General features: G+C 44.0%; 3 protein-coding genes across 9 annotated transcripts; 1 reads left to right on the top strand and 2 right to left on the bottom strand.

Annotated features, from left to right (window-relative positions):
• Positions 1-3,417: 3,417 nt before the first annotated feature.
• RNF175 (ring finger protein 175) lies at positions 3,418-37,275 on the top strand. The gene is given in 9 exon segments (XM_030565072.1): positions 3,418-3,693; positions 8,252-8,289; positions 12,288-12,429; positions 26,808-26,908; positions 27,624-27,731; positions 29,688-29,808; positions 30,535-30,668; positions 35,958-36,077; positions 36,943-37,275. Coding segments are annotated over 9 exon segments (987 nt in total). The 5' UTR covers positions 3,418-3,591; the 3' UTR covers positions 37,064-37,275.
• A 6,406-nt stretch (positions 37,276-43,681) lies between these two features.
• Positions 43,682-49,655, bottom strand: LOC115652021 (toll-like receptor 2 type-2). Its single transcript, XM_030563464.1, has 2 exons — positions 49,610-49,655; positions 43,682-46,448 (listed from the first exon to the last, which is right to left on the bottom strand). The coding sequence occupies exons 1-2, from the start codon at positions 49,611-49,613 to the stop codon at positions 44,089-44,091; spliced, it is 2,364 nt and encodes a 787-aa protein (XP_030419324.1). The 5' UTR covers positions 49,614-49,655; the 3' UTR covers positions 43,682-44,088.
• A 6,769-nt stretch (positions 49,656-56,424) lies between these two features.
• On the bottom strand, positions 56,425-68,672 carry LOC115652490 (toll-like receptor 2 type-2). 7 transcript variants are annotated; one of them, XM_030564535.1, is made up of 4 exons: positions 67,437-67,525; positions 63,668-63,813; positions 62,322-62,450; positions 56,425-59,957 (listed from the first exon to the last, which is right to left on the bottom strand). In XM_030564535.1, exons 3-4 carry the CDS (start codon positions 62,418-62,420, stop codon positions 57,564-57,566), a joined length of 2,493 nt encoding a protein of 830 aa, XP_030420395.1. In that variant the 5' UTR covers positions 62,421-62,450; positions 63,668-63,813; positions 67,437-67,525; the 3' UTR covers positions 56,425-57,563. The 7 variants fall into 7 exon arrangements, with proteins under 7 accessions (XP_030420395.1, XP_030420394.1, XP_030420398.1 ...); XM_030564534.1 differs by having other exon boundaries at positions 63,655-63,813; XM_030564538.1 differs by lacking the exon at positions 62,322-62,450.
• Positions 68,673-71,843: the final 3,171 nt, after the last annotated feature.

Here is a 71,843-nt window from a genome sequence, read left to right on the forward strand (position 1 = left end):
GACTGATTCAGAACCTGTTTAATGGTTACGTTATTGCTAAAGGGTGTGGTGAGATGTAAACTTGGAGAGAGGAAGGTTTCTGTGATGTCGCAAACTATACTACAGTCATACAGTATCTCAAATGCCAAGCTGCATTTCAGTGATCTGAGGTCTGAAGAACAGTGTGGAACTAGCTATTTTATGGGATGTCTACATTTCATCCTGTAGTAACATAACTGGTGATAGGAAAGCAGGGAGAGAGAAGTGTGTGTGTGTGTGTGTGTGTGTGTGTGTGCGTGCGTGCGCGCTTGGCAAGGCTGGTGGCCACTGGGCCAATGGGTGTGGGTGGGCTGGGTGGGATCTCGGGAGTCATGTCTCAGGGATCTGCCCTGCTCCCCAGCAATGCTCCAGCTCTGAGCTGTCTCCACTGCCTGGGACCTGTGGGGCCCCACCTGCCTCCCCGGGGGAAGAGCCACCTGGGACTGGTGCAGAGGCTGGGCCAGTCTCGGCCAGTCACAGGGGACAGTAGGGGGTGGGGAGAGGCTGAACTGGGTCCTGAGGGAGCTTGGCCTGGGTAGGCTGTGCTCCAGCCCGGCTGATTGCACCACTCCCAAGGGGCTGGAGTTTTCCTGCCCCAGGACCAGCTCTGGCTGCGCTGCCAGCTCAGCCTGGCAGACACAGTCACCTCCCATCAGGGCTGGCTATTGTGGCTGGGGGTTAGGGTGTGGCCAGTGATGAGCTGCCAAAATCTTAACAACCAGTTCACTATAAAAAGTTCTGATTTAAGGGTGGGGAGCTGGGGCTGGGGGGAGATATACTGGTGGGGCTGGGGGCCCCTCCAGGGCCCGGGCCAGTTGCCCCGCTTGCCCCCTCCCCTCTCCTCTGGCCAGCCCTGGAGCTTGCAGCAGGACACACACACCCCCGCCACCTTGCCAGGCCTTCAAAAAGCGGCAGCAGGACAACACTCTCAAGCTCAGCTGAGCTGCCAAGCTGATGTCAGTGGCTGAATACGCTGCAGTGGGGGGAAACGGGGCAAGGGCCAGGGGAGCCTCAGCCTCCCCAGCTGGGAAACCTGGGAGCAACAGGATGGTCCAGCCAGGGCCAGCGTTTCCATTTAGGTGGCCTAGGTAATCGTCTAGGGCGCCAGGATTATTGGGGGGGCGGCATTTTGCCGGGGGTAGGGTGGCAGGCGGCTCCGGTGGACCCGCCTGCGGACAGTCCGCTGCTCCCGAGGCTCCAGTGGACCTCCCGCAGGCACGCCTGCGGCAGCTCCAGTGGAGCCGCGGATCAGCGCGCGGGGCGGCCAAATGGCCGTGCGCCTAGGGCACTAAAAACACTAGCGCTGGTCCTGGGTCCAGCCTGCGGACTGGAGTTCTTTGCCCACCTCCTGGCCCTTTAACAACCGGTTCTCCACGGAGGTCTAATTTTAGCAACCGGTTCTTGGAGCTGTGGGAACCGGCTTCAGCTCACCACTGGATGTGGGAGGGTAGGTCTCTAGTGGGTCTGGGGGGATGCTGGGCAGTGGGGGCGTGGGGAGATCTGTGTGTGTTGGGGCACTGGGAAGTGTGGGGTGTCTGTGCGGGGCACTGTGCAGTTGTGGTGGTGAGGCAGTGAGGGGATCTGTGGGGGGGGCTCAGTTGTGGAAGGGCTGTGGGGGGGTCTTCAGCTAGGGGGTGACTGGGCAGTAAGAGGATCTGTTGGGGGGTTCTGAGTGGGTGGGGAAGTGGTCTGGGAGCGCACTGGGCACGGGGGTTTGTGGGGGTCTCTGGGTGGTGTGGCACTGGGCGTAGGGAGTCAGAGGGGTGCTGGGCAGGAGTGTGTGGAGGGGTCTCTGGGTGGTGTGGCACTGGGTGTAGGTAGTCAGAGGGGTGCTGGGCAGGGGTGTGGGGGGGGGTCTCTGGGTGGTGTGGCACTGGGCGTAGGGAGCCAGAGGGGTGCTGGGCAGGGTGTGGGGGGGTCTCTGGGTGGTGTGGCACTGGGTGTAGGTAGTCAGAGGGGTGCTGGGCAGGGTGTGGGGGAGTCTCTGGGTGGTGTGGCACTGGGCGTAGGGAACCAGAGGGGTGCTGGGCAGGAGTGTGTGGAGGGGTCTCCGGGTGGTGTGGCACTGGGTGTAGGTAGTCAGAGGGGTGCTGGGCAGGGGTGTGGGGGGGGTCTCTGGGTGGTGTGGCACTGGGCGTAGGGAGCCAGAGGGGTGCTGGGCAGGGTGTGGGGGGGTCTCTGGGTGGTGTGGCACTGGGTGTAGGTAGTCAGAGGGGTGCTGGGCAGGGTGTGGGGGAGTCTCTGGGTGGTGTGGCACTGGGCGTAGGGAACCAGAGGGGTGCTGGGCAGGAGTGTGTGGAGGGGTCTCCGGGTGGTGTGGCACTGGGTGTAGGTAGTCAGAGGGGTGCGGGGCAGGGTGTGGGGGGGTCTCTGAGTGGTGTGGCACTAGGCGTAGGGAGCCAGAGGGGTGCTGGGCAGGAGTGTGTGGAGGGGTCTCTGGGTGATGTGGCACTGGGCGTAGGGAGCCAGAGGGGTTCTGGGCAGGGGGGTAGCATGGTGCAACATGGGCCCACACCTAAGGGGAAGAAGCAGGATAGCAGCACAGGGCTGGGCTGGACAGTGCCCGTCTGGCAGCTCCCGGGTTGTAAACAGTGCCCTTGTACTGGGCTGGGTGTTTGAGTGAGGGGTGCAGGATCTGACCTGGGGTATAGCAGGGGGTGCAGTCACGTGGGCTCTGGGAGGGAGTTAGCAACTCAGCACGTTGTATAAGAGAAAGAAGCTGCAGTGATTTTATATAGACATAGAAACTGACAGAAGACACTTTTACAAAGTCAAAACGTGAGAGGCAGAGTTTGAGGGAGGGAGGGGGCGTCTGTACACTATTTCACTGCATTCAGCCTCCTGGCTGGAGCAATAACAGCCCTGCAGCACTTGTGTGAGACAGAGAGGAGCTGCGGTGTCTGAGCTTTGACAATATAGGAATTGGGAGGCCTGTGCCTTTAAGACCCAGCCCCAGGAACCCGCCCCCTGCTCCGGGGCTGACATGCAGCGTCCTGGGAGCAGAACGAAAACAGCCTCTGCAACCCCCACAACCCCCGACACCCCCAGATTTCCGAGCACAGCGGATGGCTCATCCCCAGGGGTCGCTGTTCCCCCCTCTTCCCCTCCTTAAACGGGGGGTTTGTCCCTGCACAGGGTCTGGCAGCGTTTGCCCCCCCCCCGGGCTTAACTGCGGCTACCCCCGATTTTCCCCCTTCAGCCCCCTCCCGCCGCTACCTACAGTTTGATCTCCCCTGGCCAGTAAATTTTTGCCCCCTGCTCAGATCCTGGCAGCCCCCCCGCTGCGATTTGCCCCCCTTGGTACTTTTAAACCCCCCCAAAGAGGAGGCAGCAAATCGTAAGCAGAAGTGAGGGGAGAGAGGGCAGCGGCGACAGTAAAGGTTACTGCGCATGCTCAATTCATCTGCGCATGCTCAGTGCAGCCAAAGTCTGGACTCTGGAGCGGTCACTGTTTCTGTCGTTACACCGGCACGAACAGGTAACGGCGGCGCTGGAGCAGCCGCGCCGGGGGCCCCAATCCCGCCCCCTCCGCGAAGCGATGCGGGGTGGGGGCCAGACCCCGAGCCCGCCCCCATGGAAGTCAGTGAGGACAGCTCAGAGCCAGGTTTTTCAACGGCGTCGTTGATTGTGAGGCCGGGAGGACGCTGTATACGTGGGTGTGGAGTGGCGGGGAAGGTGTGTGATTGGGAGCAGGGTTTGTATCAGCTGGGGGTGGGGGTTGTGTAGCGTAGTTGCTGTTTTAGCATGTTCGGGGGGTGGGGTCATAGCATAGGGAAGTTGTACAAATATGAGGAAGATCTTGGTTCTTAGGGGTTTGTATCAATTCACCGTAATTTCGCTGTTATTATTAATCCTACTTTATTAAACATTTCAAAGTTGTGTGAAGAGAAACTGAACTCTGCCAGAGAGATCTGACTCAGTGTCTTTTTGCTGTAGCGATTATTTGTCAGTTTCCCCTGCCTGACCTTCAGTGTAAGCCAGATCTGCAACGCGTTCTTACCTTGCGTAGCACTTACTCACCCAAATAATATTACAGGCCTTACGCTATAGCTTCTGCTTACATCTGGGCCCCAAATCACAACTCTTTTCTAAACAAAAATGAGAAGCAAGAAGCAAAAACTACAGAGTAAGAAGAAAACCCATGAATAATTCCTTATGCTCCAGGGGCATCACAAAGTAATGAGCTGAGTGAGGGAGATTTTAACAACTGCAGGTTACAGGTTTGATCCTGAAAGCCTTTATTAACATGTAGAAAGATTTGCCAAATCAAGCCTGTTCTTTCCACTAGTATCTTCTATCCCAAAGTTCTTTACAAAACAATAATTAATTAATGGGATACTAAATGTCTCATTTAAGCACATACACCCAGGGGAGAGACTTAAAATGTGCTCAGAACAAATCCCAAATATAGAAATTTCCCTTCCTCCTGCTTGAGGGAACACTTAGTTTTGGGGTTTGTTTTCTGGCTCTCCCCCAAAGAGTATGTACATACATATGTACACACACTGTAAAAACTTTGCAGAGGCCCTTAGAACAGTGGTATTAGGTTTCCATACATAACTGTTATATTAATAAGTATTATTAATTTGTATCTTCATAGCATCCAAAGGCCCCAGTCAGGAGCAAGGCTCGTTTGTGCTGGGTGCTGTACAGGTGGATAAGAATACATAGTGCCTGCCCCAAGGGCCTTGCAGTCTAATTTAAGACAAGATACACAATAAACAGGTGCTGAAAAATAGGAACAAAATTATATAGTGTAAACTTAGACCAGTATGATAATTATCGCAGGAGGTGCAGATAGCCATGTCTTTATTGAAGAGTATGATAAAGAGAAAAAGCAAACCTGTTAGTCACCCAAACAAGAGATGAATTCAGGAAATAAGAATTGTACACTACAGTATCTACTTGTCTACACCCATATTTCCAGTCTGTATATTTTGCCACAGTGTAATTAGCTGGTCAAAAAACAAGCATGGGATTTACCTGTGGTTGTGTTTCATAGTCATGTAAAATTACAGATTGGAAAGACCTTTTAGGTAATCTAATCCATCCCTCTGTCAACAAAGAATTTTTTCCTGCAGTCTGTTTTCCAGTGCTGTACATTTTTAAAATGGAGGATATTGGTTTACACTTCATTAGGGAGCACTTTTCACCTGACAGACACTCTGAACTTGTTTTTTGCTGTGTAAATAAATTCTAGTCTTTGCCATCAGCAGCTTTTGAAAGATAATCTATATAGTAAGGATTTTACATACAGAGCAGATATTTTTGGTTTTCTGTCTCTCATTCTTCATTACTAAGGAAATATGCATGAAAAGAGGTGAATTTGACTGTAATTCCAGTGGCAGAGCTCTTTATACAATGTTATGCTGAGTGTGCTTTCTATATTGATATTAAAGTCTACAGCCATCTAAAAACAGACAAGTTTTTTTTTTTTTTTTAAATCTTGACCTACTGGCTTGGGTTAAAAGTGTCCCAAAATTACTCCCAAATTTCCTCCGCCCCTTCCACCTGTTCATGCACATATACATACAGCGAGCATGGTTCAATACCATCAAATGGGTTACTGTTTTTCAAGCACTTTTCTTTCTAAATAGATCAGTCCAACAGACAGAAGGTGTAAGTATTTGTGATCTTGAGGAAAATGACCTGGTGACTCCTGATTACATTACCAACCTTTTGGTAGAGTGACAGCAAAACCAAGACTGACTAGTATTACAGGAAATGTTTTAACATGGTCTAAAAGTTATCAATTCTGCAAGATGATTAGATACATTAGTAGCTAGGTAATGACATTCTAGAAGTGAATACAGTGCAGTGCCATTTCCAGTTCTTCAGCATAACTGTGGCCTTTTTAACTTGTTTTCAGCTGATTTCTAGAGAGAACTTTGCAAATGTGCAGTTTCAGAATTAAGTAATTTTATAAAGTCACATTAGTGTGTGCACATGCGCATGCATGCACACAGAGTAAATAAAGTTTGTGTTTTGTAACCCTTGCTGATTAGACTCAGGATCAATGTCTCAGCTGTCCACAGGAGTACTTTTCTAGGGTGACCAGACATCCTGATAAAATTGGGACTGTCCCAGTATTGAATTCTGTCCCACATCCTGACCGATGTACGATTGGGATGCCATTTGTCCTGATATTGTAGGGTTGCCAGGCCTCTGGTTGGCATGGGGTTGGCAGGCTCCCTACCCAGCCGGCTCCACAGAACTCCCCAGAAGTGGTGACAGCCTTCTGGGTCCTAGGTGCAGGGACAGCCGGGAGGGCTCTGCATGCTGGCCCCACCACAAGCGCCAGCTCTACAGCTCCTATTGGCCGGGAACAATGGCTAATGGGAGCTGTGGAGGCGACTCCTGCAGGCGAGGTAGCACACAGGGCCGCATAGCCACATCTCTGCCTAGGACCCTAGGAGGGAAATGTTGCCACTTCCGGGGAGCCGCCTGAGGTAAGCGCCACCCGGAACCTGCACCCCCTTCCGCACATCAAGTCCCTGCCCCAACCCTGAGCTCCCTCCTGCACCCAAACTCCTTCCAGGAGTCAGCACCCCAAACCCCTCTCCCATGCTCCTACTCACTGCCCCAGCCCTGAAAACCCCCCCTTGCGGTGGGGGCTGGAGCCAGGGCCATGCAACCCTGGCTTGCGGTGGAAGCCAGAGCCAGGACTGTGTGCCCCCGACCCGCAGCTTGCGGCTGGGGCTGGAGCTGGGCCATGTGTCCCCGTGGCTTGTAGAGGAGGCTGGAGCCAGGCCATGTGCCTCCCTTGCAGCTTCTTAGGGCTATGCACCTCCCTCCCCCATGGTTCAGGTGGGGACTGTGGCTTCCCCTCTCCCACGTGTCCTAATATTTTACTCTTGCGATCTGGTCACCCTAAGTACTTCCCCTTCCACACCTCTCCTTACTACAATGAAGCTCCAGCCATAGAGAAGAGAGCAGGAATTGCTTGATATTCCCTCCTGCAAACAAATGATGGTTAGGGGATGGGATGGGGCAGACAGTGGGAAGAGCTTTGGTTCCATGGCAGTTAGATGCCCAAGGGGATTGAGAGTTCCAATTCCTGCTGTGGGTTGGTGCAGCTATATGACACCCCTTTATTCAGGGTAGATAAAAAAGTTACAGGCTAGCCCTAGATACTCCCTTGTGCTGGCATTTTGCTTTAAGTCCTATGTTAGGATTCTTATAGCAAACAGCACCCTAGAAATACCTCTAAATAAATAAAATGATTGTAAAATGTATGCACATGAGTAATCCCACTGTAGTCAATATGTTCTCAGGATTTGATCCAAATGTATTAACAGGATTATATATAAAATAAAACTGGTTGGAAAATGGCAAGAATGTTTTGTGAAAATTTTCAAAAAATAATTTTCTGGAATTTTTTTGCAAAAATTTTTAAACTTGTGGGTTTTAATGGAAAATCAGAAAAATAGAAATCTATTTTTAGTATTTCCCCTTCCTCTGTCTTTCCCTTCTCTATATCCCCCTTTTTTCCACTTGCCACTGAAAAAGGGGAGTGCATTTTCAGTTTTTATTTTAAAAAGAAATTTTTCATTTATTCTGATTTTTAAAATTTGAAACATTTTGAAGAAAAACAAATTTTCATGTACACATTTCATCTTCATAACTAACCTACTTTAAGTTTTAAAAAGTTTTGAATTAAATATTTCAACCAGTTTTAATATGCAATATCTAGACACTTTGTTCTCTAGGCTTGATCCATCAGCCCTTATTTATGTGAACGATACTATGGCTGTATGGGACTTCAATAGGACAAATCATACCAGCAGCAACTGCAGAATTAGGCTTTATATTTGTAAGTCTATACTTTGCTTTAAACTCAACCTGATAATTTTTTTACTCTATTGCTATATTTTATCCCTAAGGATTTAAGGAGAAAGTTAAAGGACATTATGTTTTATCATAATTTCAGCATCTTAATGTGCCATACTAGAACAAGCACAACAAAAATTCCAACTGATATAAATTTTGGTTTTGGTCTTTCATTCAGTTTTGGGACCTTGATCCTGCTCACACTGATATTAATGGCAGAAATCCCCACCTATTTCTGGGGGAATGAGATGGAGTCCATAGTTTACTTGAGGGAAACTGTGGCATATGTATCTGAGTTAAATATGTCTTACCATTGGTACAGGGGGAAGGGGACTTTGAGAAGGAAACCCTCCTGATTATTGTACATTATCAAGCTATAATATTAGTTTTGTGTCTGTTTCAGGGAGATGCATTAAGATTATCAACAGAGGAACAATGGAAGTAAGTGAGTTTGCATATTAGCAGTAGATTTTATACATTGGTTTTCATTATAGCAGTTCTAGAAATTGGCAGAGCTGTTATCCCAAATGTTTGTTTTTAGATTTAGAAAATCTAGTATTTTTTCCTTAATTTTCTGTATTAAGCATAAAGATCACTTACATTTCCTCTAAGGTTTATTCATGGCAGAAAAGTTAGAAAATACTGCTCAAGAACTTTTTATTCTACACATTAAATCAACTCGACAGCAAAACAAAATAATTAACATCTCTATTACTAGTTAAAGTATAGTATTCTACTTGATAAGTTAAAGATGATCTATGTAATAAATTTAGTGCTTCCTATCTCTTTCCACAAGTCAAATAAAATGTAAGGAAAATGTCTCAATTTTTTTTTAATTGGTTAAAAAAAAAAGGGTAAACAACCCAGCAGGGCTAATATACAGAGAGTGGGATCATGTTGACCATTTCACCTTTTTCCCCTCCATCACAGTAGATTTTAATTTTCCTCATATATAAGCTGTATGCATCCCCACTCCAGCTATTTTTAGAAGGCCATCATTCCAGCATGCTCCAGATGAAACAGAATGAGCATCTTCCTCTGACATTACATCATGTAAATTATCCAGCAGGCGGCACTCTGAGAGCAGCGCACTTTATTTCTGGGAGGAAGATGCTAAGTGCATCACATTCACTGGCCACTTAAAAATATTTATAGCAAGTGTAGTGTCAATAAAATAGCAGAAGTGATTCTTTTATTGTAACATGAAATGTATTTGTTTCTGACACTCAGAACATACACACAAACAGTCTCCCCATCTGCAATTCAAAGTGTGGTCTGACCATGAGTCATTCAGCTAAATTCTGCAATGCTGTTTGACAAGTACTTCTCATATCTCTTCTATAGCTCTCATATCATCTTTGTTAAAGTGATATACTGCATTCTATATTGAAGTCTAGAACAGTGTTTTGATTTTGGGGATTGCCAGAAAAATCTTTCAGGTAGGTTTATATAATATTTATCTATAGGTTTATATATTTTATTTATGATTAGATAGCCTTTTTACTTTGTGGAAAACAGTGTTATTAAGGGATATATTTCAAATGTGCATTTGGGGGTATTGTGTAGAATAAGCTTAACAGGGACACTTTGATAAAGCTGCATTTCTGAGAAGGAAGAAGAGACTAAGATGGGTAGCTATACTGCATTCATCTGTGATGTTGGCACAGGCCAGATAGTCATTGCTTTTTGAACAGAAGAGTCAGTGTGACAAGGGGAGAAGTGGTACATCCTGATCCTTTCCCTCCCAACCGCTACTTCTGTAGAGGCAGCTAGCATCTCTTTTCTGAGAAGCAGAGCCACAACATTTAAGATCTGGATCCAAACTTCCTCAACATTCAAAGTATTGTTGGATCCAGGGCTTTGATCTGACACATTACAGAGAAGTACTAGCAGTGAAGAGTAGATTTCCATCCAATTCAGGGTTCAAATCTGGATCCAGATGAGGCTAGAGCTGGGGTTCAAGCTGCAGATCAAAGCAGGGCTAGAGGTCAGGTTCAGTCTTGACAACCCCAAAATTTCACAAAATGTTGGTCCCAAATTTATGGTAGGATCATTTTTTAGTTGTCAAGATTTCCATCTTTGGGATTTAATCATGAGAGTGACTGGTTTGGGATCCAAAACAGAAAATAGGTCCTTTCTTCCTCCCAGGCTCTGTGATTCAGCCCTTAGCATTTGTTATACAGCACTTTCTGACTTCACAAATTTTTACAAGCATTAACTAGTTAACCCTCACAGTGACCTTGTAAGGAAGATAAATAACTGAGCTCATCCTCATTTTACAGACAGGGAAACAGGCAGAGAATTTAAGGCTTCTTCCAGTTTTGTTTCTGACCTGGAACCAAAATGCCAGCGTCAGTTCAGATGTGACAACTGGAATTCTACCCTCTTGCAAAAATTGAAAGAGAATTTGTCTCTGTGGCTTCAGTTGTGACCTCTCTGTGTTTAGAATGGGGTCAACAAAAATTAGAGAGGAGAAGGACCTATTAGAGCATCTAGTCTATCGCCATGCCAGTACAGGATGGTTTTTCTCTTGTTTTAGTCAGTCTAGTTCTAAATGACGCAAGCACTGGAGCTTCTACCATTTGCCTAGGAAGAATTTAATTAATATTAGTGTCATGAAGTTTTTCCTGGTAATCATGCTAAATTTTCTATTTTTTTATTTTCTCCCACTATACCCCCAGGTACCATTTCTCTCCCTCTCTGATGTGCATAAGGGACAAGTTGATTATTATGACATTTCCTCTTCTCCCCTTGCCTCCATTAGCCATCGCATAGGTAAACTGAACAGCATTTGGCTTGTACTTAAAGTCAGTCCAACCCCCTAATAATTTGTGTTCCTTTTCTCTGAATGCCTTTCAATTTGTCAGTATTTTTCTGTTATTGAGGCACCCAGTTAGAAACCTGTATTCCAGGCAGGGCTGCAGTTATACAGATGGTGTAATTCCCTTCCAGCTCTGTGATTTGATAGTTTCATATACAGTAACTCCTCACTTAAAGTCATCCCGGTTAATGTTGTTCTGTTGTTACAGTGCTGATCAATTAGGGAACATGCTCATTTAAAGTTGTGCAATGCTCCCTTCTAACATTGTTTGGCAGCTGCCTGCTTTGTTGACTGCTTGCAGGAAGAGCAGCTCGTTGCAGCTAGCTGGTGGGGGCTTGGAACCAGAGTGGACCAGCAGCCCCCTACTCCCCTAAGTTCCCTGTGCAGCAACTGCCCAGCAGGCTAGCAATTGCAGCTGTCCCTCCCCGCATTGCCATGTGCTGCTCCTGCCCTTTGCCTTGGAGCTGCTCCCCGAGACTCCTGCTTGCTGTGCAGGTGGGAGGGGAGGAAGATGGGAGTTAACGTCAGGGTGTCCCCCCTGCTCCTGCACCCTGCTTACCCCATCTTCCATAGAGCAGGGGGACACCCGACAGGGCTCAGGATGGAGAGAGCTTGCTAGCAGCAAGCTGAGCCAATTAACAAGGCAGTGTACTTAAAGCAGGGGCGGCTCCAGGCACCAGCGCAGCAAGCGCGTGCCTGGGGTGGCAAGCTGCGGGGGGCAGCCTGCCGGTCGCTGTGAGGGCGGCAGTTAGGCAGCGTTTCTACGGGAGGTCAGCAGCGTTTCTACGGGAGGTCCCTCGGTTTCGGCAGCGGGTATGACGAAGGCACGGGATCGGCAGATCGCCCGCAGAACCACCGCCGAATCCGCGGGACCGGCGGACCTCGCACAGAAACGCTGCTGAAGGCCGTCTGACTGCTGTGCTTGGGACAGCAAAAAAACAGAGCCACCCCTGACTTAAAGGGGAAATGCTCATATCTCTCTCTCACACACACACAGGGTGTGTGTCTTTGTCTGTAATGCTCTCTCCCCTCCCTCCATTCCTGCTGCCTTATAGAGTGTGAGAGTTAACGCTTGAGGGCTCAGCCAATTGCTAGTTCATCATTTAGCAGTAAGGCATTCCCTGGGAAATATCTCACCCTCTGACTCGTCCACCTCAACCAAGCTTCAGAGTCATCATCACTGTGTACCAGCATTAAATTGTTTGTTTAAAACTTATACTCTGTGTGTGTAATATATATATATATTTCACCAGACAAAAGACTATATTGTACAATATATATTATACAATATAGTCTTTTATGTGGTGAAAAAAAAATTCCCTGGAACCTAACCCCTCATTTACATTAATCCTTATGGGGAAATTGGATTTGCTTAATATCTTTTTTTGTTTAAAGTCGCATTTTTCAGGAACATAACTACAACGGTAAGTGAGGAGTTACTGTATAGTGACCAAAACTGCAATGGCATATTGCATTGCAAACTAACACCTAATTTACTAGCTCACAATCTTCTTCAGGTCTGTCTGGGCATTTCCAGCTATCCTCCTCCCAGCTTCTCATTGTCAAAAAAAAGTATGGACTGCTGTGTACATTTTAATTGTATGCATTCTCTTTTCAGACTTCAGCATCAGAAGATGCATGCACAGCACCATGGCCACGAATCCATGCATATGGAGATGGTTCTTATTGTCATTGCAACCTTGGTAGTGGCACAGATTGTACTGGTTCAATAGCAGCAAAGGCACTGCAGGTCATACAATGTAAGTAACCAGTCAAAAGATTGCTGTTTTAGAGCCATAGCATCTCAAAACATCAGTTCTTTCTCATGCAAAGATTTAAAATATATACAGGAGCGGCGAAAGGGTTTCTGGCGCCCCAGGCAGAATTGAGGGGGTGGCATTTTGTGCGCTCCCCACAGGGTGTGTGGGAGCTTCTGGTTCCACTCCCATCACGCTGCTGAAGAAGGACCCTCTGCTGAAATGCCACAGGCAACAGCAGCAGTCATTGAGTTGCTCAGTTGCCTGCTGCCGTTTTCCATGGCACATCAACAGAAGGTCCTTCTTCGGCAGCACGATGGGAGCAGAACCAGAAGCTCCTGTGCGCCCCGTGGGGAATGCACAAAATGCTGCCCCCTGAATCCTGGCGCCCTAGCCAACTGCCTAATGGAAGTGCTGGCCCTGAATATAGAGAGAGAGAGAGAGAGAGAGAGAGAGAGAGAGACCTATCGCATAGGGCTGGAAGGGACCTTGAAAGGTCAGCAAGTCCAGCCCCCTCCCTTCACTAGCAGGACCAAGTAGTGATTTTACCCTGGATCCCTATGTGGTCCCCTTAAGGACTGAACTCACAACCCTAGGTTTAGCAGGCCAATGCTCAGACCACTGAGCTATTCCTCCCCCCACTCAAGACTTCTCTTGACGACTTAAGTTCAGAATGACACTGCTGTGAATGGATGGAGAAAATGAGGCATCATTCTTGTTCTCAAGAAGAGTAGCTTTTACCATTCCATGAGGAAAAAAGCAACTCTAATTTGATTTCCTCTATATACGAATTGGTCCTGAACTCAGTCCTTGGTAGGTTAAAAAAAAAACAAAACAGGAAAAAAATTAGAACCCAGCCCTCGGAAACTCAGACGTCTGATTGGGAATCTGGGAGTTGGCTATGAATTTCTCACAGGGGTATGTCACATCTCTTTCTCTTCCCTTTCCACAGTCACCATCCACACCTAACTGAAGGGATGATGTAGAGAAGGATCCAAAGAGAGTCTGAAGCTTTGATTGAGCAAGGTGCTTCTGCAATGACTAACTTTGAAGGAAGTATCAGAGGGGTAGCCGTGTTAGTCTGGATCTGTAAAAGCAGCAAAGAGTCCTGTGGCACCTTATAGACTAACAGACATTTTGGAGCATGAGCTTTCGTGGGTGAATACCCACTTCGTCAGATGCACTTCTGAAGGAAGGATGGTCCAGTGATTAGGGCACTAGCCTGGGACTCAGGATACCTGGGCTCCACCACAGATTGCTGTGTGTCCTTGGGCAATTCGCTTAGGTCCAGATCCCCAATCAGTGGAAGTTAGGAGCCTAAATATCTTTGAGGATCTGGACCTCAGGCTCTCTATGCTTCAGTTCCCCAACTGTGAAAATAGACACAATACCCTACCTCCTGAGGGTATGTGAGTGTAACTGCATTAAAGATTGTGAATTGCTCACATACTATGGAAATGGGGGCCCTATAAGTAGGGTGACCGGATAGCAAGTGTGAATAATCAGGACAGGGGTTAGGGGGGTAATAGGAGCCTATATAAAAAAAAGTACCAGATATTGGGACTGTCCCTATAAAATCGAGATATCTGGTCACCCTATCTATAAGTACCTGAGACAGAACTTTAAGCATGTGCGCAAGTCCACTGAAGTCAATAAGTCTCTTGTAAGTAGCTCTTTCCCACTGGGAATTTGTCCTTGGAAATGAATGATCCAGGCCAAAGCCCTTGTTAGTTTGTATACTGATATCTTGAGTTTTGGTGCCAAGAAGTTAGTGCACATTGACATCAGTAACCACTTCCTCAATCTTCCTTGACCGCTTTCCAACAACTTACCCGTCTTGGAGAGATTTTAAATTTAGTATGTTGAAAATCCCCTAGTTTTCCCTCTCTTCTTGTATTGGTTGAGGGAGGATAGAGTCACAGTTTAATATGATTTACCGTCATTGTGTTTTGACAGAAAAATATAGAAAGAGGCTGATTCACCACTGCCTTACTTCAACCTCATGCTGGAATTATTTTGTTGATTTCAGTGGAATTACAATGGCAAAAACTGGAATAGTAAAGTGGTGATTAGTCCCTAAAAGTACACCTTACAAAAATAAGGAACTGTAATAAAAAACTTTTAATAATGGAAGGGGCTGTCAAAATGAAAAGCCTTTAATGGGATTGCAAAGATTGAGTGATGAATTTGGCTCCATGTCCACAACTCTGAGCATTCATACCAATATTGTCTGTTGAAATCAGTTTCTCAGAGGTAGAGAAACTGCTGTCCCACCACCAGTACAAACACAGAGCTGAGCACTAAATATATACAGAGTTGTTGAGCTTTTATAATGGCCCCTCTTGGAATGAGCATATCTCTGATAGTGCTAAGAAACATACATTTTGCGTTATCCTTTCATTACTCTCCCTTACAATACTCTAAAGCTAGTCATTGGTGCTGGATCACTCTGTCAGTGTCCAAAACTTCCAGTAGTATACTAGCTCTTGTCCTATGCCATGTGTTGCTTACTAGGATCTACTTTTTGAAACTTTAGCCTCAACCAGTAGTTAATCACATTTAAAACTCTATCTGGTTGGTAGGTGATTATTTTAGTGGCCCTAATACTCATTCATATGATCTATCTAATATTCACCTTATAGAGGACCCACTTCAGCTACAAGCATTAAATCAGGTTTTAGTGAGGGGGGGTGTTTTTTTAAATGTACAACAACAGAGGAGGGCAAACTAAGGCCCATGGGCTGGATCCACACCATCAGGGCTTTGGATCTGGTCCACAGGATTGCCAGTGCCGTGGCGGAGCGGGAATGTGGCAGGCTTCCTGCCTGCCCTGGCCCCATGCCACTCCCAGAAGCAGCTGGCACCACATCCCTGTGGCCCCTGGGGAAAGTGTGGGGCATAGGGCTCCGCGCTCTGCCCTTGCTTGCAGGCACTGCCCCCGCAGCTCCTATTGGCTGGAAATGGGGAACCGTGGCCAATGGGAGCTTCAGGGGAGGTAGAATCATAGAATATGATAGGTACCCACAAGTGAGCGCTGTGCGTGGAGCCCTCTGTCTCCCTCCCCTCCCCTCCCCCAGAGGCTGCAGGGACGTGGTGCCGGCCGCTTCTGGAAGCAGGGCTAGGGCAGGCAAGGAACCTGCTTTAGCCCCGCTGCGCACCACTGTCACTCCGGAGCCGCTCAAGGTAAGTGGTGTTGGGCTGGAGACCGCACCCTGAACCCCTCCAGCATCCCACACCCCAACCCCCTGCACCTCTCCTGCACCCTCAACCCCCTGTCCTGAGCTCTCCAGCACTGCCACACCCCTCCTTCACCCCAATCCCCTGCCACACCCCTCCTATACCCCAACCCTTTGCCCTGAGCCCCTTCCTGCACACAGCACCCCACACTCCCTCCCTCACCTCAACCCCAACCCTATTTAAGTGATGAATCATAGTCCTGTGGCAATGACCAGATCTTCAAATCCAGTAATAACGGAAATGCAGTGAAAAGAAGCAGAATCTCCGTCTATATAAACCGTCATACCAGAAGTTGAAGCTAATTTTGGACTTGGTTGTGGCAGTTCTACTTTATGCTCTGCTTAGCTGAGAAAATAATTTAGTTTCACAGCCGTGCTCATCTATTTTTACAAGGCTGTTAATGTTAATTGTACTGTCTCAAACAGCAGATAGTGCAGAGCATTAATTCCACATTAGATAACTTCAGAGAATTTTTCATTAATATATCTTGTACCTTTGAAAAAGAATAGCTCTACACCCCTATGGCAAGTCCGGGCACATTTAAATTGGCCTCCTCAGTGGCACAGTTGCTAACTTTCATATGATAAATAAACACCCTGACTTTCACGATAAACCAAAAATCAAACTAATCCCATTTCAAAACAAGCCAATCCCTAAGAACCCCAACCCTCTATGTGACTAGATCCCCCCAGCATGCAGTCTGAGACTATGGTGGACCCACTGTGCACCTCTGACTCTCTCCCCCCTTGCCCCTGCTTGCTGGGAGCCGATTTAAAAAAAAGGCACATCAAACTACAAGAAGCTACAAGCCAAACAGGCGACAAGTCAAAAACTAGCCAACAAGCAACTCACAAGCCAAGTAAGCCAAAACCAAGCCCAATTTCTGCATTTTTTCCCCCACGGGGTGGGCATGTCTGATCACTGGCCACATAAACATCCTGTTTAGGATATTTCTGTGAATCACTGGGAATCTGTGAGCTAACTTGAACATAACATTTTAAAATGCTTGTGTATTAGACAACTACAGAAAGAAACAAGAGATGTCATTCACACCACTGGTAAACCCTTTTAGTCTTATCACCTTAAAGAAGTCACTTCCTCTTTATAACTTTGCAAGAATATTGAAATCCATTAAATCACTCCCTCCTATTGATATCACTGTATTGTCACCAAATTAGTGAGATTTAACTAAATCCTAATTTTAAAAAAGCCCAAAACCAATACGTTAAAAAGAGAAAACTGTTCTCTACTCTTGTTGCTCGTGTACAGTATTTCTCTTGCTTGCTACCCAGTTTTTTATCATCCAGCTTGTATCTGAGTAGTTTACTCATACTTTGTATGTGTCAGATTCTATGTACAGATGTGAGAGAATTAAATATTTTTGTTTCTGATGCTGCTGACAAAATGCTAACCTCTTAAGGAGGAGGTCAGATAAAGAAGCAAGCCATACAACCCTCCCCAGTAGAATAACTGTATAGTTGAGGCTTGGAATTTTAGTCTGCTGACAAAAAGCAGGTGGTTGTAATCTGGGGAAGGGAGAGTGGAATGGAAACTGCTTCTTCTGTGTTCCCTTCTCATAGGAGATTAGGGAACCAGATTATCATCACATGTGGTTTGGTCTGGCATAACCATTTGGCACCACAGTGCCTCTGGTACAAAGGCACTCTTATTCCTAATGGTATGAAGGCACTCTGTTGGAAGGCTGTCCTAAGTCTTCTTAGTCCCTTCAAGGTGCTTCCAAATGCTTTCTGTCTCCTTTATTCTGAGCTGGATGTTTATGTCCTCTGTGGGATGCCTGTTTGACTGACTCATTAATGAGCTTTTTGCATGAACGTAGTAGGTAGGAGTCAGACAAAGGGGGAGGGGGGGCAAGGATTGACAACCTACCAGTTGTTTGGTAAACTTGGGAGGAAATAGGCTACAGGAAGCATAAAAGGGGAAAAAACCCAAATACTTACTGAATTCAAGGGACATTGTTACAGCCTGCAGCTTCTAAAATGCATTCTGTAGTTTTATTCAGAATTTTGAGGGCCAGCAACTGAAAGAGGGGCATGCTGGGAAAGGTTCCTGTGTCAAAGGAGTGAGAGCATTTGTTGTAACAAACCAGCCAAAATTCAGCTGTGGATAATTCTGATGTGAGGGAAGAAATTGCCAGCCACCAGATGGTCAGATGTAAAATAGTCTGGGTGTGAGCCTGGGAAAAAAAAATGTGGTTTTGCTGATGTTGGAATAAATCTTAGTAGTCCTCTCTGCAGTACTTCTTGTAGATGCTAATTGGCCAAAAGAATTAGCTTCCAAATTATGGAGGTGCAGATTGAAGGAAACTATAAGAGTTTATTATCAGAGGGGTAGCTGTGTTAGTCTGGATCTGTAAAAAGCAACAAGGAGTCCTGTGGCACCTTACAGACTAACAGATGTATTGGAGCATAAGCTTTTGTGGGTGAATACCCACTTCGTCAGATGCATAAGAGTTTATGAAATCCTGATTAGTTTTCTTGACAAATTAAATTTGTTGTCCAAGATTTTTAAAAGTTGAGTAATGATTCTGGACCCTTCAATTTTTTTCATATCCAAGCTGAAAAATATCTTAAGAGCCTGATTTTCAGAAAGTGATCAGTTCAATGTGCAAGTAGCAGGCCTGTTTCTCCATTCCATTACACTAGTTTTACACTGACTTGACTCCACTGAAGTCAATGTCAAACTGTTGTGACAGAATGGAGAGTTAAATCTGGAATCTTCAGCTGAAAAAAGAATATAGTAAGAAAACTTGTCAAATGATTTGACCCTCTGTCTTTTCCCAAGGGAAAATCTGACTAACAGAGATTGAACTTCTTATCATAAAGTTTGCTTATTTTTGGAAGCTGTCCACTGATTAATATATATCAGCTGCGTAGAGAAAAACGCTTTCTTCTGGCATAATACAAAGTTTTAAAATATGTAAGACAGAAAAGGGAATATTTGTCTTCAAATCATTTCAGATGCTTCTGATCATAGATGACTATATAAATATAAGTTGTCTATTCTACTAGTCATAAATCCTCTGTGGCAAGATTGCCATGTAATGAGTACTTTGGAATATAGTTGACAAATGAAGTAGTATATTTAACAAATAATTGATTTCTACCAATAAGTAATGAGTCTAAACTTGAAAATATTGTCATTTTGGTTTGGTTAATATAGAAATCTCTGCCAATTTCAGGCATACAGTTGAATGTAAGCATATTACATTAAAATTTAAATGCCACATAGCTGAGTTAATACTGCTTTCATGCACATTTTAAATATTTGAATATGTCTGCATCAAAAGAAACTAGACATTTAGAAAAGCCCATTAGCTTCTGTTGCCAAATTAACAAGTTCTCATGAGATCGTTCTATCACAATAAATCTAATTTTGAACAGTTATTTTCTTTATATATGCATTTTTCACCACTTGCTTTAAGATGGAAGGAGAAGCACGATAATGCTTTTTTTGCTGAATTTGTTTGTGATACAAGTTCTTGTTTACTCTTAACAGAAAAAAATGATAATTTGAGACAGAGTACAAATATAATCTTAAAAAAAATCATTGTGTGTTTGTGTAAATTGTTGTTCCATCTGTATAATTAGAAAATGGGAATGCTGTCTAGGACGCCAGTGCTGACTTCACTTCCAGGTCTTTTTGTGCTCATTTAAAGTACAATAAAGAGAAAAACATTTTACTTTTTGGCAGCTGTCTGATTTGTCAGGAAATTCCTCTTGCTATGATATGTGGATGAGGAAAATTTGGAATAATATGATCCAGATGCTAGAGTTGCCATTTACCAACAATGCAGATGTGTTGTTATATGAAGTTGTCCAGATGGTGACCCTCCAGCATTATTAATATATTGCAGATACTGGGCCTTATAACTTTACGACATGATTTCATATTTTTATACTCTAATTTACTTGATTGAACTTTCCTACATTTCATATGTGGCAATTACTATTAAAATTAACAGTTTGATTTGTGTAGAACACAAAGAAGAGTATCTTTAATAGCTTTGAAGAGAGGAGTTCTTTTTAGACTGAATTTTGGTGACGATATTACATTAAAATACTATATTCTAATTAATCTCCTTATAGAATTAGCAAAGAAAATCTCAAAGTACAATATTAAAATTGGTTAAGACATGAGTGTTTATAACTAACCAATTAGATAACCATGATTAGCGTTGAACAAATCTGTGAAAGTTGCTGCTCCTATGTAACTGACGCTCTGATAATTTAAGAGGCTGAAATGTAATTCTAGGTTCAACTTTCAGCAGTCAAAAAATAACATTTTACCATGTTAGAACTTTAGGATCATGTTCTTCCTGGCCCTTACACAGGTACACAGTGGGAAGGGGCGGCAGCAAGAAGCCTCTTCCAACTGGAATTGCTTAGATGAGGGCCAGTCAGAATTCCAGTCCCTGCAGTCAAAGAAAGTCAAGGACTGCTCCCCCATCTCTCGTGAGGGTGAACAGTGCCCTACATTGGGCAGGAAGGGGTGGGCAGAATGCAGTGTGAAGGCACAGCCGTAACTCATGCCAGCCACTAAAGAGGAGAAGGTGCTGAACTCCACAGAGGAGTGCATGTTACAGTGTGTATGCCTGCTCCCCGTGCACATTGGGAAGCATTCTGTAGTCCTTTTTGCCTTCTTTTGAAGTGTCAGGTATTGGCTACCGCAGATCCCATGCCAATTCTACACTACATTGTGTGACATACAGAGGTTGCATTCACCCTGTCTGGTGTTCATAGAATCACCCAGTGCACTAAAAAAAACACCTCAATGAGAGCATGGCTCCCAGTGCTTGGGCACTGTTTACACTGGTGCTTTACAGTGCTGCAAGTTGCTGCGCTCAGGGGGGTGTTTTTTCACTCCCCTGAGTGAGAAAGTTGCAGCACTGTTAATTGCCAGTGGAGATAAGCCCTCAAATGACCCACCAGAGGCAACTGGTAGTGCATGGGATGGGAGGAGCAATATTATTTTGATAGGTGAATAGCAGATTTTCCCACACCTTGTAGTAGGCCTTGATTTCTGCAAGTGCAGGGCTTAGGCGCAGCTGGATCAATGTCTGATCCAGAATTGCTGTGTTCCTATCTTTTACATCTATTTATTCTAAATGACCTAATCTTTTATCAAGCCCTTGATAATGAAATACTGCTTTTTACAAAATATTGCTTCATATTACATTTTTTTTTTTAGGGGAAAGTTTGTATTTCCCTTTAAAAAAGTCCCTAATTTTTCTTGGTAACAGAGGAAAGGCTCATTTCTGCCTCCATCGGAATCTATGGCAAAACACCAATAGATGGCAGCTGGAATAATATTGGGCACTACATGATTTCATTTTAGGTTTAAGAGATGTGATTCCTATCCTTCCCTTTCCTCTCCCCAATAAGGAAATTGTGACCCTGTTCTAGATAACATTGGGAGGGTTGTTTTTTAATTTATCCACATTCTAAATGCATCTCGTCACAGTTTCTTTTATTCTCAGCAACCTTATTATAAAGCCTACCAATACAGGATTAGGAGCTGAAACTCTTAAACTTTACAAACACACATTAAAGTCATTATAGCTTTATCTCTATCACCATCAGGTTTTCCTAGTGCCAAATTCATGGTCAATGAATAGGAGTCCAGGAGGGTGCCAATATCAGAGGGCTGACTATTCAGCGGATTTAAAATGTTTGCATATTGTAAAGGATCTGGAATAGATATTTGTTTACCACAGGCAAATTAAAAAGCAGAGATGAGCAAGTATAAATTATTAAGTTTGCCAATATTAATTGAGAAAAAAATGAAAAAGTTTAATCCATTTTGTTTGTGCTGTTGAGGGAGATTTTTAGAAAGTCATTGTCAGTGTTTTATGGCTGGTTTATTTGGGACTGAATTCAATGCCATGACCCTCAGTAGAGGCTTTTAAGAGTGACTCTCAATCTTATCGGCCAAATTCTTATTGATGTAAAAGACGGTTACTTACCTTGTAACTGTTGTTCTTCGAGATGTGTTGCTCATATCCATTCCAGTTAGGTGTGCGCGTGCCGCGTTCACGTTCGTCGGAGATTTTTACTCTAGCAACACTCGGTGGGCCGGCAGGGCGCCCCCTGGAGTGCCGCCGCTATGGTGCCGGATATATACCCCTGACAGCCCCTCCGCTCCTCAGTTCCTTCTTGCCAGCTACTCCTATAGTGGGGAAGGAGGGTGGGTGTGGAATGGATATGAGCAACACATCTCGAAGAACAATAGTTACAAAGGTGAGTAACCGTCTTTTCTTCTTCGAGTGCTTGCTCATATCCATTCCAGTTAGGTGATTCCTAAGCCTTACCTAGGCGGTGGGGTCGGAGCGAGACGTTGCGGAATGTAAGATCGCTGAGCCAAAGGCAGCATCGTCTCTAGACTGCTCAACCAGTGCATAGTGGGATGCAAAAGTGTGGACTGAAGACCAGGTAGCAGGGCGACATATTTCCTGGATAGGAACCTGGGCCAGGAAAGCGGTGGACGAGGCATGAGCTCGAGTAGAGTGGGCAGTGAGACGGCCGATCGGGACATGGGCCAAGTCATAGCACGTCCGGATACAGGACGTCACCCATGATGATAGCCTCTGGGAAGAAATAGGCATGCCTTTCATACGCTCCGCGACCGCTATAAATAGCTGAGGCAAGCGTCTGAACGGTTTGGTTCTCTGAATGTAAAAGGCAAGAGCCCAGAGGACATCCAGGGTATGCAGCTGTTGTTCCCGGCATGATGCGTGCAGCTTCGGGAAGAAGACCGGTAGAAAAATGTCTTCATTGATGTGAAAGGCGGAGACCACCTTGGGGAGGAAAGCCAGGTGTGGTCGCAGCTGTACCTTGTCCTTGTGGAAGATCGTGTACGGGGGGTCCACCATCAGGGCACGAAGCTCCGATACTTGTCTGGGCGATGTTATAGCAACTAGGAAGGCCGTCTTCCAGGACAGGTACAGCAGCGAACAAGTGGCTAACGGCTCAAAGGGAGGGGCCATAAGCCTAGCCAGAACAAGGTTGAGATCCCAGGTAGGAGAAGGGCGCTTAACCGGAGGATAGAGTCACTCCAAGCCCTTAAGGAACCTGGAAACTACCGGCTGGGAGAAGATCGAACTGCTGGATTCCCCGGGATGGAAGGTGGAAATCGCGGCTAGATGCACCCTTATTGAAGAAAGTGCCAGGCCCTGCTCCTTGAGGTACCATAAGTAGTCTAAGATAATGGGGACCAATACACCTGCAGGAGCAAGGTTACGCTGGGCGCACCAATGGGAGAAGTGCTTCCATTTGGCGAGATATGTTGCACGCGTGGAAGGCTTCCTGCTTCCCAGGAGGACCTGTTGCACCGGGGTGGAACAGCGCAACTCAAATTGGTTTAGCCAGACAGCTGCCATGCTGTCAGGTGGAGGGACTGCAGGTTGGGGTGGTGAAGTCTGCCGAAGTCCTGCGTTATCAGGTCTGGGTAGAGCGGCAGAGATATCGGGTTCAACCGAGAGAGGTCGAGCAGCATGGTATACCAGTGCTGCCTCAGCCACACCGGAGCGATCAGGATTAGCCTGGCTTTGTCTCTGCGGAGCTTGAGCAGGACTCTGTGAACGAGGGGAAAGGGCGGAAAAGCATAAAGTAGACGACCTCCCCAGTGGATCAGGAAGGCGTCCGAGAGGGAGCCTGGGGAGCAACCCTGCAGGGAGCAGAACACCTGGCATTTCCTGTTCTCCCTGGAGGCGAAGAGGTCTATCTGGGGAAAGCCCTACTTCCGGAATACTGAAAGGAGGACGTCCGGGCGGATGGACCATTCGTGGGACAGGAAGGATCTGCTCAGGTGATCCGCGAGAGAGTTCCGGACTCCCGGGAGAAAGGAGGCTACCAGTTCTATCGAGTGGGCTATACAGAAGTCCCACAGTCGCATCGCCTCTAGACAGAGAGGGGAAGACCGTGTCCCTCCTTGCTTGTTTATGTAATACATGGCCGTTGTGTTGTCTGTAAAGACTGCAACACAACGGCCCTGTAGGTGCTGTTGGAAGGTCTGACGCCAATCAGACCGCTCTCAGCTCTCGGACATTGACGTGAAGCCCCAGCTCCTGAGAGGACCAAAGGCCTTGAGAGTACGAAGGTGCAATAAGTGAGCACTCCAGCCGAGAGAGGAAGCGTCTGTTGTCAGAGACACCGAGGGCTGTGCTGGGTGGAACGGACGACCGGCACACACCAGGGAGGGCATCAGCCACCAGTTGAAGGAGCCCAGAACGCTTGGTGGAACTGTAATTACCATGTCTATAGCATCTCTGCGAGGACGACAGGCTGAGGCGAGCCAAGTCTGAAGAGGACGCATGCGCAGTCTTGCGTGCCTCGTCACGAAAGTGCACGCAGCCATGTGCCCCAGGAGGACGAGACAGGCGCGGACAGAGGTTGTTGGGAAGCTTTGTAGCCTCTGTATGAGGCAGACCAAAGTCTGAAAGCAGTGTGGGGGTAGGCTAGCTGTTGCAATATTGGAGTCCAGCAAGGCCCCTATGAATTCTATCCTCTGCGTAGGAAGCAGAGTGGATTTGTCCAGGTTGATAATCAGGCCTAAACGGGTGAATAGGTCCTTGATGACATTCACGTGGGCGGTGACCTGAGCCTCGGAGGTCCCTCGAATGAGCCAGTCGTCGAGGTATGGGAAGACATGCACTCGACGACAGCGGAGGGAGGCGGCGACTACCGCCATACATTTCGTGAATACCCTAGGGGCCGAGGAAAGGCCAAAGGGAAGGACTGCGAATTGATAATGTTGACGATTCACCACAAAGCGTAGGTACCTTCTGTGCGGAGGGTAGATCGCGATGTGGAAGTATGCGTCTCTCATGTCGAGAGCAGCGTACCAATCTCCGGGATCCAGGGAAGGGATGATGGTACCCAGGAACACCATGCGGAACTTGAACTTTCTCATGAATTTGTTCAGTCCTCGCAGGTCCAGGATAGGCCGGAGGCCTCCTTTCGACTTGGGAATTAGGAAATATCTGGAATAGAACCCCTTGCCCTTTAATTCCTCTGGAACCTCCTCTATAGCTCCCATGGCAAGGAGCTTGGACACCTCCTGCAGAAGGAGTTGCTCGTGAGAGGGGTCCCTGAAGAGGGACAAGGAGGGAGGCTGGGAAGGAGGGGTCGAAATAAACTGAAGACAGTAGCCATACTTCACCGTGCAGAGGACCCAGCGGTCCGAAGTCAACCGGGGGCCATGCAGGTAGGAATGCAGCAAGGCAGTTGGCGAACTGAAAAGGATCCTGGGAGGCAATTGGTACGGTGCTCTCGGGTGCACCCTCAAAAGTTTGGCTTCGGTCCCGCCGGTGGCTTGGTAGGACCGGAGTTGTTACCCCCCTGTGGTCCAGACTGTCGTCTGCAGGAGGTACGACCTCGCCTTCAGGAGAAGTCCTGCCTTGGACGAGGTGGGGGGTAGGGGTGCTGGGGCTGCGATTGGAAAGATCGCTGTGGCGTATGCATTCCCAGCGAACGCATGATTACGCGATTGTCCTTCAGACTCTGGAGGCAAGGGTCCGTCTTCTGGGAGAAGAGACCCTGGCCATCAAAGGGTAGGTCCTGTATCGTATACTGGAGTTCAGGTGGTAGCCCTGACACCTGCAGCCACGATATATGCCACATGGCAATCCCTGATGCGACGGTTCTAGCCGCCGAGTCAGCAGCATCTAGCGAGGCTTGGAGGGAGGTCCGCGCCACTTTCTTCCCTTCCTCCAGGAGAGCTGTGAATTCCTGGCAGGAGTCCTGTGGGACGAGTTCTACAAACTTCCCTACTGCCTCCCAGGTGTTATAACTGTACCGACTCAGGAGGGCTTGTTGGTTCACCACCCTGAGTTGGAGGCCTCCTGCCGAATAGATTTTCCTACCCAGCAAATCCATGCGCCTGGCCTCCCTTGATTTAGGCGCAGGGGCTTGCTGGCCGTGGCACTCCCGTTCGTTGACGGACTGGACTACCAACGAACAAGGAGGAGGGTGCACATACAGGTACTCGTACCCCTTGGATGGTACCATATATTTGCGTTCAACCCCCTTGGCTGTGGGTGGTACTGATGCCGGGGATTGCCAGATGGTATCCGCTCGCACCTGTATTGAGCGGATGAAGGGAAGGGCAACCCTGGTTGGAGCTTCCGCTGATAATATACTGACAATCAGGTCGTCTACCTCAGGAACTTCCTCAACGGGTAAGTTAATGTTGAGGGCGACGCGACGCAGGAGGTCCTGGTGCGACCTGAGGTCAATGGGGGGCAGACCAGATGTAGCCGTCCCCGCCACCGCTTCATCCGGTGATAAAGAGGATGAAACCCCAGGAACCAGCGGGTCTTGGAGTTCCTGGTCCTGGGGGATGTCCTGCGGATCCTGTGGATCTTGTACATGGGCTGTGGGTTCCTCCATACCCGCCGGGGGAGGTCTGCTCACAGTGGATTCTGGTGCCCGATGTTCAGAAGGGGCGGACCGCGGTGGAACATGCAGATCACCTTGGTTCTGATGGTAGGCCCAAGGTGTCCAAAAAGGCCACTGATGAGGGCCCTGGTGATTATCCGAATCCCCATATGATGCAGATTCTGCATGAGAGGAGATCGACGGATGGCGAGATGGCCACAGAGGGGCGGAGACCGTTTGGTGAGTGTCTCTACATCCATTCGGACCATCTCTATGCGGTGCTGGAGAACGGTACTGAGAGTCGTGACGGTGCCAGGAGTGGGACCGGGACCTGCAACCAGCATGGTGCCGGGAGGTCGACCAGTACCTGGAATCGCCGGGCCGAGATCGGCTGCGAGAAGCCCGGTGCTGTGAGTGTCTAGATCTGGATTGGTGCCGGTAGTATCTGGACAGCGACCAGGATCTCGAGCGGTACCGCGAGTACGACCAGTACCTCGATGGAGAATGGTACCGGGACTGCGAGGGGCCGCGGGATCGGGATCGACGGTGGGACCAGGAGTGCCTGCAGGACCTGGACTGGGACCGGTGAAGCTCTGTGGTGCCGGGCGAAGAAGGTCTCACAAGGGCCGGCTTGCCAATAGACTGAAGGACCCGCACTGGCGGTGCCGGGGGTCGAGGCAGCTCAGGCTCCGTCATGGCGATCAAGTCTCGTGCTGCGGAGAATGTCTCCGGCGTGGATGGCACGGTAAGCTCAACCGGGGAGCTGGTAAGCACCGGGGGATGTTTTCAGTTAGTACCAGTTACATCATCTTCAGAGCTACCCGCAAACCTCTGTCAGGCAGAACACCACGGTATGTATTCTTTAGGTCCTCCTTCTTTTGAAGGACAGTTGAAGATGGAGGGTGGGGATTGTTAAGGGGATACTTTGGTTAGACTTGCAATCATTTGCTGTTCATGTTTCACAAAGTTTAATAAATGACACAAAGGCCATTTAATAGTTGTAGATTAAGACATTGTATTAATCACATTGCTATATTTGAATAAAACCTAGAGAAAATCAAGCTCCTTTTATTTAGGTGCCTAAATATGCTTTAGACTGATGACCTTTAACAAACTTGAAATGTAAATGAGTAAGGATGAAAGTTAAAGTTAGCACCATATATGTGTATCTTAACTCCTATATTCAACTATGGGCCTTACCCTAAAAACACTACAGTGTGGTGCTTACTACAGTGAGTAGCTCCATTTGAGCTCTATCATTTACTTCAAAGCGACTACTCACAGCAGTAAATCCTAATGATCACTAGTAGTCTTTTGGTGGAGCAGGCCCAGGGTATCTTCTCGGCAATGTAATTTTGTTAAATATGCATGTGTGGTGAGATAAGAAAGGAGTTTCCATCCAAATGGATTTTAATCCCAGTTTAATTTTAAATATAGATAAAGACAGGACATTTTAAACTTGCTTTTGTTAGAAACTGAATTTGTAAAAAGATGTAGCAGTCTAAGATATGATACAGTATGAGATTTTGGAGATCTTCAGTATATTTCCTTTTCTCTGATCCACAGGTTGGTCTACAAGTGGTTTCTTCTTATCTATAAACTGAGTTATGCAATTGGAATTGTGGGTTATTTAGCTATAATGTTTACCGTGTTTGGATTTAATTTATTCTTGCGGTAGGTATCTTCAGGCAATCTTCAGATTGTGTGTCTTTTATGTAGAATTTTTAGAAACTTTGATAGTTGCAATGAAAACGTTCACCTGCAATCTAATCTTTTCCCCACATCAAACAAATAACTATAGCTTAGGGTACAGGTTTACATTTTCTCTAGTTTCTTGATTTTTTTTGCACAATTAATCTGAGACTTGATACTTAAACTGCTTTAGTGGCTTCATATATTGTATTCCTGGATTGTAAGGGGAAAAAATAAAATTATACACCACCATGGTGTTTGAACTTTTAACTGCTTATTTTAACTGTTAAGTAAGGCCCTGCTCCTGCAGTGGGATTCACACAGAAGATGATGCATACACAGGCTAAGGGACGGAAATAAAATATATAAGTATGGTGATCAGACTGATGTTTAGCACACATCTTGTAGTCCCTCTTTATATATGGCTATGTCCAACTGCTTCTTTACTGATCTATTGTGTAGTCAGGTTTTTTCCTTTTTGATTTTGACTCTTACCCTTAGCCTCAGTTCTGTTCCCTTTAACCCAACTAATTCCACAAACTATTACACATCTCCCTACTGATTAATTGTTTTAAGGATATTTACAAAATTCCCCTTCCTGTGCCAAAATCCAATCAAGGTTTTAACCAAATCCACCTCTCCACACCCAAATTCATGGAGACAACCACCGCACTCATTTTAAAGGCTCTCCTTGTGTCCCCCATCTCAGCAAAAATTAGCGGTGCATTTTTAGGCCTCATGGGAGGCTCCCAGATCTGAGAGTGTACTTCTGGGGGGAAGTTTCTAGCCTCCCAGGGAGTCCTGGCCTATATTGCTGTTCTTGGATTGAAAGGCTGAATTTTGCTACCTTCACACCCCATCAATGCCAATTCAGAAGCAACTATACAAATTTATATGGAGTAATATTCGGAGTTACCTTCTCCCAAGTTTGTGTGACCCCGAGAGCACTTGCAGCCACTAATGGCTGGAGAACAAAAGACCCTTATTTGAGTCTCCTTCAAGGCAATTATTGCATTATGCCCCCAATCTGTGTATGCAAATGAGTAAAGAAACAGAGTGGCTTGTTGGTCTACAGTTGCTGATAAAAATCAGTACTACAAACACAGTTTTCTTAGAAGGAAACATGAAATGAGGAGGCTGTTTTGGAAAACTGCCTAAAATATTACATGTATTTCACAGACAGGAGTGACTGGATAACCTTGATAGTACCCATTTAATGTTTACAGGCAGTATTGCTTTGGAGCTGTGTTTACAGTATGTATGATTAGATTGTTAACTCAGCAGGACAGGGACCTGATCTATAAAGTACCTAATATACTTCTGTGTGCTGTTAATAACTAATATTGTATAATATTGTAGATTACTGTAGAAGGTGACTTAAAAGCTTTATTAACATCATACTTAAGCTTTTGACTTAAATCACAATATTTTCACAATTCCTGACTTATTTTTGTGTAGTGCTTCTGCTTTTAAGCTTCATTTACTGCAGCATAGTGAACTTTATTGTTGAGCATTTTTTCTTGGATGAATTCTTTCAGCTAAAATAATTTAGCATTTATCTGAAAGGCATTTAACATTTTTACTAAGTATTGGGTGATTTTGTTGCTTCCTCAAAACAACAAAATGTTCGCCTAATTCATTTGTATTTTAAGGATTTTTCCCTTGGAAAAAATGCCATTTTGCACTTTTTATACCTTATTTAGGTAGAGTTAAGTGTCTATAAAGATAATAGAAATTATTTGACCATACTTTTGTGAGATTAATGTTATTTATTACACGACAAATATGAAGTTGGCTTTGAAGGAAATTGAAAACGGAGTTGTAGTGAGGAAAAACAAAAGCCAGAGCTATCAAGAGTAAAAGTCAGTTTGATACTTTCTCCTTATATTCTGTACACTAGCAAACACACTCATGTGCTCTTTATCTGTTTTTATACAGAATCAAGACTGAAGATTTCATGGATTTTGGTGTGATATTGCTGTTTTATAGACTCTACTGTGGAGAGATGGGAAGAGACTTCGCAGAGATTTGTTCTGATTACATGGCTTCCACTATAGGGGTAAGTGCTGGTTTCATTACGTTGAATGACAGTCAGATGGACTGGCCATGAGCTCTTAAGTCTAGTCAGACCCTATGCTTCTAGAAGAAAGGTCCCCCCATATTCTTTCCAGAAGTTTATCTAAACTGTTCTTAAAGACAACTTTTATTGTGCCATAGGCAAACTCTTCTGCTTTCTGACTGGTCTTAGTTTCAAAAGGAATTTCTTAATACAGCATTATAACCAGTGAGTATTCACTGGTCTGAGTTAGGAGAGACAATCCCTATAAAGGAACATAGAGAGCTGGTCCAAACAAAAAAGGCAAAAATAGGGTTTCTCTCAACCTGATTCCATATAAACAAGAGACCAAAAAAGACTCCTCATTGCCATAGGTGGGTCTGCTTCTTAGTTCTCCAAAACCCAGTGAAAGAGTCTTTAAATCTTTCCCTTTTTGCAATTCTTGTCTTTTCTTCTTAATGAGGCAGTTAGCCTTCACTAAGGACACCTACATTCCCTAAGTCTGGGATGTTTGGCACACTTTGCAATAGAGGCAAACACTTGAAGTCCTCTTCTCAACAAGAAGGTTTTAATTCTCTCTAAACATTCTGTCACTAGTATCTAAGACAGTTTTAGCTTCTTTCATTCTTGTTCTTAACCCTTGTGTCCACTGTGGACTTATACTGAGTTATTTGTGTCTCCTTGGCCGTAATGGAAAGTGTGGTTTCCGCCAATGTAAATATTCAACAGTTTTATAATGTCAGTGGGATGCCTACAAGAAGTTTGTCCAACGACATCTGTGCAGTCTGTGGACAGAAAATCTTTGTGGACATAAATGAGGAAGGGATAATTGAAAATACCTACCAGCTGTCATGCAATCACGTGTATCCTTTCAATTCAATTATGAAATAATGGTTTCCTCCTTTCTTGCTGTTGCACCAAAAATAAAACGATTTGCAATAAACAGATGGGGGCAGGGGGGGGAAACGGAGGTGAAGAGAAATAAATGAACACAATCAAAGAAACCACAGCACAAAGGTAAAAATAGGGATATGGAATAAGTTGCCTGTTTGCTCACATGAGGTTTAGTGGAAGACCTAAATTTAAGTACTATCATGCAATGCTTGCTTCCCAAGCTACTGAAACTCAGGTACATCAACCAATTAACCCAGTGGTGGGCAACGTGTGGCCCATCAGGGTAAGCTGATTGCAGGTCATAAGCCATTTTGCAGATGTTAACTGTCTGCAGGCACAGCCCCCCGCAGCTCCCAGTGGCTATGGTTCACCATTCCCAGCCACTGGGAGCTGCGGGAGGCGGCAGGCCACAGGGACAAGTCTGAGATTACAAGCCTGATTGATAAACTTAATAGTGTTTGATGTAATGTACATAGACCTTTGTAAAGCATTTGACTTGGTATTGCACAACAGTTTGATTAAAAACTAGAATGATATAAAACTAATATGGCACATTAAATAAATTAAAAGTTGGCTAACTTAACACGTCTGAAAATGTAATTGTAAATGGGGAATCAGCATTGAATGGGTGTGTTTGTAGTGGGATCCCACACAGCTCTGTTCTTGGCCCCACACTATTCAACGCTTTTATCAAAGACCTGGAAGAAAACATAAAATTATCCCTGTTGAAATTTGCAGATGACACACAAATTGTGGGAGTGGTAAATAATTCAGAGAACAGGCCACTGATGCAGAGTGATCTGGATCGCCTGGTAACTTTGGTGCAAGCAAACAACATGCATTTTTAAGATGGCTAAAATGTAAATATATACATCTAGGAACAAAGAAGGCAAGCCATACTTACAGGATGGGGGACTCTATCCTGCAAAACTGACTCTGAAAAAGATTTGGGGATCATGGTGGATAATCAGCTGAATATAAGCTCCCACTGCGAGGCTGTGGCCTAAAGGGCTAATGTGATCTTTGGATGCATAAACAGGTGAATCTCGAGCCACAGAGAGGTTATTTTACTTCTGTATTTGGCACTGGTGAGACTGCTACTGGAATACTATGTCCAGTTCTGATAGCCACAATTCAAGAACAATGTTGAAAAATTGAAGAGGGTTCAGAGACAAGCCGTGAGAACAGAAAACTTGCCTTACAGTGACAGACTCAAGGGTCCATGTGTTTATCTTAACAAAGCAAAGGTTGAAGGGTAACTTGATTACTGTTTATACAAACTGGAAATGAAGGTGTAAATTTTCAACAAAGAGAGTAATTGACTCTAGGTAAATTATTCCAATGTTTATGGTGGATACTCTTATCACTGACCATTTTAAAAATCAATATTGGGGTTTCTTTCCTAAAAGAATTAATTTGGGGCATTTCTGTGGCCTGTGGTATACAAGTCAGACTATATGATCACAATGATCCCTTCTGGCTTTAACATCTATGACCATTGCCCACTTTCTAGGTAGCGACCCATATCTACAATCCAATAATACCTTGACTGCATAGCAGCAGCGTTTGCATATCCTACCCCAGAAAAGTCAGTACCATGGAACCGAGGAGCTGCAAGTTGAAGTTCGGCCATTGAGAGAGGCAGTTTCACTGAGGCATTGCTGCCATCTGATGTACCATAGGTTAAGACAGAATGGCCTGATCCACAAGGGATTTAGTCATTCCATTGCTGAGCATCACGGTGTCTAACTTGTAGGCTCCTAGAAAAAAAACAATCACAGAAACACTAGTGTGATCCACAGAGCCTGAGTTAGGCACCTAGACTCCCTATATAATAAATGGGGAGATCGGAATGTGATCCACAAAAGCCAGCACATTAGAAAGAGAAACCAACAAAAGAGGCGTGTGATAAGCCCTGCCCCTCGCTTAGAGGTAGGCTACTGCCTCTGGGCTGCAGGGAGGTGCCTTCTCTGCTTAGCGGTCCACGAATAAAAACACATCTCTTGAAGTCAGGTGGTTTAGCCACCTAAGAAGTTTCCTGCAGGAATGAGTTAGGCACCTGTCTCACACACAAAACAGAGCTGCTAACCCTGTAATTTTTAGCCTTATGGTTAATGCACTCATGTGGGATGTGGGTAGGATGAACAGACATCCCATTTTTAAAGGGACAGTCCCATACTTAAGCCCTGCTGCAGGTGACCCAACTTTTTCTTTAAAAATTGGCAAATAGCCCTGTAATTTCTGTTCTCCCCCTCATCACTACTGGTGGGTCTTGCTGCTGGTCGGATCCCTGCTCACCAGCCGCTCGCCTACCAGTGATGAGTGGAGGGTCTGGTGGGTGTGCAAGGCTGGTGGTGGGGCTGGCCACTCCCCCTGCTGGTCTGTCAGCATAGCCCCTATTGCATGCTGTCTCTTGGCTAGTAGGGCTCTGCCCCCCCATCCCGTTTCTGGCTGCACGCTGTGGTAGCTGGTGAGTGTGGGCAAACGCCAGGCGATGGCCAGTTACGTATCACCTCTGCTGCCCACCCATCGGCTCTTTAGATGCTTCCCCTCTCGCTGTCCTCTCCCTGCTTTGCCCCTTTACCCCCTGCATCCCTGCTGCTCCTCCATATCCTCCCCCATCCCCCCCACGGGGCACGTCTCGCTCCCAGCACTGTGCGGAGAACCAGCCCCTAGTCGGAGCACTCAGCTCACCCACAGCCTGGCCAACCGGCTCCTTTCTCCCACTGCCTCTGGCTGGGCTGGCACCCCGGGAAAGCCCAAGACCCTCCATCCTGGGGCGCTGGCCAGGAGGAGCTGAGCCCTGCATGTGCCAAAGCCCCATGCAGTGCTGGTACAGGGAAGCCTCTCTGCCCCTCAGCTAACCTCTGGAGTGGTGAGGGGAAGCAATTTTCAGCCTGTTTGCACCCTGACCCTGCAGGCTTAACATCAGTCCCATGGGCAGGGGCTTAGCACCTTCTTCACCTGCCCCCTGGTGTGAAGGGCTGCTCTGTCCCCTGCTGAGCCACCTCTCTGGTCTGGTTCCCTGAAGTCCCTGCTGTCAGGTTCCCTGGGCCCTGGTGCACAATGCAGCTTTAGGGCTTAACCCCTTCCTGCCCATGCTGTAGCCTGTGGACAGGTGGTGGCTGGGTTACGTCGGTGGCCAGCAGCAGCAGGCTGGAGGTGTTAGCTGCCTTTTGACACTGTGTAGGCAGGAAGGGACAAGCTGCTTCCAGCCATGGAGGGGAAGGGGGGAAAAAAGATGAGCTCTGCAATGACACTGACCAGGTCATCCCTCCCTCTCTCCCTCATCCCGTGCAGCTGGAAGCAAGTCTTATCCTGCACAGTGCAAAAAGGCTGCTGCTGGCCACATTCTGGTGTGAATCCTGGCAGAAATCTGGGGAGTGACCCTGTGTTTCTCCCTCCATATGGTGCCTTGGGAAGATACAGTACCAGAAGAGGTGAGTCTGTCCCAGGGGCCCAGCCAGGCATGGACGGGGGAGAGCTCTGGGCAGGGAGGGTCAGTCACCCCCACTATCAGACAGGTGTGTGGGGGGGTGTCCTCTCCCTGTGTGAACCCTAAAGCGTTAAAAATAAGAACGTAAATAAAAAGAATCCAACTACACAGTATTTCTTTTTAACAAGGGCTCAGTCAACTTGATGTTAATTTGCATGTTTGTACTGTGTAGTTCAGATTGATTGCCGTTGAACTCGCTTGAATAAGAGTAATTTTACCAGGTGTCCCGTATTCAGCACAGGGAAATATGGTCACCCAAGATGTGGGCGATCTAGGTTCAGTTCCCCCTCAGGCAGGGGATGGGGCATTTGAACAGAGGTCTCCCAGCTCTCTGGAGGTCTGGGGCTGATGTGGGGCTCTTTTAATCTCTCATGGTGCTGTACCACCGTGGATAAAAACTTAAATAGTCATTCGGTGGATACAGGGACAAAGAGAATAACTCTGTAGCTTGGTAGTTAAGACACCCACCTTAACCAGTCCAGTCCCCCTGCTTTAGTCATTAATTGTTTCTACAAAGGGGAAGAGCTTGAGCAGGAGAGATTAAGGAAGCCCCCCCATCTCCCATGAGAGTATGATTAGAGCATGCTCATGAGAGATGGAAGATGCCTGTTTAAATTATTTCACCTCTTCTGCCTGAGGGGGAAATTGAACCTGGGTCTCCCTCATTCTAGGTGAGAGTGCTAACCACTGAGCTTAAAGTTAAGGTGAGCTCCTCCTGCTGACAGATTTTTTAATGGGATCTGATCTGGTAGGTGGCCTCTCAGCACTCTACCCAATTGGGCTCTGCATGCAAATTAGATAGACAAATGTCCATCTTCCCCTGGTTCATGAATTGCTCTGGTGCTTAGGCAGGAGATAGGCATCAGTGCACATGCTCAGAGGCAGGAACTTAGGCATTGCATTAGTTTAGGAGCCTACAGGGATTGGTTGGAGTTTTGTAGAACTAAAACTGGGATTTAGACATGTAAACCCTAGATTTAAGGCACCTAAGTACCAAGGGGCCTGATTCTCCACTCACCTAGCCTAGTTACACTGGTGTGACTGACTTCAAGTGAGGTTACCCCCAAATTTGCATGGGTGAAAGTGGGATCAGAATAACTCGGGGAACATAGCTCAATATAAGCATGACAAGGACAGGAGACCTTTAAAGCTGTTCTAAGATAAGAGATATCACTTATTTTAATAGCTTAATGTAAGTAGTTTACAACTAATTAATCATTTAATCCCTTCTCCCTCAAATTAAAAAAGAAATTATAACCTACTTTACAACAACTTCACAAGGCTCCTGACTTTCCATGAATTTCAAATGCTCAGCTGCACTTTTTTCCTTTAACAGTGTCTCAGGATAATAGGTATAGACCCAAACTGTGAAATTCAAGAGTATTTTGATCTGAGGTTGTGATTCAGCCCATTCAAGAACAGCGCCAGCTACTACTAAATTTGGCTCTGGATTCATGATTCCTAAATTTAAGGATGTCCAGATCCAGAATTTTGCCTTGGGCCCATATCTAATAATAATTAATAAATATTATATGAACTTGTGTGGCATGCTTTTCATCCAAGTTAGGTAAATATCATTATCCCCATTTTTAGTTGGGGAAACTGATGCAGAGAAGTTAAGTGACTTGTGTAAGTGCCTGAGATAAATAGCAGTGCAATGTGCGCAATCAATAATGATTCAAATCTGTAAATTAGTTCACAGAAGCATGTATTGTTCCTTGTTTATATTTGAAAGAATCCTTAACAATATGCCTGATACAAGATTTCATGAATTTTGCATCCGAGGTTGGTGCATTGTTGGCAAAAAGCAGACTTGTCCATACTGCAACGAGAAAGTTGATTTGAAGAGGATGTTAAGTAACCCATATCCTTTTCTTAACAAGTGTGTTTTTTACTTCAATTTTTTAATTATTTTGTCTTTGCTCATTTGTGTTATTATCTAGTGGAGAGTGGTGAGAGTAAAAAATAAAAATAAATATGGCCAGTTAAAATAGCAGTAATAGCAGCAGATTTCTTTACTTCCTTTTTACTAGTTAGTAAACAAGAGTTTTTCTCTCCTAGTTTCTCCAGAAGGACGGACAGTAGGCCAAGTTCTGCTGCTGCATTTGTGACACCATTCAAGCTGGGACAGAATTTGTCCTACTGACTTTTTCCAACCCATTTCAATTCCCCTTGGGGGAACTGTTTAAATCTTACTTTAAACATTTTTATGAGAATATCATTCAAAATACTGTAAATCTAGAGCAGTGTTACTCAGACCTCAGTGGTTCAGGAGCCAAATTAGCAATCAACATTACCCAAAAGAGCCGCAGTAGTGTGAATGCATTATTTCATTTACTATGGTACTATTCACATTTAAACTGTTCAACCGGGGAAATATTTTGTTTGTTAGATAGATAGATCTCCCAGAAAATAAGTTAATAACTTAGTGCAAGTTGATAACTTAATCGGTTAATAACACAGTAAAAGCATCCTGATAGTTAATAACTTAGATTGGTGAATATTAAAATACTGTGTGATTTAATTATCATACGCTGCAAAGAGCTGCAGGAGACACATTAAAGGGCCACTTGCAGCTCATGAGCAATAGTCTGAGTATCACTGCTCTAGAGGAACCGGAGAGCACTATGTTTGAGAACATTAAACAAGTACTTTTCTTCGCTTATTGCTGAAGGAACTGATGTCATACTAAATCTCTTTTCACCTTTAAACAATCTTGGCAGCAGATTTCCTTAACGGTAGTTTAGGTGGAAGCGTACACATGTTTTGTATGGGCAACTGTTGGATTGGCTCCGCTATCTGGTGGCCTGGCAACCAGTTGTTATAGGAATAGTCCAAGTCATTAACTATTCGCTGGGCTTAGAATAGGATATGTGATTATAGCCAGAATGTAAAATGTTGGCTATTTCAATATGTAAAATACTATGTATCTCCTGTACTTAATATTGTAAAAATATAATTAAGACTGACCTCTGGTGTTCTTATTGCACTGCTCTACAGGAGCCTCAGATGGACCTCTCTGATGTCACAGCAATACTACATTACTTGAACAGCATGAAATTAAAACATTTCTGATCTTCTCAAAGTGTGCATGGAAAGGGTCTCCTTGAAAGGAACATATGACAGGACAATGTTAGTAAAAGAAATGGCTATTTTTCTCATTATGACTATTTCTGAAATTTTTTTAATATTTGCTGCACTAGTAAGTATGTCAATAGCACTGACTGATTGATGTTCAAGTAAGATTACTGAAAGATGGGTAGTGTAAATAGGTAGCCACCTCCTGAGCACCCTCTCCTGGGCTGGGTAGTTCTGCAGCACACTTCCTCAGTTTCCCTTTCTCCCAGGGCTCCTCAAAAATGTCACCAATTCCATGTAATCTTAAAATATCTCCCTTCTGGAGAGGGATCCACTTTAGCCTAAAGCAGGGGTTGGCAACCTTTCAGAAGTTGTATGCCAAGTCTTCATTTATTCACTCTAATTTAAGGTTTTGCATGCCAGTAATACATTTTGACATTTGTAGAAGGTCTCTATCTATAAGTCTATAATATATAACTAAACTATTGTTGTATGTAAAGTAAATAAGGTTTTTAAAATGTTTAAGAAGCTTCATTTAAAATTAAATTAAAATGCAGAGCCCCCCGGACCAGTGGCCAGGACCCGGGTAGTGTGAGTGCCACTGAAAATCAGCTCACGTACCGCCTTTGGCACGTGTGCCATAGGTTGCCTACCCCTGGCCTAGAGACATTAGTATTTCATACCAGCTTCACCAGCAGGCCCCAGGGTTCCCCAGTTTGATCAATTCTCTCTCCTGGAGTCAGAGTTCTCCATCCCTCCTTCTCAGAGCTGAATTCAGTCACTCTCATTGAATCAGGAGTCCTCAGCCCTCCTCCTTGAAGCTGGGTTACAATCCAAACTGTCCCTTTATTCCCTTCAGGAATCAGTCTCGCTTCTTACACCACTGACCTGCAACAGCTTCTTCAAGCCAGTTGCTTCTGTTCTGCCTGACACGCCCAGCCCGACGTAGCTCAAGTGAGAGGCAGTAATACTCCAGTTCCTCACTCTCCCTCAGGCTTCTCCCTTATATCTATAGGCCTGGCCTCAGTTTAGTCATGACCTCATTCGTTAGTACTCATCCTCCCCATCTAGGGAGATGAGCTAAGCTTGTCCCAGGTAGAGCTGTGGCCTATCACCCCTTAAGGGGCCCAGCCACTCTGTGACAGGTAGCATTGGCTGATGAAATTTAGGATTGGCTCATAAAACTTAAATGCAACACTAGAGCTTGGCAAAATTTTACATGCAAAAACCTTTTTTTTTTTTTTGTGCTTAAAACAAATGCAGATTCAGCTCAACTGAAACAATTTGTGAATTTGGGTCGATTTTGGCTCATTGTTTAGGTCCAAAAACGAAAAAACATTTGGAAATGTGAAAATGTTTTATTTGGGAATTTCCAAAACAAAATATTTATATTTTTTCATTGAAGAAAGATGTTTGATTTTGAAATTTCCCTGAGTTTTATTTAAAGTCTGTTTTTAAATGTTGAAAAAAAACCTTGAAATGAAAATGACACTTTTTTCAACATTTTAGTTCACTGAAAATTGTGAAACGGTTTCCTTTTGGGTTGACCCAATGTGATTTCTCTTTAATTTTTCAGACCTGCCCCTGACCCAAATAGTCAGTTATTCAGCCAGTGTTAACAGCATCCATTAATGTGATTATTTGGAGGACTATTCACAGCTGTGAGGACTAACTCAAGATCACTTGTTCCCAAATGCAGCAAACATTAATCTGAGGCTATGTTTACACTGCCCGCAGTTCAGGTTACAGGAGTGTGAACAATAGTGTGTACCAAAATGTTATTCTGTCACCTCCCTGAGTGGATACTGTTGGCACAAACTAAAAGACTCCTGTTTTGCATTAAAGTAGCCCTGTTTGAAGAGGACTAAGTTAATATGAACTAGGAACCTTTTAATTCGTGTCCGCAGCACCCACACCTGGAAGAAACAGTGCAGCACTTTGGAGCACACTACTATTCACAACCCGTAGTCCTGCAGAGTAGTATAAACAAGCCTTATCTTTACTAGTTCCCGTAGGCACCTCTCTCTCCATTGTTTTTGCTGTATCAGTGCTCCCCTCTTTAAAGAGCTGCTTGTACTAATCTAGCTCCATGAAGTCCATCATAAAATCTGCAAAATAATCTCCTCACACGTACCCCTCTCTTGATACAAGAGCGTCATAAGTCACCGATAAGCTTTTGCTTTAGGGTGCAAGATCAGTGAAGCTGAGGTACCTAGTGCTTTTTGGGATCTGTTGCAGATGGAAGTGAAAGACACAGTAGGGGATGTGAAAGCAGTAAGGACTACAGGCAACTCTTTCCTTAACTTTTTATTTCCATGCTTTTTAAGTTTTTGAGTTGGTGGGGGTGTGCCTTTGTTCAATTTTTACTGTCAGTAACTAGCATTTTTATGTCTAATATATTATGTATTTTTTTCACATTATACTTTTCCTACCCTCAAACTGTCAAATAGGAATTCAGTAGTGTAGGAAGGGTGTGACAGTCATGCACACGGGTGGGCCTTACTTTTTGGTATGGCAAATTGACTTTGCTACAAGTGTGTTCCACTGTAGTTGAAGACACCGCAGCCCTTTTACTTCTAAGGGCTGGTCTATACTGGAAACATACAGTGGCATAGCTACATCTCTTGGGAGTGTGAAAAATCCACACTCCGTGAAAGACGTAGCTCTGCCAACCTATCTGCATTGTTCACTGGGCTAACTCCAACAGATGTCAACTCAATTACCACTTCTCAGGGAGGTGGATTACCAACAGTGACAGGAGAACCCCTCCCGTTGGCATTGGTAGTGTCTACACTGAAGCACTATGACAGTTGTGCCACTGTAGCAGTTTAAGAGTAGACATACCCTAATAGTTAAATATTTTTTAGGTTATGATTATGCTAAAAATGCTACAGTGCCACAGCTGTGCCACTATGGTGCAGACACCTACTGCAGCAAGAAAGGGGTTCTTCCACCACTATAGTAAACCCGCCTCTCCCAGAGGCAGTAGTTAGTTTCACGAAAAAATTCTTTTGTTAACCTAGTGGTGTCTACATGGGGCTTAGGTCAGCTTAATTACATTGCACAGGATGGGAAATTTTTCACAGTTCTGTGCAATGCAGTTAAACCAACCTAATTTTGTGAAGTAGAGTAGCCCTTAATAAGTGAGTTGTCCAGAATTAAAACAAGTGCCACTCTGTGGTATCAACAATGTAAAATGCTTTCTCCCATTTAATTTCTGGATTTATGAACTTCTACAAACATAGGCCGGTGACTACCTCGCACCAATTCCCCAGTGAAGAAGAATGGATTTTTTCCAGAGAGGTCGCTTCCCTTTATTCCCCCCCCCCATACTCTAAGGGGCCACCTCTTAGCAACCATCTCTCCAGCCAAAGAGGGGTGAAGGCAAGATCCCTAACCATAATTCCATGTGTTAGCTATAAAAGAGGTATTATTAAAAACATTATGTGAGAGTCTCCCTTCTCAGGGACTGCCTAACATACTGCCTCGGCCCAAAAAGGAGGGACTAGAACACAGATTGTGCATGTCAGAGTGTATTCTGTGGTTGATGAGGCAGTGAAGCTTCCCCTGGAAGGGTAATTTCTCCAGGTATGTATAACAGCTGCTGTATTCAGATTAAACATCACCTATCCTTTAGAAGTATTTATATTGAGGTTTCGAATGAAAAATATAATGAATGTCACTTAAATGGATCATATTCCAGGATAAATTTGAAGTTACATGGAGCCAACTAAGGACAACTTTAAGATTTTGATATATAACATAAGAAATGGAAGAAAAATAAACCATAAAATTTCAACAAATAGGAAGAGCAGAAAGAGAAGAAGTTTTGCCTTTAAGAAGGAGTGGCGAAATTAATGATCCAAAACTTCAGGTTTGGGTGCAGTGCGGTGGAATTCTTCAGAGCAGCTCTTATTTCAACAGGCAGTTCCGTAACTACGAGCAGCTCAACATATTGTGCTCATTAGCATAAACTTCTGTTTATTCTTTGACTCCATAATGTTTTTATGGTTATGGTCACATGTGCAAATATGAGTGTAAATAAATCTTCCTTTTTACGAAAGGAGCAAAGAGTCCTGTGGCACCTTATAGACTAACAGACGTATTGGAGCATGAGCTTTCGTGAGTGAATACCCAGTTTGTCGGATGCATGTAATGGAAATTTCCAGGGGCAGGTATATATATGCAAACAAGAAGCATGCTGGAGATAACGAGGTTAGTTCAGTCAGGGAGGATGAGGCCCTCTTCTAGCAGTTGAGGTGTGAAAACCAAGAGAGGAGAAACTGGTTTTGTAGTTGGCAAGCCGTTCACAGTCTTTGTTTAATCCTGAGCTGATGGTATCAAATTTGCAGATGAACTGAAGCTCAGCAGTTTATGGACACAAATCAGATATTAGGAATGGCAATATACAAAAACCTGTAGGAGGACACTTCAACCTCCCTGGCCACACAATAGCAGATCTTAAGGTGGCCATCCTTCAGCAAAAAAACTTCAGGACCAGACTTCAAAGAGAAACTGCTGAGTTTCAGTTCATCTGCAAATTTGACACCATCAGCTCAGGATTAAACAAAGACTGTGAACAGCTTGCCAACTACAAAACCAGTTTCTCCTCCCTTGGTTTTCACACCTCAACTGCTAGAAGAGGGCCTCATCCTCCCTGATTGAACTAACCTCATTATCTCCAGCATGCTTCTTGCTTGCATATATATACCTGCCCCTGGAAATTTCCCCTACATGCATCCAACAAAGTGGGTATTCACTCACGAAAGCTCATGCTCCAAAACTTCTGTTAGTCTATAAGGTGCCACAGGACTCTGCTGCTTTTACAGATCCAGACTAACACGGCTACCCCTCTGATACTTCCTTTTTATGTTATGCTGTCTGAGAGTTGCTTAATTGGGAGGTGTTAGGGAAGCAGATTTAGTTACAGCATGCTGAAGGATTAGTGAGAAGTGCAAGGGGACTTCCCTCACTGACCTGAATAATTATATAACAGTGAATCAACGAAACAGCTTCCAAAAGAATGTGTTAAAGACCCACAGTACTAAGAAGAACTATAAGAATGGGCCCAATCCTCTGCCTTTGAAATCAATTACAGAACTTTTATTGACTGCAGTGGGAGTGAGGTTTGGTTACCTAAGCAACCTAAGAGCCTGAATCCCATTTTCAGAAGTGATTTAGGAGCCTACAATGCAGTGCAATGTAGGCTATAGCTTTAAGAAGAAGGATTGGAGAATTCAGAGAAGATAGTGGATTTCTTTTTTCAGAGCAGCTCTTATTTCATTAGGTAGTTAGGACTTAGGACCTAAGTTTCTAAATCACTTTTGAAAATAGGACTGGGACTCCTAAGTCACTTTTGAATATGCTTCTATTGCATAGTCTATCCAGGCTCTGATACATGCGTAAGCCCAGGTATGACTGCAGCTCAGGTAGAGAGACTGGAGCCAGCTTTAATCTAATTAACTTGAGCACATGTGCTTCAGCATAGAATAGCCCTTTGAATAGTTATCCAAAGTTTGAGGCAAGTTTACATAACCTGCACTGAAGTACACACTGCCATGGCTTCAGCATTGCAAGATCCGATCTAGCTAGACTCAAACTGGCTTGGGTATGTATACAGAACCTGCAGTTGCACCCTCTGATTGCAGTAGAAACATAGCTATAGGGACTTTTGACATTTTTATGGTTGGTAGAGACTAATTTCAACGGAAGTCAAATGGGAAGTTTCCCAATTGATTTAAATGGGAGCTAGATCAGGCTTTGAAAGAATTAACAACAAATTTGAGCAATAGCCAAATGTTTCCTTGGGTTACATGTTTTATAACACTGGATTTATTTTCTTTACATTGTTTTACTTTACAAAAAGTAACCAGACTACCATTTTCAGTCCCCCCACATACCCCAAAAAGATCTATACCCAAAGCAAGGCCTCATAACCAGGGAAAAGTGAAGAGTAGAAGACTCAATGGAGTCCATTAGACTGGCAATGCAAGGTCATTGATGATGTGGCAGGCACTTAGGCCCAGGTTGTCAAAGGTATTCAGGTGCCCAATTCCAATTGATTTCAAAAGGAGTTAGGTACCTTAATACCTTTGAGAGGCTGGGCCTTAGATGGGTGCTAGTAAAATATAATCTTAAGTAGATAAATAAATCGGATGACTACATTTGGTTTTAAATGGTTTATATCAGGGATAGGCAACCTGCGGCACGCAAGCTGATTTTCAGTGGCACTCACGCTGCCCAGGTCCTGGCCACCATTCTGGGGGGCTCTGCATTTAATTTAATTTTAAATGACGTTTCTTAAACATTTTAAAAACCGTATTTACTTTACATACAACAATAGTTTAGTTATATATCATGCACTTATAGAAAGAGACCTTCTAAAAACATTAAAATGTATTACTGGCACGCAAAACCTTAAATCAGAGTGAATAAATGAAGACTCGGCACACCACTTCTGAAAGGCTGTCGACTCTCGGTTTATATAAAGAATACAGAATTGCACCAGATTTTGCATGTTCTCGCACCACAGCCTTTTTACAGACACGTATGCAGAGACAACATGGACAAATCTCTAAACAATCTTCTGTCCTCAATTCGTATATTTCCTTAACACAAATTTCATTACTGTAGATTGAAATGTGGAGACAATAAACGGCCAAAACATAAAAAGATTAAAAACTATTTTCATAACACCACATACAAACTCCAGTGTTTTCAGCTTTCTGGGAAATTTAGGAGCCTAATCCTGCAAATGTAATGAGATAAGGTCCTTATAGTGGCCTCATTACTGTCTCAGTCTTGACAGACCTTTTCTAGTATTTTAATGCTATTTTCAAATTAAACCAAAATATCTGTTGTTGACCTTCATCAAGAGGCCATTCAAGGTAGGTCTTTGTGTTCATTATTTTCCTCAGTTTACAGAATCTTTTGGGAATTGTTTGCTCCTCAATGGGCTCCAAAAGGATCAAAATTGCTGCATCATTATGCTCATCAAAGAGACGAAAGTGCGAGAACTCCAGCTCATACTTGCACCACTCGCTCTGCACAAAGTGCTCTGACAGCACAAACAGAGTTTTATGACTTTTTTCAATGGAGTCAATGATGTTGTCAACGATCCACTTCCCAGGCACAAAGTCCCGTTTATGAAGGCACAGTTTAAATGGGGGGATAGCATTCTCAAGTTCCTGTACCATTAAGTTTTCAACCCATTCTGAGTCGCTTTCACTGTAGGAAACAAAAGCATCATAGCAGAAGTCGTGATTATGTGATTTCCTGGGTTTCCTTTTAGCTTGAAGCCAAGCCCAGGTCATTTTCATGTACCAGATCACATGAAGTTTGTAGCCCAGGATCACAATAAACAGGATTATCAAGACCACCAGAATGCAAATTAGGGACACGGCCAAAGTTCTGTGACATTCAAACAGCGAAAGTTGAGCAGCTTTTACCTGCTGTCCTCTCACAGAAGACGGAGAGTCACAGATGTAGTTCTCTGGCCAGTTAGCCAAGACATTAGCTATTCCCTCCTGATATTGAATGAAGGAGAGAAATTCACAAGAGCAGATGAAATTATTGTCACCTGCATCCAGTGTCTCCATTTTCCTAAATGATCCAAATTCTTCCTTAAAGAAACTGGTTAATTTGTTTCTGCTGATTCTCAGGGCTACTAAGTTAGGAATAAATGGAGCATCTGGCAAGGTCTTTAATTTGTTTTTTGCAATGTAGAGCTCTTTAAGATGTGGCAGCTTTAATCTAAAATCATTGAGGATATTACTACTAACATCCAAAACTTCAAGAGTTTGAGGAATGCACGTTGTTAATTTGGGTATTTGAGTGCCTGAGATATTTAAATATTTCAGGTTTCCTGGCCATTGACACAATTCTGGAATCTCACCAAAATTGTTTTGGCTAATATCTAGGTGAGTAAGGTATTTTAGATGAGATAGACTTCTTCCTGTCATTTGTAAATCACCCAATGTATTTTGACTTAAATTGAAAGTTTGCAGCAAGGGCCATGCACCCCTACAGGATGAGTGTTCCAAATTTGGATCTGCAAGCAAATTTTCACTGAGATCAAGATAAAGGAGTGAGGAAAAATGTCTTGAAATGCTGCAAGGCACCAAGAACACCTTCGTATTTACAACTGTGATTTTGGTGATGTTACCTATAAGATTTTTCAAACTGCTAAGATCTGAAAACAAATAAAATTTTTCTATAGTTAATCTCTGTATTGTCACAATTTCCATGGGGCTTTTTCTCTTTATTTTAATTGGTTCATGCCAGTGTCCCGTTCCCTGCAGTACAGAGTTGTCCAGCTCCAGCTCCAACAATTGCTCAGCATGCACCAAGATGTTTAACAGTTTGTCAATGCTTGCATCTGTAAACAAAACGTTTTTTAACACAAATTTTTCCATGACAGAATGACTCATTGGCTCCAATAATGAAGATTCATTAGCTGTATTGAAGGCTATATTTCTCAGTTCTATACATATTGCAGAATTTATAAGATCCTCCAACATCACTGATAACACCTGAACATCATTTATGTTTATGATGATATGATTTATGTTAACTGTTATCAAACTCCCTGACACATATTGCCTGAGCCTTTGACCATCAATCTCAAGTTGCTCAAGAACTACAATGCCATCAAAGTCTTGCTTCTGTATAGCAGAGAAGGAATTGTTATTCCCCAGGTGCAGATATCTCAAATTTTTGAGATTAGAAAACAAGGGATTCTCCCCCAGTGTTGTATATAAATTACTCTGTATGTTTAGTTGCTGTAAGGAAAAAAGATGTCTAAACCAAATGGGTGACAAATGAGTCAACTTATTATTTGATAAATCCAAATGTTCCAATTTTCCAAGGAAAATAAATGATTCCTTATCTATTGTCCAAATTTGATTGAATTGCAGCAGCAGCACTCTCAGATTCACACCCACCAGCAGATCAGTTTCTCTGACATATTTTATGCTGTTGTAGGACAGATTTAGCCCTGTGATATCAGTTGTTAGTCCTGAAGGAATGGTGCTCAAATTCATTGAAGAACAGTCACAGAAATGAGTGGCATCACATGAAGGACACACCCGCGTTGTGGCTTTTTCTTCAGAAAAATTTGCCATTATGACCATGTAGATAACCCACCCTTTCCAGAGTTGGTTAGGCATGATTTTACCTAAAATCAAAAGAAGGATAGAATAAGCATAGCATGAATTATTAGTGTTAAAAAAGCCAAACTTGAAAAACAGTCTCTACCGACCTATCTTCAATAAGGTGTTATGAATAGTTATCATTTGTAAAGCCTTTGGAACATGAAAAATATATCAAGTGTTTAAAATAGTACATCAAGAAAATCAGATTATACATAAATGTGCTAGAATGATTTTCTGTTTGGCTTTCAGTTCCTTTTTCTTCTCCTGCTGTGTTTAACTTTGGAATGAGAAACATCAGATTAATTACTACCTGCACCAGTCTTTCACAGATCAGTGAATACTTTAGTCAAACATTCATAAACCTAATAATAATGTAATTTACTGACCTAGTCCTTTTTATGTTCAGTAAATAGCTAGGTTCCAACAAACTGCTTTTTAAGAAAACACTCTCTAGTGTTTTCTCCCTCCTCCCCCCAAAAAATCTGCAGATTTCATTTTGTGTACAAAGTTTGAGCTGTAGGGTGCTAACACTTTCTGTGCACTCCAACTCCCACTGAAGTCAATGAGAGCTGGGGACAATCAATTTTTTGTAGAAATAGCTTATTGAATACTAAATTATTTTCAAGATATGCCACTATTTCTGCATAGTGTTTCTTTGAAAAGAAGAAAAGGCATTGCATGTGTTGTAATCCTTTCCCTCAACCTTCAGCTAGCTTTTGATTTTTTAGCTTGTGAAGTCTTGGGCACAGGAACTGCCTTTTCCCAGGTGTTTGTGCAGGGCATTCATTACCATATTGTATATGGACAGTGATGACAAACACATATTTGTAGATATTGACAATGAATCCCTGAGAGGAGGGTTCAGCACTGATGCAGCACTGGTTCCGACAGACCCTCAGCAGAGAGAAGGCTATGGATACTTTATGCTCCTAGGGCCTCTTTCCCAGTAGATGTTCTGGTTAGCATCGCTGACAACTGCTCTTCCTTGTTCATTGTCTGCCCCACTTACGCTCTCATTTTTCAGCTTTTTTACAGGAAATGACCAACATTGCAAAATGAGAGTGTTTGAGGGTCAGGAGTGACATGGCTTTGTGGGGCAGCTAATGTACTGCTAGCCCAGCCTACTGCAGGCCTTGTCTGAGCAGGTAGGAAGAACACTGGAACATTCTTTGCCATCAACAATGTCCTTTGTTATGCCTTCTCCAGTCCCCCACAGTGCAGATGGCTGTGCTCCCCATTCTTCTTTCCTTCTCCCCGATCTGAGGCTTGGCAGTGGCTACATAGCAGAATACCAGCCATAGACCAAAAAGAAATTAGGATAGGGTGCTTAGAAAGGGGCTACCTCCACATGTTTTCCCATAACCCTTGTGAGTACCACAAGAGCAGAGAAAAGGTTACCAGGGGATTAAGAAAGTGGCTGCCTAAACCTTCACCTATGCTGTTCCTAAACCACGCTAGGCTGATGGTTATTTAAAGGGATAGATTCATCGGTGTTTGTGCATTTATTTTATATACTGGGGGAGGATACGTTTCTTCAACCCTTCCCCCACCACACCACATCCTGGCCCCACACTAGGAGACTCTCCCTGCCCACGAGGTCCCCCCACCACTCTCACCTATTCCACCTTTTTTCCTATTATTGCTGCTTCACCCTAGAACTTTGGTCACAGAGTGGAAATCATGGGCGGAGAGTTCCGAACTATGACTACACCATTCACACTTCCCTAGGCTCAGCTACGTTCCTGCTACAGCAATGGCGGTCATAACAGCAAAAAATACATAGAGCCAACAATCAAGTATCAATCATAGAGCCAACAATCAAGAGTATCAATCAAATATTTGCAGGCAGAGACACAGTAATGTCTGTACTGTAAACCTGGTATGAATTAACTTTGCAATTTTCAAGCTGTTGTACGGATTCAAGACCTGATACTGCAGACACGATTCTCTTCACTCACTCAGATAGTCTAACTGTAATATGAGGATTATTGTGTGATTCTTCTTTCTTATGGAAATTTGTGTGAATAAAGTTAAGCAAGTGCATGAGTGTTTCAGGTTTGAATATCAATAACATCATAGCAGAATTTTCAGAAGCTGGCACAATCCATCACTAATTTAGGACACTCAGCAGCTGACCGCCCAGTGACCTGCCACACACCATCCATGCACCTCCTTAGTGATCATCCCCTACTACGAACACAACCACTATTCCTTCCTTAATAACTTTTGCAAGGTGATTTCCATCTCTACACCTAATGTGACCAATGTGCATACATTTGCATCTGCCGATGTCCAACATCAGAGTCCGCTTTTCTCCACTAATACTTCTAACACAGGCATTCATCTTTTTTCCCTCCCCCCCCCATCCAGGAGATGTGCAAGAGTCTTCACCAACACCCACATTTCAAAAGCTTCAGTTTTTTCTTGTCAGGAGCATTAATTTAACATCCATAAATGGCTACAGAAAAAAAAATTAGGCTTTTCACCATTTGCACCTTCCTACATTTCAAGATGCTATAGCTTTTCCACAGTTTCTAAGGGGGCCATAGCTAAGCACACCATCCCTGCTCTTCTTCTGGTTTCTTTGGAACAGCTTCCTTTGTTGGATGTATAGGATCCCAGATAATTCAACTCATCTACTGCCTCTGCAGCTTGTCCGTTAGTCACAATGTCTGCTTACATCCTGTTTTTATTAGATGTGTCAAGATACATTCATTATGTTTTCACCACATTCAGGAATAGTCCATACCCTTCACTAACCGTGTCTTCAGGGCCCTACAAGTGCTCATATCAATTAATAACCATTATAATAAAAATGAAATGTGCCAATGTTCCTCAAACTAAATATGGTACAGGAAACTATTATTAAGCTAACGTTTAAAAATAAAATGTTAACAGTTCTATGGACCCTGAAGCACTGGGGTCAATGGAAATGTTGACATTGATTTCGGGAGCAGGTCCTAAACGGGCTAGTGTAAATTGTTACTATTCAACTAGAGCAACTACACTAAAGGTGTATGGAGGATAACTACTAATCTGCGTAATACCGTTACATCCATCAGATACAAACACGCAAAGTCCTGAACCAGTTGGATCTGCCCACGATGGCACCGCAGGAGAAACGACAGGTAACTAAAGAGATGTCCCAGGGCCCGCCCGAGAGAGATTATTATTTCTACCTTACCCATTCAGGTCTGCGACTCACCTGTCTTCAACACCGGGCTTCTCCGGGGGGCGATCAGCGGTCTAATAAATCAGTAGCCCGGAGAACGAAGCGCAGCCTACAAACCACGTGCCCATCAACCAATAAGCCAGGGCTGGAAGCTGTCAAACATGGCCCGAGGGGAGCTCGCCCGTTTTGTGGGACCCAGCAAGGCCGGGACCAGACTCAACCGCAGGGCAGAGGCTGCTGTACGCCTTCCCCTCTCGCCCCAGCGCTGCACGGAGCCGCTCCTCCCGCCTGGGGGGCTGCAACCCCCGGCCACTCGGGACCCGTCTGCGGCCGCACTGGGAGCTGCTGGTGTGCAGCGGGGGCGAGGCTGTCACGCTCCGCTCCGCGCCTTCAGCCTCCTCCGCGCAGGCCTGCCGCGAGCGCCCCAGGCGGCGCCCGCCCCCGCTCCGGCTGGTCCCCGCGGGAGGGCAGCTGCAGCGGCGGGGCCGCAGGGCTCCGGGAAAGCCCCGCCCGCGCGCCGAGAAGCCGCCTGCCAGCTGGTGCTGATGTGCGGCCCCGAGCGGCGCGGCGGGCTGGCTCGGAACCACTGCCTGCATCTTCCCTCCCTCCTTCTCCAGCCCCTCTCCCTTTTCTGACAGTCTGCAAGGCAAAGTCAGCTGTGGCCAGGTACTGGCTGCCCGGCCAGTCCTCACTCTGCTTCCCCGTGTAGAGAGCCCCGATCCCTGGTTTTCACTGGGACTTCAGGGACGGGAAAGGCTTCGCTTTATCTAGTCCTGTCTCTCCACTTTCACTCTCTGCCCGCTCCTCTTTACTTCCCCGAAGCAGTGATGAGCTAAGAGGGAAAGGTCTCTCAGGGACCAGTAACTGTAAAGACAGGAAACAAAGCCTAGGAATAAATGGTCAGATTTCAGAATGCCAAGTAAGCAGTGGGGTTCCCCTATGGAGCCTTCCTGGGACTAGTGCTGTTCTGTTCAACATATTCATAAATGAGCTGGGGAAAGGGATAAACAGTGAGGCGGCAGTGTTTACAGACAATACCAAATTTCTGGAGCTACTAAAGTCCACAGCTGACTGCAAAAAGTTACAAAGAGTTCTCACAAAGCTGGGTGACTGGGCAACAAAATGGCAGATGAAATTCAATGTTAATAAATGCAGAGTAATGCACACTGGAAAACATAACCCCAACTGTACATATAAAATGGTGGGATCTAAATTAGTTGTTACCACTCAAGAAAGAGAGTTTGGAATCATTGTGATAATTCTCTGAAAAGATCTGCTCCTTGTGCAGCGGCAGTCAAAAAGCTAACAATGTTAGGACCCATCAGGAAAGGGATACGTAATTAGACAGTAAATACGATAATGCCATTATATAAATCCAAGGTACATGCACACCTTGAATACTGCATGCAGTTCTGGTCACCCCATCTAAAAAAAGATAAATTAATTGGAAAAGATACAGAGACAGGCAACAGAAATGATTAAGGGTATGGAACAGCTTCCTTATGAGGAGAGATTAAAAAGACTGGGACTGTTCACCTTAGAAAAGAGACAACTAAGGGGGGGGGGGACTATGGTAGAGGTCTATAAAATCATGAATGGTGTGGAGAAAGTGAGTATGTGTTATTTACTCCTTCACACAACACAAGAACCAAGAGTCACCCAATGAAATTAATAGGAAGCAGGTTTAAAATAAACAAAGGGAAGTATTTCTTCACAGAACACATAGTCAACCTGTGGAACTTGTTACCAGGGGATGTTGTGAAGGTCAAAAATATAATAGGGGTCAAAAAAGAACTAGCCAAGAAGGTCAGGGATGCATTCCCATAGTCTTGTATGGGGGAGGGATAGCTCAGTGGTTTGAGCATTGGCCTGCTAAACCCAGGGTTGTGAGTTCAGTCCTTCATGGGGCCATTTGGGGAATCAGGGTAAAAATCTGGGGATTGGTCCTGCTTTGAGTAGGGGGGTTGGACTAGATGACCTCCTGAGGGTCCCTAGGATTCTTGGTATTTCCAACCTGTTTGTCAGAAGCTGGTGTAATAAGATGAGGCCCTGAAACATAAAATCTTGTATCAGCGGCCCAGTATGAGGCCTGAACTAGAGTAATAGTCAAGACATTGTTAAGCAAAGCTGGGCTGTGAGACAGACAGGTTCCTGCTTGCAGAAGTTGGCAAGAAGAGGGCTTGCTAGAAGTACATATTAATCACTAATAAAATGAACATGGGCCAAGAGAGCACCAGAACAGCGAACACATCCCACACAGATAACAAAGAACAGGTAGACCTAGCCTAAAAATACAGTAGAGACAATATGATGGATAGTTTGTCCAAACCAACCTGTGCCAGGAGAAAGGCAACCCCCTAATAGAGGGGCTGTAACTTAATGCATTAGTAGCGATGAGTAATCTGTTCTGCACCTGTGTATAAGAATACATCCCCAAGTGCACATTTTTGTCTCGCCTAGAAGGCAGTGGAAAGTCCTGCCACTGACAGAACCAGTCCATTACCAGGGAGCACATATGTACTGGCAGACCCGTCGATACCTAATCTGGCGAGCTAGAGACTGTGTTTCTCTTTGACAATAAACCTGGCCCAGGTGCCTTTGTACCTTATTAGAGTCTGTGAGCACTGGGGGTTCTCTCGGGGTTTGCGGCGTCAGCTCTCTGTGCAGAGCTGGGGCAGCACACAGAGGGAACGCGCATGCAGCCAACTGATATCAACATTGAGTAGAGCAGAGCACCACACTGGCAGTGTCTGACAACAGCTGGGAGTGGATGACAGGGGATGAAACACTTCAATGATTGCCATGTTCTGTTCATTCTCCCCTGAAGAACGTGGCATTGGCCGCTGTCAGACAAGAAGATGCTTAGCTAGATGGACCATTGGTCTGACCCAGTATTGCCATTCTTATGTTCTCTTACCACTTGCTCCCACTCCTGGTCTCTTTTCTCATCCCAGTTTTCTTCCTCGCAAAGGAAATACCTTTCTAAGCATTAGATAATTAACCTGTCTAATTCATTACCCAGGGGTATAATTGATGAAGATTTTAGCATAATAAAATTCCAGAAGGGATTAACACACGTGAATGAGAGAAGCTTCTCTAGTTACACTGGCTATGCTAAAAATATCTCTCCTCTGCTTCAGAGCGTAAGTTCATCAGCTGGAGTTACTAAAGATTTGCCCCAGTATACTTCCACAGTACCCTGCTCAGATGAAAGTTTGATCATGATTAGCTGATATGATGGAGAACATGATTTATCCTGGTCTACAGTGACTGCTTAATCATGTTCAACATTATGTTCATTAACACAATTGTTCACAACCACATGAAAACATGGTGCATTTTAGTGTATACAACGTCCAAGACTACTGCAGAGGTAAGCAGAAACTGTGTGGTAGGATTAAAGCCCATTAACCAAATTCCTCTGAATCACCCAATTCTAAACAGACTGTGACCTATAATCCAAGACCAGTACAGACAAAGTTACTGGGACATGGATACTCCAAAAAACAGGTTGGTTTCTTTTGAAAACCCAAATCATTCTAACTGTTCAAGAGTATTTTTAAAATGCTGTTTTCCTGGTGCTTCCCCATAGTAATCTGTTACAGCTGTCTGCACAGGATATCTGGAATTACTTCTAGAAAGCTTATGTGAAGCCTGAGGTGGAGTTCCCTTCAAATCCAGGTCTCTGAATTGGGTGCAAGAGCCCATTTCTTTCTATTTCTAGTCTACTTTAAAATTCTCATATCTGTTCTACAAAGGAAATTGTATGGGGAAATCCCCTCATGGATTTCCAGAGTGGAAAGATGGAACCTAAACAGGGTATCTCAAGATGTGACAAAGGTATGCTTTGAATTTAAGATGGAAGCATCACCATTTTTTTTTAATTGGGCATTAAAAAAATCCCCCTTACAAAACAAAACATTCCACTGCACACACAATTCTATCCCTGGGGAAAGGAGAGAAAGAACCAATCACATGTGATAGGTATTAGTCATGTCCCTTAATGCACTACAGATAGAATGGTGATGAGGGTGATATACAAGCCAATACAGAATAGAATATTTTTCAATCCTCAATTGTCTTTCTTACTGGTCACCATGTCACACAGAAAAGTGAAAATCTGAGTAGTCTCCTATATTAAAGAGGCTTAATGGCAGTTTCTCCCAGATAAATTAATTCTTAAACCAGAGTCTGATTTTCCTCCTACAACAAATAAAATATTTCTCCTGCATTAATTGAAGTTTCCAAGTCTCATTCAGTCCTAAATCTTCAAACAAATTGGAATAATGACATCAGATGTTAACTGTGCTCAGGGCTATTCAAGTCAGAACTGCCTTAAAGGAAATACTGCTTATTGCATCAATGGTTCACTAGCAGGGCTGGATTAATGCAGGGGCTGCAGGGGCTGCAGTCCAGGACCCTGGGCTAAGGGGCGGCCCAGTACAGCAGGACTCAGGCAGTCTGCCTGCATGACGGGGTGGCCCCATGCTGCTCCCAGAAGCAGCCGGCTCCTGGCACATCTCTGCAGCCCCAGGCGGAAGTGGGGGAGGCAGCTCCATGCACGGCCCCTGCTCTCAGCACCATTCCCAGCTAATAGGAGCTGCAGGGGTGATGCTTGCAGGCATGGGCAGTGCACAGAGACACGATGTCCCCCTCCCACCAGGGGGGCACAGAGATATGCCAGCAGCCGTCCGCTTCCGGGAGTGGCATGGGGCCACAACATGCAGCCTGCCTGAGCCCTGCTGCACCACCAGCCAGGAGCCACCTGTGGTCAGTGCCTTCCGGCTGGAGCCTGCACCTTGCAACCCTCCTGCAGCCCAACTCCCTGCCCCAGGTCAGAATCCCCCTCCTGCACCTAAAACTCCCTCGCAGAGCCCACACCCCTCACCCGCTCCTACATCCCAACACACTGCCACAGCCTGGAGCTCCCTCCTGCACCCAAACTCCCTCCCAGAAAGAAACTAACAACAGCTGTTCTAAGGTAAGAAGTAGGCTATTTTGAATTACCTTAACTATATTCTACATGTTTTTAAGACTGAAATGTAACCACAGAATGGCTTTAAGTTTAGTATAGCGTTAGTAGCCTCAATGCTATAATTGTGATCATTTTATTTTAAATTAGGAAAAGACTTGTATATAGGGGGCCCCAGAAAATCTAATAGCCCTGGGCCCACAGGAGAGTTAACCCGGCCCCATTCACTAACTTCATGAAGACACAGAGATTCTAAAGACATGATCACAGTAGTGTAGTAACTTAGAAAGACTTTGTTTTATTTGTTAACCAAACACTGTCGGAGTTGATTTATTTTTCCTTTCCTGTATTCTTAAAATGCAGTGTCACCAGTTGTCTCTCACTTCCATCCAATGAAACAAAGATATATTTTAATATATTTATAAATTGCATAAAATACTACATTAACAGCATATTATTAAAGTTCTGAAGTCAAGCACTTAAAAGTTTAGAGATGAGTGAGTAAAGGTTGCTCGTCAAATCAGCAACTCTTCAATATTTCTTTTCTACCTCATAATTCAAGGTGACGCCTCATGCCTAATTTATTGTACACCATTTAGTCCCTGCACCGAATACAAAAATATTCATTTCCTCATAAGATTTTCCATGGTGCTTGTCATCAAGGTATTCAGTGCTTTACAAACATTAATGAATTTATCTTCAACTTCTCTGGGAGATGGCACTATTGTCCCCATTTTACAAATGGGGAACTAAGGCACAGAAAGATTATGGCCAATCTTTGCAATAATGTTTACTAATTTGAGGTGCCTCAGTTATGCAAAATAAACTACAGTGGGTGAAACTCACTTTTTACAACGTGGTGTCTACCCATGAGGTTTGCACTAGTGCCACTACATAGGTGTTGTTACATCCGTGCAAAAAATCCCACTGTAAAAAAACCTAAATCTACTATACCTATACCTTAGTGGGGTAGGTAGAAGGAAAGAAGGGTAACAATGGGGCAGCAATTGTGGAACAGATTGGCTAGGGCACATGAGAAGAGGGAGAGGAAACCTAACAAAGATGCGTACTTAACAACATCCACAAGCATTTTATCTGTTGTTTGAATATCTTAGGGTAAGCTACTAGGGACAGGGACTGTGACTTCAGTGTTTTTACAGTGCTTATAACAACAAATAATAAACACATAGAAATAATAAAGTACATAGACCATTAAAATGTACACATAGTGATCCTGTGACCTTTGAAACTGGACACATCTCAAAGTTTTCACATCAAGTATCTGACATATTTGTCAAGTTGCTTCATTCTTAAATTGCTGGGTGTGACAGTGTGCGGCCGGGGCTCGACCCTCCCTGGGGAGGAGGGGAGCCACACCGCCCCGCTACACGTCGTGAGGGCCTCTGCCCTTGGGGTTGAGCAGCCAGCAGTTCAAGCAGCTCAGGCCCTGTAGGCAGGACCGAACAGTAGCACAGTCAAAGGGGGCCCAGCCCTTGGTTTGGGCGGGCACCAAGCCCACAGTTACAATAGCTCAGGCCCTTGTGGCTCAGGGCTGAGCAGTTAGCAGTTCAGGCAGCTCGGGCCCTGTAGGCAGGACCAAGTAGTGGCACAGTCAAAGGGGGCCCAGCCCTTGGTTCGAGCGGGCACCAAACCCACAGTTACAATAGCTCAGGCCCTTGTGGCTCAGGGCTGAGCAGTTAGCAGTTCAGGCAGACTAAATGGCCTCCCTAGGCCGGAGAGGGGGAGAGTCTGCCACCCGGGTATGGGTGGCAGGGGGAACACAGGCCCGCCCACTCCACTGCATTCCAGCCCGGGGCCCTAGCAGCAGCAACGATGTGCTGCAGTCAGTGGGGATCCTGGCCGAAACACACTGACATGGGTTCCGGCATACTTGCAGTCTGACTGGGGTCAGCTGCCCCCGGGTTGCTTCCTATCTCCCCTTCGGGTCCTACCTGATCATTCCCTGGAAGCTTAGTAGCATGGGCTCCTCCCAGCCAGGGCTGGGCAGCAGATCCGGTAGTACCTCTGGAAAGTCCGGCCAGGCCTGGTCCAGGGGTTCCTCAGGGTAGTAGCAGGGACGAGGCAGCCCTGGCAGCCCCTCGTCGTAGCGGGCACGGGGCAGCTCCGGCAGCTCCTCGGCATAGCGGGGAGGTCTGGCCAATCGGGCAACGGCCCTGGGCCTCTGAAGCTTCCCAGTCAGGAGCACCCTCTAGCAGGTCCGCTCCCAACGGCGGCAGGGCTCCAACTGAGGGCTGAGGGCCGGCTTTTATACTTCCGGGTCGCCTCCTGACCCTCTGAGGGGCGGGACTACCACCCAGTGGCCCCGCCCCTTTAGGTGTCTGACGGGGCTCGACCCTCCCTGGGGAGGAGGGGAGCCACACCGCCTTGCTACACTGGGCCATAAAAAATCCTGGTGTAAATCCACTGATTCCCCTGGAGTTACATATTTAATCTATTCTCTTTGAAAGGTATTACCTGTGGGAGGATCTGGCTTCAGAGATCTTATTTTTATCTAACTGGGCAATTTCTACTTTTCCACTGCATTTTTCTTGAATGACTCTAAATAGTCTGATGGTATCTAAAACAAATAAGACGATGTAATCAATGGATCCTGTGGTATGTTTCAGCATGTTGGCTCTCTTTTTTTCGAGAGAGAGAGAGACAGAGCACTGTAACTGCATTTGTTTTGGAATGGTTAAAAAGAAACTACAGAAACACACCAGCTTCAGTAGAATTTCTTCCCAAAAGCATTTTCACAGACAGGGATGCTTGGGTACTTATTAACAGAAAAGTCAGAAAACCAAAGAATCTCTAAAACAGTTGGATGTTCTCAGCTGGTATCCTTCATTTAGCAAAGCTTAAATTAGTTTAGTGTGCAGTCAAGTCAAGCCTCCACAACACTGAAATAAAAGTCAGCATAACAAAATGTTTCTTAACAGGAAAAAGGCTTCATAAATGTCCTGCTTGGAAACATAGTGTGGCTGAGTTAGTAGTTCAGCCTAAAATGACATCATAGGATTTTAATGCTGTTTTCAAGTTATTCCAAAATATTTGTTGCTGATTTTCGTCAAGAGGCCATTCAAGGTAGGTCTTTGTGTTCATTATTTTCCTCAGTTTACAGAATCTTTTGGGAATTGTTTGCTCCTCAATGGGCTCCAAAAGGATCAAAATTGCTGCATCATTATGCTCATCAAAGAGACGAAAGTGCGAGAACTCCAGCTCATACTTGCACCACTCGCTCTGCACAAAGTGCTCTGACAGCACAAACAGAGTTTTATGACTTTTTTCAATGGAGTCAATGATGTTGTCAACGATCCACTTCCCAGGCACAAAGTCCCGTTTATGAAGGCACAGTTTAAATGGGGGGATAGCATTCTCAAGTTCCTGTACCATTAAGTTTTCAACCCATTCTGAGTCTCTTTCACTGTAGGAAACAAAAGCATCATAGCAGAAGTCGTGATTATGTGATTTCCTGGGTTTCCTTTTAGCTTGAAGCCAAGCCCAGGTCATTTTCATGTACCAGATCACATGAAGTTTGTAGCCCAGGATCACAATAAACAGGATTATCAAGACCACCAGAATGCAAATTAGGGACACGGCCAAAGTTCTGTGACATTCAAACAGCGAAAGTTGAGCAGCTTTTACCTGCTGTCCTCTCACAGAAGACGGAGAGTCACAGATGTAGTTCTCTGGCCAGTTAGCCAAGACATTAGCTATTCCCTCCTGATATTGAATGAAGGAGAGAAATTCACAAGAGCAGATGAAATTATTGTCACCTGCATCCAGTGTCTCCATTTTCCTAAATGATCCAAATTCTTCCTTAAAGAAACTGGTTAATTTGTTTCTGCTGATTCTCAGGGCTACTAAGTTAGGAATAAATGGAGCATCTGGCAAGGTCTTTAATTTGTTTTTTGCAATGTAGAGCTCTTTAAGATGTGGCAGCTTTAATCTAAAATCATTGAGAATATTACTACTAACATCCAAAACTTCAAGAGTTTGAGGAATGCACGTTGTTAATTTGGGTATTTGAGTGCCTGAGATATTTAAATATTTCAGGTTTTCTGGCCATTGACATAATTCCGGAATCTCACCAAAATTGTTTCGGCTAATATCTAGGTGAGTAAGGTGTTTTAGATGAGATAGACTTCGCCCCGTCATTTCTAAATCACCCAATGTATTTTGACTTAAATTGAAAGTTTGCAGCAAGGGCCATGCACCCTTACAGGATGAATGTTCCAAATTTGGATCTGCAAGCAAATTTTCACTGAGATCAAGATAAAGGAGTGAGGAAAAATGTCTTGAAATGCTGCAAGGCACCAAGAACACATTGGTATTTACAACTGTGGTTTTGGTAATGTTACCTAGAAGATTTTCCACACCATGAAGATCTGAAAACAAATAAAATTGCTCTATAGCTAATTTCTGTACTGTGATTACTTCAATGGCACTTTCTCTGTTTACTTCAATTTGCCCATGCCATTTTCCAGTTCCCCGTAGTACAGAATCGTCCACTTGCAGCTCCAAAAATTGTTTAGCTTGCACCAAGATGTTTAATACTCTGATAACACTTTCATCTGTAAACAAAACATTTTTTAACACAAGTTTCCTCATGATAGAATGACTCATTGGCTCGAGTAATGAAGATTCATTAGCTGTATTGAAGGCTATATTTCTCAGTTCTATACATATTGCAGAATTTATAAGATCCTCCAATATCACCGATAACACCTGAACATCATTTATGTTTATGATGATATGATTTATGCTGTTAACTGTTGCCAAACTCCCTGACTCGTATTTCCTGAGCCTTTGACCATCAATCTCAAGTTGCTCAAGAACTACAATGCCATCAAAGTCTTGCTTCTGTATAGCAGAGAAGGAATTGTTATTCCCCAGGTGCAGATATCTCAAATTTTTGAGATTAGAAAACAAGGGATTCTCCCCCAGTGTTATATATAAATTACCCTGTATGTTTAGTTGCTGTAAGGAAAAAAGATGTCTAAACCAAATGGGTGACAAGTGAGTCAACTTATTATTTGACAAATCCAAATGTTCCAATTTTCCAAGGAAAATAAATGAATCCTTATCTATTGTCCTAACTTGATTGGATTGTAACAGCAGCACTCTCAGATTCACACCCAGCTTCAGATCATTTTCTCTGACATGTTCTATGCTGTTGTAGGACAGATTTAGCCCCGTGACATCAGTTGTTAGTCCTGAAGGAATGGTGCTCAAATCCATTGAAGAACAGTCACAGAAATGTGTGGCATCACATGAAGGACACACCTGCGTCGTAGCTTTCTCTTCAGAGCGATTTGCACTTATGACCATATAGAAGATCCATACTTGCCAAATCTGCTTAGTGTTTGGTTTTCTTTGGTTCAACATCTTAAGAGAGAGAGAGAGAAAGAGCGAAATTAATATAAGGGAATTGAAATCCAGCGTAAGTTTAGTTATGAAGGAATTCACATTCTGATTTTTTTCTTGTAGTGATTTCTTGTTGGATTTTTTTCTCCCATTCTGTCTGCTTTATTTTGGAAGTATGAGAAGTTTTTGAAGTGAATTCATATTAGAAATTAAATATTCATAAAATTCACAGGTGACAGACCTGGTCCAATTTTTTAACAGACATACCTCTGGATGTTTGAAAATTCTGATTTAAGTCAGGGAGAGATTTTAATAGCCTTTAACTTGGTTAGAAGTTTTAACATTATCAAACTATGCTAATGGTATATTCCCAGAATTCTGAGACCCCCTCCCCCTTCATTAACTATAAGGTGCAACTACAAAAAGAATAAGTGCTTATATGTATATCATGAAACTATATATATGCTTGTCTCCCCAGTGTCTGCCTCTCTTTTTGTACAACACCTAACACAATGGGACCCTGCTGTTGCCCAGAATGTTTAGTGTAACAGTATAAATAATAAAGGAAAGGATAAAACATCTGACACTCCCTGTAAATTCTGCAAAAGGCAGTTTAGTTTATTTTTTGAAGTTAGAGTCTGATATCCAAACCAACAAGTTCTTTCTGCATGTACACAATATAAGTAAAAGTAATACATTGCAATGCTAAGCATTACATTCCCCCTGGCAGAACAGCACTGGTTTTAATTCACACAGGATCTGATCCTGTTACTATTGAAGTCATTTGCCCTTGACTTCAATGGAAGTAAAAACAGGCCCACAGTTGTTAAAGTTCACAAAAATCTCTTATAGGAATTCTGGGTAGCCAGAGATGAAGTACTTATCTTTCTTACTGAGGCTTACAGCTTCGGTGCCAGTGTTTTGTATTGGTCTCATGCATTAGGATCCATGGAGTCTTCTCATGGCAACAGGAGCTGGAAATCTTTTGGCTGATAAACAATGGAAGGACGCTGGTCTGATGCTATGCCAGCTCTCAGGCTGGCAAACACTTTGATCTGTCCTGCATAGTGAAAGCTTCACGCTATCAAATTTCCAAATGTTCCTTAACTCTCTCAGTCCCATAAACTTCAAGTAACTGTTGCACTCACTCTACAAATTCTTTTTGCTTTTGGAATGAGTAGGATTGTTCAGTATTCCCACTGCACCATCCTTTATAGTTAAACTTCTGCCACATTTATTTCTGTGCTAGAAAACAGATACAGAAGTTACTGTTTATTCTTGAAGTATCTTCTTTCTATGCTGCAATTCAGCAGTAGGTCTCTTTTCTTTTGCTAGGTCAGCTGTCTTTGGTGCAATCACTGACGCAATGCTTTTGTGCAAATTTTTCTTTCACAATCAGTGACTGCAGAACTGACGGGAATAATAGTTTCAATACTTTTCTATTCCCATTCTTTCAATTTATATTATATTATATTTATAATAAAAATCTATATTTATTATTTTTGGATTAGGAGTTGAGTAATTTTTGTCTTAGTTTACTCTATTGAGAATGGAGCATCTCAGTTCACATGAGGTATTTTTTTATATAGGTCCCTCTGAGCTGAACTGTTCTGTTCTATAAACCACTGTTTATATATAGACTATTTTACTGGGTCAAGTTTTTTAGTCTGTGGGAAAAAAAGAGTTTTTTCATTTCCCAAGACACTGTATTCAAAGACATTATCTGAAGTGGACTTTTATTATCAACAAAGATTAAGTTAATAGGCAACAGTTCTGAAAATTGGATCAAGATTCTGTATCCAAGACATAGAATTTTAATGAAAAGGAATTTCAAGTTCTCACTGAAAAGGTGCACCTAATTAAAAGTCAGCATGGAATTTGTACTAGGAAAAAGGAAATTGTAAATTTTGCATTCCTGCCACTTCTAAAGGAGAGAATGGACTAAAAGTGTTTGTGCCTCACCACACTTCCTGACCAAAAAGATGTTACACAGCTGCATAAGTGAAAAAGGTACAAGTGTTTTGGTTTTTTTACCAGACCTGAAAGAAGAATCTTTTGGATTTTAAGCACCAAACTTGTAAAATATGATTTGCATTTTTCAGTGCACAACTTCGCATGTACACTTTTCCAGGTCAACAATCTATGAGTATATGTGATAAAATTTTACATATTTGGAAAAAATGAGGTTCATGCACTAAAATTCCTATCACCTGTTTGTGCATGTGGCAGAATGTGTGTGCAAATATTTGTGCTCCCAAGGTTGCGCAAACAGAAGAAGCCTGGCTGAGCCTTTTCATGCAGTTTGATCCTAATATGTTAAAATTAATAATTGATACCAACATGGTAGCTTAGACATTTTCCAAAAATGATTTAAAAGTATTATACCTGCTTAAATTCCCAGCTGATCACATTTTGTTCATACTTAAAGCATTTTTGCTGTGTGAAACTGATTATATATGGGAAACAAGGAAGCTGGTTTTTCATGAAGTTCTGTCATATGCATACAGCAACAAGCTAGGAAAAAAATAGAGATTTCCTCCTCTAATTCCTTTCAATTGTAGCAATGTTGGATAAAATATTTTTAGACAGACAATAAAAACAATGCAGGATTACTAGGATTTTTTTTTCACCCTTTAATAGCTTTTTTGTAATCAAGAGGAAAACTGCTTATCATAGCTAAAATAAAGTTTGTAAAGCCCTTTGAAAATGAAAACATATGAGATAAGCATTGTATTTACTACTTAATACTTTTGCTGTTGTTTTGTTTTTCAGATTATTCACCACTCTTTCAATAAATACATTTGTGTATCATCTGGAATTGGCGTGATCTGTATCAGGGCATTTAATGAAATATTGACTCTCTCCTGACATCCAGGACCAGTCCACTATCTAATAACACATCTGACATCCAGGACCAGCCCACTATCTAATAACACATCTGTGTTACACATAGCAGTCATACTCCCTCAATCAGGAGGGCGAAAATAAGTTACATCTGTGCTTCTGACTTCTTCTCCAACCCACTGACATTATCTCAATCTTGTTTGGATTAAGTTGCACCCAACTAGCCTTTATCCAAACACCACATTTGTACAGACAACGGATTATTGGTTCCATTGTTCCAGCTGAGGCAGAGGTGATGGAGATGTGCAGCAGGATGTCATCAACATTCTGAATGTCTAGCAGTCCATGTTTCCTCATCAACATACTCTTCAGCCTCATATACGAGTTGAGCAGAAAGGTTGCTAGGATAGAAACTATGGGATCAAGACAGTACTCTTGGGGCATAAGAACAATGGTCCAGAATTGTCTTTTGGGTTCTCTCTAAAAGATCAGAATGGAGTCACTCAAGAACAGCTGCATTCACCCTAACTAAGGTCTACAAGTGAGTCAATTCAATGCAAGAAACTGCTGACAGATCTAGAGAATCAACAAACTCTTTATTTTCATCCATCAGTAGGCAGAAATCAAGCAAACACAACCAGCATTTCTATTTCATTCCTATAGCCCAATCAACAGAGGTCAAAGAAATCTCAAGGACTCAGACAAAAGCCACAATTGACCTGCCACAACCTCCTTGGTAACTTTTCCTAAAGACAGAGATTGAATTCTGGTCAATTGATTAGACAGATTGTCAATATCTAGAGTTGGCTTCTTGGAGATTGGTCCAAAGGGCATCTTTTGGAACCATCTAGCTTTAATAAAGAAACATACTCACTCTGAATGCGTACTTTTGAAAAGGAGCAAAATACTTCCTCTAATTTCTATCCAGAAGAGGCTGATGTTTAGTATTCATCAAAACACATATGCCAGTATGTCCAGTAAGTGTATGTTCCCTTTAGTCTGAAGCGATGCTCTTTCTTCCTCTTTTGTAAAGCTTTAAAAAAAAGGGGGGGAGGGTACATTATATTTCTTCTTTTCAGCATAAAGAAGAGCGCAAAAATAAATCCAGCCTCCACTTGTGAAACCCTAGCTTTTCCTAGCATTTACAAGCTACAAATCATTGCACATACGGCAATTTTTTCAGCAGGGAGTGAGCAGAAATACAGAAATGCAAGATAGCAAGATGTGTGGCGATATTTTGGGGGTTTTGGCTGTATTACATGTCACATACGTGAGTGCCCAACTTTCTTTCTTCTTGCTCACTGTGGGCCCTGGCCTACCACCCATGTGCAGACTGAGTAGCATTTATTCTTAAATTGGCTCGCTGCAGCAATAGGGACTAGTCATGTACGTGCTGCACAGCATGAGCAATATCACTAACTTTCATCATTCTATCATGATACTTGTGATATTGATTATTTTTCTGAAAGCCCTAGCTCCTGGAATCATTTGAATACATAAGAATCTCAGCTTGTTGTTTTTTTTTGTTTTTTTTTTTAATAATTAAAGAGTAAGTTTCTAGGTCTCAGCATTGTGTAGTAAAACATTACCCCTAAAGGTCCAAAACACAGAAGGCAAATTAAAAGTATCCAATATTTATTTGTCTTAAAAATAATGAGATGTTAAAATCTCTCTCATGATTTTTTGGAGACAGAATACTGAAGTAAATGGACCACTGGGGTCTGATCCGGTATGGCTAAATCTATGTTTCTATGCAGGACACATCTCCAAGGAAACAGACATGAAGGTTTAAAAAAAAATAAATCAACACTGTTAGGCTATATAGCCCAAAATTGGTTTGCCCACCATAATTAATGATGCTGCACCATCAGCTAGGTCTCTGCTGTCTCTGCATTCTGCTGCTGCCCTTTATGTTTTTAGGCCAGATATACACAAAAAAATTGGGTTGATCCAGCTACTTCACTCAGGGGTGTGAAAAAATCACATTCCTGAGCAACATAGTTAACCTGACCTAACCCCTGTTGTAGATAGTGTTATAATTCTTCTGACAACCTAGCTATCACCTCTCAGGGAGGTGGATTGACTACAGAGACAGGAGAACCCCTCCCATTCCTATAGTAAGTGTCTATAAAGAAATGCTACAGCTGCAGCACTGAAGCTGTGCTGCTGTAGTGGTTTAAGTGTAGACGTAGCCTCAGGTTTATTTCCTCTTTCCACTTCTCTCTCTCTCCCTCCCTCCTTTTATCCTAGCCAGACATTCCTTTCAAATACTATTTGTCACTAGCCAAACAGCATAGAATACCATACAGGAGTCCCATTATCCCTCTCTGAACTCACTCTGAGCAGCGTGGTTACGTTAAAAGAGACACTGCACTGCTTCTGTCTTTCAGATCTCCAGCAACAACATATTCTACTCTGGTTTCCAGACCCTTATGGAATTTTGTCTCTGCTGGAGAAATTGTCATTGATGCAATGCTGAGGTGCCTTGATATAAGGCATCCCAACTATATCTTTATGTGGTAATTACACTAGAACAGAGGTTCTCAAACTGTGGTCCATGGACCACCAGTGGTCTGTGAGCTCCATTCAGGTGGTCCGCAGATAGTTCCCTCTAAGGTGCATGCCTGGGCAGCAGCACACAAGAGAATGAAAGGCCACCCACCTAATTACTGCAACTGTGCAGACATGGCTCCACTAATTAGGTGCTTGGACCCTGGGCAATAGGGGGTAGGTGGGAAGGGGCAGTGGAGTGAGAAGAGGGTGTGGGAGGAATTTAGGATGTGCAGGGCTGCGGGGCCAGAGAAAGAAGCGACTTTCCCCAGCTCCAGAGCTGCAGCTGCCAGGGAGAGACCCCCCTCCTTCCCAGCTCCAGCTTGGGGGCTGCCACAGCAGGGGGGAGAGGGCATATCCATCGCATTAGAAGGTAAGACTACTGAAATTAAAATATAAGTTGTGTGCTTTTATTTGTAGAACAAAAAAACATTTTTTACACATATAGCGCTTTTATCCAAAGTGCTTTACAATAGTTAGCTAACAGTACAAACAACATTTGGAAAGACCATTAAGTGGCCAACTGAGACCTCAGCAATTTTCAAGCAGTCCACAAAAAGAAAAGTTTGAGAATCACTGCACTAGAGCCATGTGGCTGCAGAAAGGTTGCCAACCCTCCAGGATAGTCCTGGAGTTTCCAGGAATTAAAGATGAATTTTTAATAAAAGATTATGTCATGTGAGGAAACCTCCAGGAATACATCCAGCCAAAATTGGCAACTCTAGCTGCAGGGCCAGAGAAAAGTAATCTGGAACTCTAGGCACACCACTGAACACTTAGACTCTGCCCTGGCCCTCGCCCCCAATGTGGTGACAGGGTCCACTCGAGCCACCTGTTGGACTATGAGTTTTCTCAGGGCAGAGGGGCCTACTTCCCCCCCCATCCTGGATCTCTTCCTTTTCTTGGCTGGACACCAGCCTCCACCCACCTGAGCAATGAACTTGGGGGGGTGGGGAAGGTGGTACAAGAATTTTCCACTGCCACCACACTAGCAGAGGGTCCTACCAGGTGGGGGCCACCAACACCACCAGACATGAGCCAAGATGGGATGGCAGCAGTAAGGGCAGTCCTTCTGTCTCTTTCTCTATCCCCTCCTTCCTTCAGTCTATTGCTTCATCATTCCCTTTCCTTCGTTCCTTCTTGTCATAAACATACAGATACGAGTTAATGCCTCTTTTACCTGTAAAGGGTTAAGAAGCTCACATAACCTAGCTGACACCTGACCAGAAGGACCAATAAGGGGACAAGATACTTTAAAATCTGGAAGGGGGAAAAAAGTCTTTTGTCTGGGCTGTGTGTGCGCTTTTGTCGGACTCAGAGAAAGAAGGAGCCATCCCATTCCTATAGGGTAGTGAGTATTTAGAGAAGGAATGTATTAGATTACTTTTATTTTCTATTTGTGATTTCTTTTGCAAAACAGAGGGAGGATAAAATTGGGTTCTTTGTGTAACTTTAAAATTTTCCCCAGAGGGAAGCCCTCTGTGTTTTGAATCTGTTTGTCTGTGAGATTATCTTGAGCTCTAATCTTGCAGAGGTATTCCTTTCACTCTTTTCTTTAATTAAAATTCGTCTTTTAAGAACCTGATTGATTTTCCATTGTTTTAAGATCCAAGGATTTTGGGTCTGTGTTCACCAGGACTGACTGATGAGGGTATACTCTCAAGCCTACCCAGGAAAGGGGGTATAAGGATTAAGGGGGGAGGAATTAATCTCAAATCTGCCCAGGAAAGTGGGGGAGAGGTAGGGGCTTGGGAAATATTTGGGGAAAGGCAGAGTTCCAAGGCAGTCCTTTTGTCTCTTTCTCTATCCCCTCCTTCCTTCAGTCTATTGCTTCATCATTCCCTTTCCTCCGTTCCTTCTACACTCTGCATTCATTATTGCTTCCATTGCACCACTCACTCTGGTGAGAGAGATTGAGAGAGAGAGTGAAAGGGTCAGAGGTGAGAGAAAGTGGTAGAGAGGAGGGCAGACAGACCAGAGTAGGCCCTTCAGCCCAAATGAAAGGTAGGAATAGCTGGAGTCTCTCTCTATCCCTGGTGAGCTTGGAGCAGCAGCAGGAAATACCCCCATACCTTGGAAGCAACAGAAATAGGCAGCTGTACTTACCCCACCAGCCTGGATATATCTGCCTGGGAGCGTGGGTGCAGGGACCAGGGGTAGCACTCTAGGCCAGGGAATGCTGCGCATTTCTCTCCTCCTGCCACGCTCAGAGACTTCTGGCAGGAATTCTCCAGCAAAGCAGGTTTCAGAATCAACAATTCACAGACCTGGCTGTTCACACCCCTCAAAGCTATTTTTTTTCCTCGGTCTCTGCAAACACCACTCCAACTGCTGCTCTTGCATCACATTTCCAAGCTTTTCTTCACAGCCAATAGAGCTAGAAACAGCATATTTATTTAAATTTTTATTTAGCATGTTCATAGTAGTCTAGTATCTTCAGTGGCATGATGAAGTTCTTCTAGGCCACCGCTGAACCTAGTCAGCAGGCATTCATCGACAACGTGCGTCATCGTCTGTGTTGTGCCACAGCTGCACAAAGGGCTGTCACAAAGGCTCCAGCGATACTGGTTGGCTGCAAAGAGACCTGGCCCAGTCCAGAACCTGTTCCACAGCCAGACAAATTGTGGGGTCGGCGACGAGGGACCGGTTGGGGATTCCTCTCACCAGAGTGTTTCTGCCCTAACATCCTGGCATGGCGGATGAAACCATAATGGCTGACGTGACAGCAAACATACAGCTGGTGGTTTAAAAAGGTAATTGTGCAGCGGCAGGCTTGAGTTGGCGTGTACTTTCTCCAGTCACTTGCCAGTGGCAATCTCTTGTCTGATATGAGGAGCAGCAATATTGCTCAGAACTGGGAGCCATGGGAGTGGAGTCGGATGCAGGTTGCTGGAGATGATATGCATGGCAGCATGTAACTGTGTATCCACCACTTTGGTGTGTGACAATCGGCTCCATACTGGTGCACAGTACTCCGCCACTGAATACAGGGTGGCAAGAGCTGACATCCGCAGAGTTGGAGCACAAGCTCCCCATGACGAACCTGCAGTTTGCTAAGAAGATTGTTGCACATTGTAACAAAAATAATTAATTTTCAATTTGTTTTTGTTCCCCAGTCTCCACTCTGATTCAGAAATCGTTTCTCAACAGCTGAACATTCCACAGTCTCTGATAAGCAGAGATGAAATTTTAAATGCAGAGGAACAGATTCCACCATTTCTCTTCTTGGGGTTCCTGGATTGGCCCCTTCTTTCAGAGGAGAGCACAAAGCCACGTGAGCAGCAGCAAACTCAACAGTCAGCTATTCTTGCTTTCTGTGCCAGGAACCAGGAAAATGTTTTCCAGCCACTTACTGAAACATTCTGTTTGAAAGAACAGGCAGCTCAACAGCTGCCTTTACACAGGAGAGACTGCGTAGGTGTTTTGCATGCTACAGTCCCACATTTTCTCATGATAGTTACCCCTTTGATAACCTCTGGGGAAAAAAATCACCTAATTCTGAAGTGATTATCTCTCGGGGGGGTGGTTCAAAACTTTTAATTTGAAGTCCTATGGAAAAGTTAATTGATAAAAAGCAAATACTCCAAGGCTCTGGTAAAAAAAAGTTAAACTCAGTTTTCTTCCTATTGTATATTCTAACAGGTAGGATGGAATTGGTTTGTTTGTGACATAAATGCTAGGAATTGTGATTTGCTAAAATGGCTATATAACAGTTCCCAATAATCAAATATGATAACAGAATTTGGTACCCCTTTTCAGGTACAGTATGGCACAAAACTATCACAGAATACCAAATACATACAAATGACTATCAACTTAAAATTAAACCATTCCAGGAAATTGAACAACAACCTACTTTTAGCATTCCAGATTGTTTCACAGGCTCTCACATAATTTCGCTCCAGTCAGCTACACTGAATGAGTATCTCAGCACCTGATAAACATTGGAGGTACAGCATAAGCAAAGGCACTCCCATTTTTATAGGAAAGTGCAGAGAGCAACCATTCCTAGCCCACTGCAAGGAATAATGCAAAATACCAAACAGCTTGCCCCCTTTCTGTAGATAAAATGCACAATTGTTATGGTCAAATCACCATCACTTCCTTTGAACTGAGATCCAGGCTTTCTTCTTACCTGTGGAATCTATTTCTATAACCTGCCTTCAGTGAGTATGGACCCATTGAAATAAGTGGGCGATATTTGGGGCAAAATAACTGAGAAAGTAGTAACTACCAAGATCCAACAACATGTGACATTAGCCAACATACTGGATGCCTCACAAATCAGGATTCAGAGCAGGGCATAGCACAGAGATTGCTCTAGGGACACCAAAAGGTGAGCTCCTTATGTTGATGGACACAGGTAAGATCTCCATGCTTATCCTGCTAGAACCCATCTGCCAACTTTGACACAGTAGACCACAAGGTATCTACATGGCATAGCAGGAGTAGAAGGCCTAGCACTACAGTGGCTCCAGTCATTCCCCTTCAGCACAAGTTAGAGAGTGGGGATGGGTAGCTGCTCCTCCTCTCTGAAAGATCTCACTTACTGGGTCCCACAGGGATCCATACAATCCCTTCCCCTTTAATATCTACATGAGATCATTGGTAGAGGTAACATGCCATGGGTTTGGCTGCCAACACTATGCTGATGATGTTCAACTATATATCTCATTCTTAACTGATGCAACCACTGCTACTGCTGACATGTCAGAATTCCCACAGGAAATTAGCTCTTTGATGAATAGCAACTGGCTCAAGATGAATCCTGATACTGGTCACAAAGGAGAAATGCTTTAAAGACTTGGCCAAGACATCATCACCACCTTCTTATAGCCTCCATTCATCCATGTGGTGTGAAGCCGTGGGGTCCTGTTCGACTCTTCGGTAAGCTTGGATGACCAGGTAGCATCAATTTGCAAAAATACCTTCTTTCACCTTGAACTCTCCAGGAAACTTCATCTCTTCCTCCTGGACAAGGCCATGGACATAATGATCCATGTGTTTGTCACCTCCATGCTGGATTACTACAACTCATTTTGTCTGAAGCTGAATGTGAAGACAATGCACAGGTTCCAGCTGGCACACAATGCTCCTGCCCACCTTCTGGAGGAGATCAGGTGAATCCAGAGTCTGACCACCTTTAGGAAATGGTACAAAACCTTCTCTTTGAATTGTGAGTGTCACTTATGATGGAAAGACTTTCTCAAACACCCGTTACATCCCCAACCCCTCGCAACTCCTTCTCCAAACAACAACAACAAAAACCCTACCCCACACAGAGTTCTAACCCCATAAAGTAAGCAGTGCCAATGACTCCATGAAATCCACTAAGGACTTTGCTGTTGGTATTGATTTTACAGGGAAGGCACTCAAATTCTACAGTGATGGGTGGCAATATTATTGATACATGGCTCTTGGACACTTCCTTTGTCCTCCTGGGTATCCTGGTTTACATAGAACCTGTGGCTGATTAAGCAAAAGGGGAGAACCGGAGAGAACTGGTGGTGGTGGGCAATCCCTACTGAGTCAGATTGACTATAACAATGGAGATTGCAATCTCTTTATCATGAAAGTTGAACGTGCAAATGTAGAATTATGTACAAAAAAACTGCATTCAAAAATAAAACAATGTAAAATTTTAGAGTCTGCAAGTCCACTCAGTCCTACTTCTTGTTCTGCCAATCGCTCAGATAAACAAGTTTGTTTACATTTGCAGGAGATAATGTTGCCTGCTTCTTGTTTACAATGTCACCTGAAAGTGATAACAAGCATTCTTGTGGCACTGTTGTAGCCGGCGTCGCAAGCTATTTACATGCCAGATGTGCTAAAGATTCATATGTCCCTTCCTGCTTCAACCATTATTCCAGGGGACATGCGTCCATGCTGATGATGGGTTCTACTCAACAACAATCCAAAGCAGTGCGGTCCAATGCATGTTCATTTTCATTATCTGAGTCAGATGCCACCAGCAGAAGGCTGAGTTTCTATTTTTGTTGTTCGGGTTCTGTGATGTCTGCGTTGGAGTGTTGCTCTTTTAAGACTTCTGAAAGCGTGCTCCACACCTTGTCCCTCTCAAATTTGGAAGGCACTTTAGATTCTTAAAACCTTGGGCTGAGTGTTGTAGCTATTTTTAGAAATCTCACATTGGTACCTGCTTTGCGTTTTGTCAAATCTGCAGTGAAAGTGTTCTTAAAATGAACAACATGTGCTGGATCATCATCAGAGACTGCTATAATATGAAATATATGGCAAAACGTGGGTAAAACAGAGCAAAGGACATACAATTCTCCCCCTAAGGAGTTCAGTCACAAATTTAATTAACACTTTTTTTTTTAAATGAGCATCATCAGCATGTCCTCTGGAATGGTGGCCAAAGCATGAAGGGGCATATGGATGTTTAGCATATCTAGCATGTAAATCAGACATGCCACACCCTCAAATAAAAACAAACAGAAATTTAGCTTGTTTTTGGCTTAATTAGCTTGAGAGTTGCTTGTTGTTTCTTTTTTT

Source organism: Gopherus evgoodei, chromosome 5 (assembly GCF_007399415.2).
Source record: "Gopherus evgoodei ecotype Sinaloan lineage chromosome 5, rGopEvg1_v1.p, whole genome shotgun sequence".
Taxonomy (NCBI): Eukaryota; Metazoa; Chordata; order Testudines; family Testudinidae; genus Gopherus; species Gopherus evgoodei.

Excerpts from the sequence above, each read along its gene's own strand:
- LOC115652490 (XM_030564535.1), bottom strand. The coding sequence starts at position 62,420 with ATGAAAAACCAGCTTCCTTGTTTCCCATATATAATCAGTTTCACACAG. Across the intron at positions 59,958-62,321 it reads TCAGCTGGGAATTTAAGCAG|ATGTTGAACCAAAGAAAACC; the intron begins GTATAATACTTT and ends CTCTCTCTTAAG.